The sequence below is a fragment of the Centruroides vittatus genome, unplaced genomic scaffold (genome assembly GCF_030686945.1).
Source record: "Centruroides vittatus isolate TY-2023 unplaced genomic scaffold, ASM3068694v2 contig_1248, whole genome shotgun sequence".
Lineage (NCBI taxonomy): Eukaryota > Metazoa > Arthropoda > Arachnida > Scorpiones > Buthidae > Centruroides > Centruroides vittatus.
This window is the reverse complement of record NW_027120798.1, coordinates 41,030-113,118: the sequence shown is the minus strand read 5'-3', so window position 1 is coordinate 113,118 and position 72,089 is coordinate 41,030. Positions and strand designations below refer to the sequence as shown.

The 72,089-nt window shown below is 28.5% G+C and overlaps 1 protein-coding gene across 1 annotated transcript; it reads left to right on the top strand.

Moving 5' to 3' along the window:
- The first annotated feature begins 22,563 nt into the window (after nucleotides 1-22,563).
- LOC136988366 (polycystin-2-like protein 2) lies at nucleotides 22,564-56,116 on the top strand. The gene is made up of 13 exons (XM_067286258.1): nucleotides 22,564-22,665; nucleotides 38,882-38,959; nucleotides 39,028-39,161; nucleotides 39,326-39,573; nucleotides 51,409-51,633; nucleotides 51,763-51,925; nucleotides 52,483-52,548; nucleotides 54,180-54,410; nucleotides 54,505-54,626; nucleotides 55,157-55,277; nucleotides 55,352-55,450; nucleotides 55,522-55,805; nucleotides 55,892-56,116. Exons 1-13 carry the CDS (start codon nucleotides 22,587-22,589, stop codon nucleotides 55,896-55,898), a joined length of 1,857 nt encoding a protein of 618 aa, XP_067142359.1. The 5' UTR covers nucleotides 22,564-22,586; the 3' UTR covers nucleotides 55,899-56,116.
- Nucleotides 56,117-72,089: the final 15,973 nt, after the last annotated feature.

The window sequence follows — 72,089 nt, the reverse complement described above, 5'->3', positions numbered from 1 at the left end:
ATTTCATCATTTACTATTGATTTTTCATCTTAAAATACGCATTTGAAAAGAAATATTTGCTATATATTAAAATTCCATTTCTATAGTTTACACATTTTAAAACATAAAACATTATACGACTTACGATAATTTAGGACGTAAGGTTTAAAGTTTACTTTTGATTTTTCCTTCCTTTATTACTATTATCATACGCATATAGTTGTTTACGTCAATATATAATAATTATATATGATATAATAGCAATAAAGAATAAAAGATAAATATATATAATATACATAGTCTGACACTACACCTTGAAACTAGAAAAAATAAAATAAAATAAGTATTAAACTCTAGAAAAATAGTTTACAAAATAATTTATTTAACATTTTATACCGTTTTAAAGTTTATTTTTACATTAATTTCATTAAAAACCTAATTTAATAAAATGAATGATAACAGCAGTAATTGTAGACTTATTAAATAAAAATTAGTTTTATGTAATTAATGTTGACTCTTTTGACATTAATCCGGTCTTTTAATTACTACTTCATTGACTTTTTAAGGAAATTTGTCATTAGCGCACAGTACATTCTAAGCCACTAAGAAGTCAAGGTTAACAACCACAATTATTACGTATTAGTTTGATAAAATATGATACTTACAATTAGTTAACGATTAAAAAGCATCGCCAGTTAATATCTATTATGTTACCTTGAACTAAGCATTATTAATTCAATTTTATGTTCAGTCAAAAACACTGTTATTGGCGACAATATTTGTTACGCTTATCGGCAGATCAAAATAGAAAACAATGAGACTATTAAATTACCCAAGAAAAAAAAAGCTAAAAATACGTTTCACCGTTTTCAAAAAAATAAGAAATTTCTTTTTTTAAAGTAAGATTAGTGTTTGATGGATAAAATTATATAAATAAAGTTCATATATAAACACATATCTCCCGTTAATTCTCACGAACAAAGAGCAGCTGTTGAAATAGCTTGAAAGTTCAAGGTACACCTGATCCATTCAAACACTCAAGGTAAACCTCTCCGATTACGAATTCCCTTTAAGTAAGTTCAGAAAATAAACTTTAAAATTACTTTTTCCATATGGAAAGACAAGTTAGAAAAAGATAAAAATCTCATATCTCACATTTCCTGTTTGTAACTAGTTTTCGATATATAAATTGCGTGAGAATTATTTCGTTTTGTATGCAGATTTATTTATTTATTTATTTTTCAAATGAACACATTGTATTCAATTAATTTATTTTTGAAGCTTGTATTTTAAAAAATGAATAAGAGAATAATTATATTTGAAATCTGTGATAAGTAGAGTTACAATAAATGATAAGTTTTATATATTTATGACTTGATGCACGAATAATGCAACTGATATTGCTCAACGATGCAATTGATGAAACTTCATGATGTACTGTACTTCAAGAATATCAGATACGGAGCGTGAAGTTCAAAGACAATTGTCATTACATAAACTAGATTAAATGAATTAAATTAGAATTTTATAGCGTTGTATAAGAATAACAATGCTAGGTAATGTGTTTCTTATATTTCATGAGTCTTTGATATGATTAACTTATATGTGAATATAACAGAAAAGGCATGATAAAAATCTATCCAATTTGATAAAAGTTTTCAAAAAATTAAGAATATTCTTGTCTTTATTTCTAACTGCTATAATTAACATCCACATTTCCTTCATTAATTTAAAACATTCAAATATTTACAATAATTTTTAATGAGATTCTGCTGAAACACCAATGTTTATAAAAATTTTTAAATAATTATATCTGTTTATAATTGGATATATTTTAAACTTTTAATTAGTTCATTTGAATTTAATTGATGTCTATTATCAGCATGAACGAAGCTGTATTGATTTTTAAAACCTAACAAAAGTAGTTTATTTAATTTTAAACCTTAATTGTTTTATTTAAAGTAATTTTGAATGCATAGATTTAATTTCTGTCAAATTTTAAGTCAACAAACGTAATTATCGACTTAGAATTTGATTCAATTTATTTGCATCAGCTTCCAAATTACATTCAAAATCATTCTTTTGTAAAAAAAGACAATATTATTTTTGATTTATTTTTTGATTAACTTCATTTCTTGAATTAATCTTAAATTTTATAAAAGTATAATCCAATTTACGGTGCGCGCACGTGATCTACGAGTAATTAATTAATTAATTAATTCATTCATTAATAATGTGATCGAGTTCATTATTGATTGATAAATGAATGAAGTAAATGATAGGTGATGACTTGTAGATAGAATTAATGACTTGGGTTACGTGTTTAAAATCTATAATTAATGATGTTGAGAAATTTAATGAGTTTTTAAAAGCATTTAATTCTTTTAATAACCTGAATTTTTATTCAAATTTTCATAAGTTAGTTAAGAACTTTTTACTTATGAGATCGTTTCTGGAATGAATTAACTATGCATTTAATTCAAAAAGTATAAATGTAATAGAATATAATTCGTTATTTCTTTAAAAGAAAGTTTATGACAATTAATGCCTTTTTAATATAAGCGTCCTACTTTCTTATAATGAAATTTAATTTAACATTTGTTTTTTGATTTCTAGATTTTGACTTAATTCTATTTTCATTATTAAATCTATTATAATTTAGACGATACTAAGTAAAATTAAATGTTTTTAATGTATATAACTCTGTATCTATATTGCTTAGATAAGTTGATAAATTCCATTTTATATATTCTTTATAATACAATGAATATTTAAAATTAATTACTTTATAAGTAATTAAGTAAATGAAGTTTTTTAAAAAAAATTATGTATTTAATTAATCTTTATACATTAAAAAATCGGAAGGCGGTCAAAATTTTCCGTTTTATAAATTCTTATAATTTTATTAAAGCAGAAAAATAAGAAAATACAATTCATGTTTTGAACCACTTTTTCTGTAATGTAAGGGTTTTATGTTTCAAAGATATTGTTGAAAACTCCGAAATGTGTATATGTAATTCTCGAGGGAAAGAATCTGAGTAAAAACCCAATATCCTTGAAATGTTCTTTAATTATGATTTAGAATTTAGTCTGCATTAAATTCTAATTCCGATTTACTCAGGTTAATTCATGTAATTGGTATTCAAAATCTCTTCTCTCTTTGTTGTTAGACAGGTTTCCGGCTTATACAGTAATACTATTTTACGTGGCAAATCGTTCCGTTTCCGTTTTTCGACAGGTTTTCGTTTTATAAAGAATTCGCTTTAAACAGATTTTATTATATAATATAGTGTTTTTTTTAAAAAAAATAATATATATAAAATCTTGTTTATTGTTTTAAAAGTTATAATATAATTTTTTTAACTGAATGAAATAAATAAATGAAACGAAACGATTAAAAATAATTTTTATACCATTATTTACTTTTATAATTTATATATTAAATGTTTAAAATTAATTAATTGAAAAATATTATTATTACAGCACATTAAAGAATTAAAATTATTCTTTTGCAACGTTGTTTATAGTTTACATTTATAAATTTATATGTTTAATTAAATCAAATTTATATTTAATGTGTTGTTATCATTTTATTTTAATTAGAGAATAGAGTTTATGATTAAAATAAATTTTATTATTTATATAAAAATATATTTATTCTGAAACATTATATGGGTTAACCTACGAAAAATAATTAATTTGAAAAAGTTTTATTGAATTCGAAAATAATTGGAATAATTAATGCTATTCTAAATTATCAAGTTTGGTAAAAGTTTTCTAATTAGCACATTAATTTTTCATTAATTATATTACAAAAGGGCATTTTATATTTCAATAATACAATAAAGAAATAATTAATGATTTTATCAACAAGAACGAAATTTAATTCAGAGCTTTAGGATATTAATTAAGTTATAATTTTCAATATTAAATGCGACATATATCTACACATATTCTTTTACTTTTCCATTTAATTTATAAAATATACTTTCTATGTATAACGTCCTTTTAATCCAAAGAATTTTTCTTGGTAGACGATCTCACAGCTTTTTGGTCAGAAAATTACGGTTTTATTTTAAAAAATTTGAACTACAAATGCATTTTGGGTTGGTTTAAGTTTCCAACCTCCTCTTCAGAGCTGTTAAAAAATGTACAAACTGTAATAAAGGACACGACATTAATTAAATATCACGTAAAAAGATTTCTACAATATAAAGTTTATAAAGTGTAAAAAGTTTTATAAAATGTTTTAAACCGCAATAATTTGTATTTTTATAATATAGTGAATTGTTACGTGAATTGTTATATACACTTATGGAAGATAAAAATATAGAAATGGAATTTTTAACATGTACTGTACCCTTATATGATATGTATTTGTATTGTAGACATCTTTTTACGTGATATTTAAATAATGTCGTCTCCTTTATTACAATTTGTATATTTTTTAACAGCACTAAAGAGGAGGTTGGAAACTTAAACCAACCCGAAATGCATTTGTAGTTCAAATTTTTTAAAATAAAACCGTAATTTTCTGACCAAAAAGCTGTGAGATCGTCTACCAAGAAAAATTCTTTGGATTAAAAGGACGTTATACATAGAAATTGAATAAACAGTAACCATACTATATTAACATAAAATATACATTCGGGTAATTTTCTGAAAGAGACTTTAATATCTATTAAATTGAAATTGAAATTTAATATTTACAATATTTGACTTTCTCTCAACTTTTGAGTATTTTATATATCTCTTAAAATTTAACATTAGATTTTGATTCAAACGAGAGTAAATATCTGTATGTCTGGTTATTAAAATTATTCCTGAAAATGATGCCTCTTTATAGTTTCAGAGACATTTGTAATAGTTAGAGAAACAGACAGAAGGGGTAAAATACCAACATAAGCTATCTTTAATTACTTTAAAGCTAATATTACAATATCAGAGATGTATAGAAGTCGAGATAGGCAGGCCCCTGATAGCTAACTTTTTGACTCCCTAATACAAAAAAAAAAAAAAAAAAAAAATGTTTAAAGTTGTTTTAAACTTTTAAAAAATATATTTTCAACTAGGTCTAATAAAATTTGATGAAAAATAGTTTTTTTTAATAGTCAAGAAATGCAATGAAATAAACAGTTATTCTGCTATATTATTTAATTACTTTCCAAAGTATTTTTGAGACTTCGTAAGTATGAGAACCGACCAGTTTGCTTTATTAGTTCCCGTGATAGATGAACCTGTATAGCATGACATAAATTAATTGCGACATATCAAACTGGATCACTTTTCGAGACAAACTGTACACTTAATTTAAGCAAATTATTTCTGTGTTACATAACAAGTATATCCAATAAATAAACTTTATTTTGTATTCTAAGTTTTTCGTCACACAAGTATTTTAGGGTGTCAATCAATATCTTGAAAGCTATATAAATATAAATAATTAAAATAATCTTAATCCTGTATATACTGTTTGAAAATTCATGCATTTTATCTAATTTTATATACGTTATGCGTTTTTATTATTCGTCGTCAAATTATTGGTATTGATTTAGATGCAGAATTAGCAGTAAATAAGGATAAAATTAGAAAGTTCTACCTAGTTTTCAATTACAGTATATTCATTTGTATTAAATTAGAAGCAGAAGATATTCTCAATAATCTAATATGTAAGTAGTGTGATAACTTACAACAAGGTATTGTATATTGCAAGATTTCCCTTTTTTATCAAAAGAAAAACATGCTTTTCTCGGAAAAAATTAATAATTAAATCGAAACACTTTACAGTCTCCTTTCTGATCTGATTACTAATTTAAACTGAATGAAATGTTTCTAGATAAAAGCACAAATAAAATTCTGAGAAAACGACCTTCAGCATTAACTTCTTTATTTACAAGAAGATAACAAATGGATGAATAAATTATATTTTTCTAGTAACACAAGCATTGTAATCTTCACTCCAATTTTAAAAATTTGGTCACTTTTTATAAAGCTTTAATATACAATTGTATGATTAATCTTCTTTCTTCTTTTGTCTGTGTACTTTCGTTAAATACATTTTATCTTTTTTATTTATATATTAAGTTTTCAAAAATTATTAATCATAAAAGAATAAATAATAAATTTCATGTTTAAAATTTTAAAATATAGTAAAATTGTATAGAATATATAAATCGGTTGTTTCAAAATTGATGAAGTTTAAAAATGGTTTTGTTCTTTTGTTGAGAAAGAGGTAAATGATTCACGAAAGTAATTTGATAATACATTTCAAAAATATAAATAAACTAAATTCAAAAGAACGTATTGTTTAATACGACCTTATAATAGTTTTATTTTCATTTTTTTCTATTTTCAAAGCTTTTATGAGTTTTTATATCGTTTTTATTTTTTATTATAACGACATTTTTTAACTATGAATTTAACCTTCTATATCGGAAGAATTCATTGTTCGTGCTCGATTTTTATTGTCTTATTTTCTTCAGATAGTTAGTTTCTTATAAACTGAATAGAATCTTAGATATAAATTTATACGAAATTTTTAAATGAAAAAATTTTCATAAACACCCATTTAAAATTTTACCACCAAAATTATTTAATTATTGAACGTGTTTACTTGTGCAATTGCCGTCTTCAAGATTCAACTATCTGGTATAAAATATAGAATGAAATAAGCATAATTTATATTAACTTAAATATTGAATAAAATCGCGACGAGATTATATAACAAACCATTATAATAAAAACAACATAAACAAGATTAAAAGTCATAAAATAAAGATATAAATAAATATACATGGAATGTAGTTAGGAGCCTTAATACGAAATGAACACAGGAAACCATTAAAGTTAATATATTTTTGTAAAACTTTACCCTGATTTTCAAGTTAAAAGTTTGAAGACAAAGTCTATAGAAACAGTAAGTTATCATTAATTCATTTTCTGTTCCAGAATCTATTCAGGGACAACCTAAATTTTCTTTTTAGGCAACTTGATGGCCAGACAAACTTTAAAACTTCCCTTAAAACATGAAAAACTAATTATATAATATATATATATCCGATTAAAAAATAGAATACATTTTATAAATTTAAAACACCAATGGAGACATTCCATTCATGTTACATTGGGAATACTTTTGCTTGATCTTTTTATACCTTGAGAAGAGTAGCAAAATTGAAAATTTTACAAGAATTCATGCCGTGAGTCAATTCGAAAATATTTATATTACGAGTGCACCTCTTAATGTGTGACAAGATCAAGCACCAGTACGATCCCAATATCGTATGGATGAAAATAAGACGTCAGTTTGTCCCTACTCCGGTTTTATATTTAAAAAACAAAATAGTATTTTATTTTTTAAATCGAATATACATATATTTTTTAGATGTTTTAAAGGAATTTTTATTTAAGATAGTTTCAAAATTTTAGCGTTGGAATTTTTCTATCGTCTTCACTTTAGAGAAAATTTTAAAATATTATACATGAATTCTAAATCCCATCACTCGTTTTCAAAACTATAATTATAAATAACTAACACTAAACGTTGTAAAATTGAAATATAATTCAATTTAATATTTAAGCTTTAAAAACTTTATATAAAACGCTATTATTTAATATGTTCCGTATAGGTTTATTCTTTTGAGAATATTCATCGGCACGGTTTCTCAAAAATTAAAATGCTAAATTGATAAGATTGATATATTTGTTAATGACACGAAATTTAATTAGCAGGAAGGTGTATTAAAAGTTTATTTTATTATTGAAAAGTGTGAAAGAACTTTATAAATAATTTAAATGGAAAAAATAATTAAATATTATCAAAAAGAAATGTATTTATCTTGTTTCATAAATTCCATATTAAAAATGCATTTTTACTTATAATTCTACTTTTTTACGAAGGAGAGAGATTTGTATCATTAGTATAAAAATTGAATATAAAATGAAAATTTTATATTCAAGATTGTATAATGTTGGAAGCTTCAAATGAATTTAACAAGTTTGAAAGGTATTGCCGTGAAAAACCGTATACATTAATATTTATTTATTTACTAGTATTTAAAAGAAAAAAAAAACAGTATAATGCCATTTCCCATGTAACATATGACCAAAGAATACCAAACAAGAATGAACCTTACAGTTGTTTTAATTAACTATATATTTAGTAATTATAGAAAAAAATCATATCAGGTTAAAAGAATAAACAAATATTGGATTATCATCCTGCAGAAAGAAGAGGAAAGGGGAAACGATAAACGTCTAGAACAGGTGACAGAACCTATTGTGGACTTAAGTACCTAAGTCTGATTAACAATTTCGATAGGATAATGACAAGAATTATGTGTTAAATATAAAGTATATAATATAATAACACGATTTCTAAATTAAAGAAGTCTATAATTCTGTTATTAATTTTTGAAATTTTCCTCGTACTATTGGGTAGTAAATTTAAATTGTCGTTTAATTATCTTATAATTTCGTGTAAATAAATTGTAAATAGTTTATTTAAAATTATTTATTAGAACAATTTTTCAAATATATTATTGATACTTCTGTTTAATTCGAATGAACTAAAAATCACACACATATTTCAAACGAATAAATTTCAATAAGACTGAATTGTTACTAGAGTTCTAATACATTATTTAAGTAGAGAATTATATTCTAATTTATAAATAATTAAGGTTGACAATTCAATATTTTCTCTGGCATTTCTAATCAGGGATGAAATTGTTTGACGTTCATTTACACAAATAAAAGCGCGATGATACTAATTTCGATTATTTCGAAATATTCCTCTGCTCATTCCAATGATATTGGTGAAATTATGATATTTCTTACCAAGTTATAACTATATATATATAGTTATTTATTTAATGCTTCTACATAATACAGTAATACAATTTAATCCTTTGGAATTCATTATTTCGAGAGACCACTGTAATTTAAAAAACAATTTTTTCTATATTATTTTAGGTAATGACAAGAATTTATTTTCATAAAAATGTTTTAAAAAATTCAATATTTATCAATCAAGTTTATTCAATTTTTCATATTTTGGTTTTACACAATTACTTATTTGATAAATTTTCAAATGTTTTTATTGATATTTGTGTTGTATTGTACAATAAAAATATCCAGTAACGAGTTGTTTAACTTTCCCGGCAACATTTAAAACTGCGTTTGTGACGCCATCTATTACGATATTTTATTAAATGAAGTTTTTATATTTTTAATTATTACGTTATTTTTTATGCTTATATATAGTAATAATTGGGCAGAATATCCAAATAATGAAGCATAAATTTTTTAGAATTTCTGAATCTGCATCAACTATTACTTGTTTCTAAAAGAAATTTTCTGTAGAACATTTAATTTACGTTTCCAAATTGTCAGCCAAATGTAAGTGATATGGAAATATTCAACAAGCAACAATCTTTATTGCTTAAATTAAATAGGTTCAATTTCTTTTCTTAATTCTAAATATTATAAGTTTTCTAGTAAAATATAAAAACGAATTTTTTGAATTTGAACTTTTAAAAGTGGGCTAGTTTTTACTTCCCGGCTCTGCTATATACTGTTTAACAGAGGGAAAGTATGGCGATCCATCAAAAAATAATCTTTCCTCCAAGACTTTTATATATTTGGACTTTAAAACGTAGAAAAATGAAAAAAACCGGAATTTTTCCTGTATACATGGATGTTAATGTTGTGGGGGACAGGAGTTTGTTCATTCTCTTCAAGCATTATTCCTGCGCATTGTGTAGAAAATTTTTGAAACTTTGCAAGGCGAATTCTATATTAGGGTGATTGATACTGTTAAATTTTGGCGGTTAATGGTCGAGTGGGATGAAGAGGTAGAGGGAGACCGTGTGTGATATTTCGAGTAAGGTCAAACTTAATATTTTGCTGTTATTGGCATTTACAATTTTTTGTAAAACCCATCCCTAAACTCAAAATTAAGCTTTTTGCTATTTTATAATAATAAAAAATAAAAAATGTTTTAAATAATAAAATATAATAGGTGACGCCATACACGCAGTTTTAAATGTTGCTGGAAAACATCTTGTGTATGTCAATACAATTATTTAATATTTTTTACTTGCTATAAAAAATATATTTTTATTTTGGTTTTTAAAATGTACAGTCAATCTTCGGTTTTCGAACTTCTCACTTTTCGATGAATTCGGTTCACGAACAAATTTTCGAACTCCTCTTTGTCTCGGTTGTCGTACAATAACTCGGTTGCCGAACAAGCTACTCGGCAAGAGTTGGCCACAGATTAGAAAGGCATGGACAGTCAACCAGGTTAGCTACATAAAAATCGAGACTAGATTTGGAAAATATGGAAAGCTTAGGGGAAGGAATCCTGATTAATTGTATACGAAACGGACCGGAATTTTCTACGCGATTCTTTAAATTAAAAAGTAATTAAAACTAGCAGCTCGGAATTGTGACAATGTCACAACAATAACAGCTCGTTATTTATATAACACCAGGTGAAAAATAATCCTTTAACTATTTTGTTTACAAGTATGAGTATCAGATATGGCGATGTCTTTTGTAAACACTTGTGTCCTTAATTATACATGTCTTTTTTCCTTCTCCTTTTTACTTTGAGAAACGAACCGAAGAAAATCACTGCGAACAGATGAACGGAGTAAAGACGAATTAAATTTAGTACTAGACTAACAAGTAAAGTTGAACGGTAAAAATCATGTGTGTACTTATTTTATTTGACCCAAAGTCAAAACAAAAATATTGTGGGGTTTCAAACTTCAAATCCACAAATAATTATTATTACGTGCTTTTGCATCATCAGTATTATTTTAATATATTTTTATCATCGTTATCTTTAAATTAAAATTGATTTTAAAGATTTCAGTTCTTTCATCAAAATTATTTTTGGAAGAAAGGATATAGTCTCTTAGCTTTCCTTGACTATGCTATTATCGTCATTTCGCCCTAAACCGATAGAAAATAATTACAAATAAGAAATTTTTACGTGATAAAATGTAATTACAAATTGCTCTACTAATTAAATTTTGTAAAAAAATTCTTTATTATTATTTTTTCTTTCTTGCGAAGACAATGCAGTGACAGTAGATTTAAAACACTGGGCAAATATAAAAAGGAACTAGATGAGGTAAATATAAAAAGGAACCAGACTCAATTAAAAGATGAAATGACTGTGACTGAATTGGTGTTTTATTATCGTACCAAATAACACAATAACGTGAAAAACAAATTTTAAAACACAAAATATATATTTTTCTACTAAATTACAATCTCATCTTTACAGGTGTGGGTTAGTTGAACAGTATATGGCTGAGCTTCTCTGTCACAGTCTACTCTATTTTTGACCGATTCAGGTAAGGCTTATTATTTAAGCTTTCAGAGTATTATATACAAGAAACAAAATCATCCGCTAATCTTAACTTGATTGTCGAGACTCAGTAAACATAAACATGTGTTAGACACTCTTCAAATCAGAAACAGAAATATTCGAATTTTTTTACTTACTTTTACAGCAATTGCGCTGTAATCAACACACACAAGAAGCATTGGTTTCAACTAACACAATATAATATATCAATATATCGCATTTACCTTTTAGTTTATACAGTAATTGCACGAGTTCACCACCTAACTGTCATTTACCCTCTATATTTTTTAATTTTAATATTTTAAGTGTTTTCTAATTAAATTTATGGTTGCTAAATGTTCACCGAAGCTTAAATGTTGCTGCTGATTAAGTGAATTTTAAAAGCGTTTCGTTGAAGAGAAAGAAAGCGCATTTCTTTTCAAGAAGTAAACAAAACTTTAGCAATTAAGAAACAACTGTTTTATATAGCTAAAAAACCAACATAATTAAGTAATTCACAACAAGCTTTTAATTAGAACTATAATGACATATATGTAGATCAAAAATAATAGGTCATTTTGTAAACAAGTAAGCGTAATTTAAATGTTTCGTTTTCGAATGATGTAGACTATACTTTTTAAGTATTCTACACCTCTCTGAAAATAAAGTAAGTAATATTTAAAAGGTTTGTCGATTTTCCATTATTTCCATTTTAATAGTACCAATTACTTCATAAGTAACATAAACTATTGATTTAGTTTTATTTCATGTTATTAATTGATAATTTCTTTGATTATTTAGATTTTAAAATTTTCAAATAGTAAAATATTCGAATTACAGAAACCAGTAATAACCTCTGATGTGACAAAAGTTGATAAATACAAGTTTATCAAAAGTTTTCCTTTCATTGCTTAATCCTGTAAATTAATCTGAATGAATAAAACTAAATAATTGTATTAATTAGACTTTTTTTCTTCATATTGAAATATAATGTTCTGTTAATAAGAAGTTTTTACTAAAGTATGAAATATTTAACTATTCTATTATTATTTCTGAACCATCCTAAGATTATTTGTTTTAGTAGAAGCTTTTCCCACCGACCTGAGGGAGGATCATGTACTGTGTACAGTGTACACTAACAGTGTGATTTAAACAGAAAAGAAATTAATAATATATTTTGAAATTATTTGGAACTTGTTTCATATTAACTCAATTAAAAGATGAAAATCAAATCACAGTTCAACTGGATTGTCTAAAGCAGCTGTTTAAACTAAAAGATATGCATGGATTCCCAAGAGAAAGATAATTTTATTAAATTATTCGTTATAAATTTCATATTCTTTTGATTACTTATTTATTGTACTTATTAAGTTTATTGGCACCCATCTTTGACCCGTAAAATGTTATGTATGTTATATTGGATAAGGTATAAAAGAATGGAAAATTAGCGGAAAGAAGAGTATCTCATTTTTACAGCTGGAAAAAAAAATTCATTTGTTATATTCAGATATTATTTCTGCTAAAATTATCCACAAAACTTTGCGTAAAAGTTAGGAAATATCCGAGTGATACATATTAATGGCTCTAATATTTTAACTTTAAGCCGACGCGCTTATGTGATTTAAAATCATTGAAGAGATAACTAATTTTAATCATTAAAAATATGTGCTTGATAAATATAAAAAGAAACTAGATGAGTTTCCCAAATGCTTCTTAAATAAGAACTTTTATCTATATTACTTTTAAAGAATAAAATATAAATTCTCTGTTTAATGTTGTAACAATTACACTAAGATTGATTGTTCTCTAAGACAGAAAATTGACAGTGAAACTGCTTTGTAAGTCAGTGCAAAACTTTGCTCTGATTTGCGAAATACATTATTTAATTCGTTGTCTGTAATTCTGAAATTTTCTTACGAATATTTGTAATAATAACCAACACATCTTGAACGGTTAATGATGAAGTATTTCATGTAATAGAAAAACGCATTTCTTTATTCATGTTTCTTTGCAACATCTTTTATAATATCTTCCACGATACTTCAATGTATTAAAATTTGTCTTTTAATTTTGCAACTTCAATAAACGTTTTCTGTAAATTTCGGTGGAGCTTTCATTATTGTATGAAATGATTTTATTTTATCTTTAATATTTTCATTAAATGGTGTGAAGGAATGTATTAAAAAACATAAAATGTATTTTATATAAAAGAGAGATAAATATCAAAAAATATAAACAGAAAACTAAATATAAAATTGTGAAAATGTCTTCAATAAATGCCTTAATCAAATTTGATACGAATTTCAGCTTTTGTGAACTTACAAAAGCTACTCTAGTGAAGATTTTCATCTGAAAAAAAGAAAAAATATTCTTATTAAAATGTATGTGCATCTAGAATAAATATTTATTAATAAAAACATCTGTTACACTATAAAATATAAATATAAAAATACGGAAATTCAGAAGAATATTGAGGAAAAATAAAATAAAAATTGAAAAATTATCATTTTTTGACAGCTCATTCTTTATTAGTTTTATAATAAAATTGTTTAATAAATTATATAAATATTTATCATATTTCACATTTCGAACATTTTGTATTTTGTTTTGTTTTTTTTTTTATAATATATATATCTACACTTCAATATCGATTTTTGCACATCCTATGTCAGCAACATACAGGAAATACTTTTGTCGATTTTGCAAAAATCCAATATTGTAAGATTTAAAGTGATAAATGTTTTTGATTGCTCATCTATCTTTTATATTTTTGAGAAAATATACCTGTACTCATTTTATTTTTTACGTTGCTGGTTAGTTGTTAAATTTATTCTTCCACTTTTGTATACAATTTTTTGTATCTGTGACTGTTTTGTTTGCTATTAAACGTCTTATTCGCGTTTTTTATTGTTCTGCCTTCTCACCGATGGTGCTTGAATGCAGTGAAAACACTCACTTATAACCTGTAATTATTAGTAATAATTATTAGCAATTATTAGTATAATTGAATATTTTGTTAGGATCAATTAATTTTATATTCGAAGACTAATTTGAGACAATATGTTGAAATTCAGTTTGAATTTTCGCGCTTATTTGTTTGATTCTGCCTTAAAATATTGATAAATACTACAATTTAACTTTAACTTGCTATATTTTGCATCTCTAAAATTACTGTAAATAATTCTTATTTTTACTTTACATTATATATAAGTGTACCTCAAATGAACGAAACGCGTTTTAGTGTTTGGTTCAAAACGAATTAAATATTCGAATTTTTAAATTCAAAGACAAATACTTATATTGATATGATAATTTTAATGGGCCTTTTACACGTACAGCTATTTTTATATGTACATTTTATCTATTTTGAAACTATTATTAGAACTTAATAATTTGAAAGAATCTAGTAACTTCTGTTAACTTCATACAAAAACGTAAGTTTTATTTATCTAACTACATATAGATTCAGTTCCGTTCTGAACTCTTTGTTTGAAGTACAAATGTATTTCGGGAACAGGTTTTATCTAATCTTTATGCAGCGAAAATTGAATAAAAGCTATGTAGTCGGACAAATAATAATAATGTCTTTATGTAAAGTTATATTATAGCTATTTTTATACTGTATGGTGTTTTATATGCACTGTACAATGAATTAAAACAAGGATATGTTGTGTGCACAGTACATTATAGTCATTTACTGTATTTCGTATACTTTTATTTAGTATCAAACTTTAAAAGTAATCTGTAATTATTATAATCATACGAAACTAATAAATTTATAAAAAATAGTAACAATTTAGATGTATTACTTTTGAATAACTTTCGTCCTCCTGAAAGAATATTGCTTAATACTTTATACTAATATAAAATATAATTATTTTATTTATAATTAATTAAAATATTTAAAATAACCCATCAATTTTTGTATAAATAAATTCAAATGTAAAATGTGTACATGATACGCTGACATTATCATATTCAATCTTCAGATTTATTCGAATATTTATTTAACATAATAATAAAATGAATGTGTCCAAAGTACAGTATGGTCTGTTTGTATAAGATAAACACATAAACATAAACAGAAATCGATAGTTATTCTTGAGAGAAATTAGAAATAAAAAGACTTAAATATATTTTTTAAGTTGTCTAAAAAGTATAATTAAAACATGCCAGGACAAAATATATACATTGCAATATTAAATGCGTAGAAGTAATCACAAAAAATGTGTCTTCTTTTAAATCTTAACGTTCTTTTCACACTCGGGAACTAACTGTGTTTGCGGCGGAGTCGGCCTTTTGTAGGCCGCTCTTCCGACTCGACTCCGCCGTAAAAACAGTTAGTTCCCGAGTGTGAAAAGAACGTTAAGATTTAAAAGAAGACACATTTTTTGTGATTACTTCTACGCATTTAATATTGTAATGTCTGAAAAGTATTCATTCACCCAATTGAGAACAAATGTGCAGGTGTGAATCGACTCCCCATCAAACTACTTGTACAAGAGGAGTGAATTTATTCTTAAATTATAGTATTCTACAGATCAATATTTCTTTGTTGATCTCAACAATATTGTTGGATGAACTGACAGATAAATATAATGCTTTATAAAGGTTATGAAACTCCATGTCATCGAGAGTCACAGCAGTGACTTCGCACCAAATGAAAAATTCACTGACTGATTATATATACAGAACAAGAGTTGCCGTTTTCGGGGAACGATTTGTCTGCCACCAAAGGCTTACAGTAATTCTGAATATCTCGTTCGAAGGATACTTGTTTTTTTAGATCATGTGAGAAATTTCAGGTTTATATAAAAGAGTTGCGGAAATAGAAGTAATCGAAAAGTGCAAAATTCCGAAAAGCTGGATTTTCTTATTCTTTTCTTCATCCAGCATTGCAGACGCTCCTGGAGAAAACAACTATTGGATCAAGAAGACTGAAATTTTAAACTTAATCCTTTCTGGTTATCAGTGAGGTGCCGGCAAAACTTCTTGGTCGATAGATCAAAGATCACGAGTTCCCCATAGAGTTATTTTACTTTCTTGGCTTAATTTTACGCTGGTAAAAATAAAAATTGAAGGAAACGAAAGACTTTTATTCAGAATGTTATCCAGAATAACGAAATGCCATAGTTATGTCAATTAAAACATCTTTATGACTATTTTAGTAAACGGCGTAAGCGGTCGGTAGGCGGCTATCGCCGAGCGCCGACCGAACTGTACAGTACGTCATCGTCTTAGCTCTCGATGTAACAAGACAATCATTAATAATAAAAAAAAATTCATATCCAAACAAAACAATTGAGATGTAAAAAATTGCGCCAAGTAAACAATTATGACTATTTAGACGACAGTTAAACTTTTTTCTTAGGAGTGTTTCTTTGATAAAGATAAGCTTGGCGTTTTGAAGTAGTACCAACATGTTTTTTTAAAATCTGTATTAATGGTTTTACATTTTTCTTCCAAACGCCAAGCTTATGTTTACCGAAGAAAAACTCGTAAGAAAAACTTTCACTCTCATCCAAGTAGTCATAATTTTTTACTTTGAGCCATTTTTTTTCACATCTCACATGTTTTTGTTTGGATATAGTAATTCCACCGCGAGATACTTAACTAATCGTCTCCTATTTATATACAGTATATAGTTTTTTTTCTGGCCGTAAGGTTTTATGCAAGACATTAAAATCATAGAGTTAATAGGACATCATAGGGCACTTAGTAAGATCAAGCATTTTCACATAAAATTTTTAGGTTAATGTTACCTATGGTTCCAGAATGGCGGCTCGTCTCTGATTCCAGCAAATAGAAAAAAGGTAACAGTGAAGATGCACGTTCTAACCTAACCTAACCTATTCTAATAAATTACCATAATTATTACCAACAAAATTATTAGAATAGGTTAGGTTAGGTTAGAACGTGCGTCCCCACTGTTTCCTTTCTTCTATTTGCTGGAATCAGAGACGAGCCGCCATTTTGGAACCATAGGTAACATTAACCAACTTTTATAAATCAAGTTACTTTGCTCGATGATTATCTTAAACCTTGTCGTTTTAATGTTCTCCAAAGTGTAAACACTCCAGATGTTTTAGAATAAATGTTAAATTCTAGTGTCGAACCAACAATATCGTGTTGACTAGATGTCAATGATCTGAAAATGCAACATTCATCTTTTATGGTTAAAAATCTTTCGTATGAAGATTTCGTTAACAGTCTGTCAGGTAAAATTTTCTTCGTATGTTTTAACTGTTTACGTCTGGTTACTATCTGTTTTTGTTGTTTAATTTATTTTAATTTAAAGTTTTTAATTTATGGGATAATCACTTAGAATAAGAATATAATACTTAAAATTTTTAAATTAATTAAGTATTAACTTCTTAAAAATGTATTAAATTGTCTACATAAAAATTATTGAAAATTGTAATTTATAACATACATCGCCTTTTCTTATCTCAAATTGCAAACCTCGGTTTTATGAAAGATTTAAATTCCCTATTAAACCTTCATGAAATTCCTTATATCAATGACTGTCTGTATAAAAATATATTGTTAAAAGCACTATTTCCAAGAACGTACACTCAATTTATAAATGTTCAGCTGACTTTACAACGGCTAGCTTAACGACTATTATTAAAAAATCAATTATAATTATAACAGTAAATCTATTACATTTATTACTTATTAAAATATTTATATTTTTAACATAATATTGTACATGATAACAAAGAAAAATAAGATATAATTATTTAAGAGGAAAAATTTAACTGTCAATAATTTTTAAACTTTAATATAAATTTTATATAATTAACATCAAGAAGTGTTAATAATTCTAAAAATACAATATTTTTTAATGTACAAATTGCATAAAATTCGGTGAAAACAGATTTTTATTTTTACTTGATATTTATTTTTAAATAAAATCTGCATTATTCATAAACAAATTCCTGTAAATATATTATGAATAAATCATTAAGTGAAAAAAAACGAATGTTGACAAGTTAAAAATATATTTTTCACATTTCTTTAAAAAATATAAAACAGCGTTATGAGATTTATAGTAACTTTGTATATTTAAATACTGTATAAAGTTACAAGAAATACTAAAAATACTAAAAACAGTCCTTGAAATACTAGAAAATCACGAAATTATAATGAAAAAGTAGAAAAGGTTATATATTTTTATACATCTTTAAAAACTAAATCCGGGTCAGAGTACTGACAATCGACGATAGTAACTTGTTTAACCCGAGAGATCAAAACTGCTTGTCTGAAGTGACAAGTCCTATTTGAAGTGCTGCGAGGTAAATATAATTTTACAGTTAAGTACATTCAAGAAAATTCATTTCCTTCAATTGTGAATGACTTTTTAAAGTTAATTTACTTGAAATTAATTTTAAAAAGTCATTCACAACTTAGAAAATTAATTTTCTCGAATATTTTTTTTTTAATTATTGTTTTAATGAACATATCTTTATATTTTAATCTGTAATATATAATAATAATCGATTAATCTAAATATATAAATAAAGTTTTAAAATTAATAATTTAACATTTTCTATAATTAAGTAAAATTCAAATGAATTACAATTTTAAACCTCGCAGAAAAAAATTTAAATTAGGTAATTGAATAGTCAGATAAATAAATTAAATTATCATATTTTGTTGTTTAACAAACTTCTGACAAAAAAATAAAATAAAATACATGTATTATTTTAAACGTCAACTTGATATATTAAAATTTATATTGAAGAAATTTCAAATCTTTCTTAATTAGAACAAAAATATTCTTTATTCGAAAACAATAAGGACAGACACGTAAATACATGCATCTGTATTGTTATTGGTTTTATTAAATATATCATATTTTTTGCTGTATATACGATATAGAAAATTTAATTTATTTTATTGTGTGTATATATTTGCAATATCAATTTATTAAACTTAAAATATATTTGTTTTTACTATATCTGAAACAAATATTTTTCTATATGTATATATTTATTCTATTACATTAATATTCAAAAGTAGTACAATATATCTATACTTTGAACAAATTCGAATTATAATAATATTTATCTAAAGTTATAATTAAAATAATATTTATCTAAAGTAAATTTAAACGTACTTAATAAATAAAAAGTTTATATTTCAAATTAAATATAAAAAAATAAAATAATGTATATAATATATAAATGAATAAGCAAAAATATTTATTTCTTAAATTAACAATATGACAGCTTTATGTGAATTTAACTTGTCATTAACGAATTGTTAGCATAAAAACTGTACTCAAACAAAGCCGTCTGAGATATTAAAAAAAATTGTTCCATGTAAAAAATTATGAAAATTTACACGACGGTCAAATTTTTTTTCTTTCAGTTTTTCTTCGGTAAAGATAAGCTTGGCGTTTGTAAGTGACATGTAAAAAAAGATTAATGTAGGTAAAAATCTCGTGGGAACAGCTTCCAAGCGCCAAGCTTATTTTTACCAAAGAAAAATTCATAAGGAAAATATTTGATTATCGTTCAAATTGTCATAATTTTTTACTTGACGCAATTTTTTACATCTCAATTGTTTTTGTTTGGATATCAATTGTATTTTTGGTTAATAATTGTCTTATTACATCAAGTGCTAAGACGATGACTTCGGTCGGCGCTTCACGACACTACGGCCATCGACCGAACGCTTTCGATATGGTGTTATAACACGTTTTAATTGTCATAAATTTGGAATTTTGTTAATTCTGGATAAAATTTTAAGTAAAAATTATTCGTATCCATCCAATTTTATCATTACCAACGTAAAATTCAGTCATAAAAGTAAAATAACTCTATAAGGAACCCGTGATCTATGACCTATCAAACCGGACGTTTCGCCGGTATCTCACTGATAACCGGAAAGAATTAAGTTTAAAATTTTAGTCTTGTAGATTCAATAATTTTTTTTTCTCTAGAAGCGTCTGCAGTGTCGGATGAAGAAAAGAAGAGGAAGAAAGAATACAGCTTTTTGGCAAAGTTTGTACGTTTCAATTGCTAATATTTCGTCAACCCCTTTATAGAATAATCTGAAATTCCTTACACTATCTAAAAAAGCAAAGTATCTTTCGAAAGAGGTATTCAGAATTACAATAGGTCTTTGGGGGTGAGAAATAGACTCTTCCGAAAATCGCAACTCTAATTCCTGTATATATAGTCAGTCGGTGACATCTTTATTTGGCATGGAATTACTACCGTTACTTTCGATAAAATGGTTCAAAAGTCAATCAATCGTACTTTGTTTGTTCGGTATATATTAGTGAATCGTAAAACGAGTCTAAAATATTTCTATATAATTGGCAAAAACACGGAAAAATTCAATTGTATTGAATTAATTGTGTTTTTAGATAATTTAGTTAATTGCACTTTAGATAATACATCGGTTTATTGACTTCTGAAATACTTTTACTAATAAAAATTTACGTTTTTTTTTTATAATACAGAAATGAAATGCTCTTTATTGATTTTAAAGGTTTTATTATATTAATCTGTAGGAAAAACATATAAAAGATTTTTAAAAAAATAAAATAAAATAACTTAAATTGAGTTCGGATAAATGGTTTCATTTAATTCGCTTATATTTATATACTAAGTAATTTGAAAATAAAAATATTTTAGGAAAATTAAATGAATGAAATTATAGATGTGTTTTTAAATCAATTTATATAATTTTAGAAACTGGTTGCAGAAATGTAGAAGTAGATACAAAAACATCAGTTTTCTAAATTAAAGTAATAATTATAATAATTGCAGAAAAAAATAGAAAATTGTTTAAAAATTACTGTTTCTTGGAATAGAAATTTATTTCAAGAAATAATTTGAATAAGAAATTAATTCAATTGCTTTAAAACTTTAGATAAAATACAATTTTATTGTTTATGAAACCACAATCATTTTTCATTAATTATGTATTGTAATTCATTCCCTGTAATATACTATAATGATTACTTTATTACAATATAATTATATATATCATAAATTATGTCCAGGATAAAATTTGCCTAATTAATATAATTAGAAACTATATAATTTTTGTATAGTATACAATATATATATACAGTATATATTTGTATATATCATAATATAATAGAAGGGTTAGAAGTACGAAATAATTTAATAATCTTAATTCTTGCTGTCACTTTTTCCCGAGCCACGCCGGCAGATATATATATTATATATATATATATAAACAACTCTATTAAGGCGTTAATTTAGGTGTGTCGGATATTGTGTGGTTGGGTCAGATCGGAAGACCAAGATAAAACGGAAAGCAATCAATACAAGTATAAAAAAAACGAAATTTATTGGATTGGATCAGTTAACAGTTCTTTATATAAAAAACATTACCTCTAGTTAGTGTTGTAATCAATAACAAAAGTGCCATAACAACAACATCTCGGGAATTTTCAAGCATCAAAGCATCCAAAGAATTGTCACTTACACACGTCAAAGTACGCATTACAATTAATATAGGAAAACAGAAATAAATCAATTGTCTAATCATCAAGACAATACGTACTAAAGTATTTTGTGGGATCTTTTTTGCTGGCTGCATCACACAGCCGACGACTCCACCCGAAACACATGGTATTGTAGCCAGATATTACCATTCCGATTGGTGAAATATTTTCCGGCGCTAAACGCGCACTCATCGTCCAGTTCGTAATCCGGCAACGGAAAATCGGTCTTCAGTGGCATCTATTATGTGAGGTTCTGCGTTGGAAGAATCAGCAATGGAAGATGACTATCGTACAGCAATGGAGGTGCTGTATATGTCGCCGTTTTCAATTTTAGTCTCGGATTCGTCGCTTTTTGTCGTTCTTCTTCAGTCTTTGGTAGTCTTTGGTAGAACATGATGGTTTAGGTTGTCCTACCTTCTTATGTCCCATATTATTAATTAAATTACGTGAAAATTTTTGCTACATTTCTAACAATAGTACAAATTATAAGATATTTTAAGCAAATTTTGGATGTTTAATGTTAATCTATATTCAATTTTTAAGAAGTTCACAATATATAAAAGTATTTTTTCGTTTAAAGCATAATTTATTAACAAAAATTGTGATGTTTAATTTTTTCTATAAAAATCATTTTTCTATATTTTTAAAAATTAATTATTATTATTTTTTTCAATAAAAATTTGAAAATATATTTAATTACCAGAAGTTATTCTATTTTAAAAATATTCGAAAAGGATTTAAAATTAATTAAACATGTCGAAAAATAAAACAGTTGAAATTCAGTTGAATTCTAATAACGAATTCGTTCAACAAACTGAAAATTTATCGTCAGGTAATTAATTTAAATAATTTTTACTTATTAAAATAGATAATTATCTGTGGGTGTTATGTTACTAAATGTGTTTATTTAATTAAATTAATAGCAATTAAATAACTTTTGTTAAAATTCGATATTTACGTGATAAAACTTTAATTACTTTAATGAGTTAATGCTTTTAATTGAAACCACTTTAAATATTAAAAACTTCTTTTCTACTCCTATTAATTTCTATGCATCAATTAATAAGAATATATCACTACAGATAAAGGAGAAACACTAGAGAATAAAGGAGAAACGTAATTTCTGTATTAATGATGAATTGCTACTTTAATCGTGTTTTAAGCGAAGAAGTGTTGATATTTAAAATTTAGTAGTGGTTTCTTCATTCGTGAAAAGGTTATATACAGGGCTATCGAGGGGGAAGTTGGAATTTATTCTCAGAGCCGGAGAAAACTTAGGTGCCCGTAGTAGTTCCTATAGTATAAATTAATGTTTTTACTAATAAAAAATAAAATCTTTAAAACTATTTTTCATCAATAAAGAAACTTTCTATGAATTTCATTTATTAAAAACAACAATGGCAAATGGAACTCGTTCTACTTCAGGACTCTGTTTAAACGTCTCTACGACCCTGTTTGTAACTTATATTTAATAAGTCATCAAAATTTAAGGAAGCATCGTGAAGTGAATCTAAATACCGGAATATCAACGAAGTTTGGGGAATATATTTTTCAAAATATGCTGAGAAATTTTGAGAAAAACTCAATACTAATTTTTGTTACCAGATGGAAACTCATTTGCATAAACAATTAACGTATATACTATAATTGTACATGGTCCTATCATGGCCTAATTAAGCTTTGGCATTTTTTTTTCCTAACAAAGTATACTTATAAAAAAGAAAAATCTTTGCACAATGTAGACTTCATTATAAAAATTAAACTGGAAATACAATAAAATCCAAAATAAAAGACACCTCACTTCCATAAAAAATATTTAATAGAATCAACGATATTCGTTTGGGATTCATCCTGAAATTGGACCAGGAAGAGTTAAATCCAAGAGCATCTCTTGGATTTAACCATTTTCCTGAGATTTGGGACATTCACATGAATAGCCTATGCACAGAAAGCAAGAATATTATTAGTTATTTATTCCGGAAAATTCGGACGAAATTTTTAAACTGATGGCATTCTAGGGTCTTGTCAGGAGGGCCTTTTCCCATTGTACAAATGTCTTGGAGACAGAAAAAGAGAATATCTTAACGAATTCGTTGAACAGCACGGGTAAGACAGATAAAGCGTACACACTTGATAGACAACAGAAATCGCATAAGAAAGGGAACCTGACGAAGACATCAAGATAGTCCATTATAACATAAATCTTAACAATATCTATAGGGAAATCGCAATGAACACAAGGGTTAAAATCGACTATCGTAAAAACCCGAAAACATACAGTATAGATTGATATACAACGAGAAGGAAGAAAGCTACATTCGAACTCTGAAACGTACAGTTATGAGGTACCACTATATTTGTGAATAAATGCTTTTTGTTTAGAAAACTTTGCCTGACTTTATGGCATTCTTTATATGGTAATGAAATGCACCACACTTTAAATTCTTATATTTTGGATAGTTCTGCAAATTAATCTGCTATATATATAAATGACATTCTTTGGCATCTGACAAGTATACATCATAATGATTTCAACATTGTCTAACGGAAATGTAGGCGACATAAATAAAAAAGTGCTTGATTTTTAACATCTTGCATAACTGCTGGATATTTCGGATGAATATAAATATATAGAAAAATAGGCAAATAGGAACCTATAAACACATTAAACAACCTATAAACATATTACTAAGTATATAAATATTTGATAAAACAACATTAGTTTGAATTACATTGAATTATATATAACAGTCTACTATGTTTCACGATGAGATTATCATATTATAAATAAAAATTAATTTAAAATAAAGTTCTACATTCAGACGAAAGTAAACTTAAATCAATTTCTAAAATACTTGAAAAATACAAATATTTCAAACCTTAATAAATAAATAAAATGTGTAAAATAAGAGAAAATCTTTAAAAGAAGAAACTATAAATTAATTCACTTATTTATAGGAAAAATTAAAAATGTAATGGCGAGTGACCTTAACCTTGTATCAGGTCTACTTAACCATTTTTTAAAATACCTGTAAAATCCCACGTAGAACTAAGTTTTTATTGCTCAGATGTCGTCGGTTTATTTCTGAGAACCACTACAAACAATAGACGGCAAATCTGTTTAAATCGCATAGTTGCACTTGAACCGCTTCTAATCCTCTCGTTGCTCTTGAACTTTATTAGCTTTTTCATTCGTTTGAAATGCCACATTGATAACTTAATTTTGCATAACTTAAATTGATAACTTAATATTTTTAGAAGGTGGATGAAGGATTCTAAAAGAAAGTCAAGGATGATAAGCTTTTAATATCCAATGTAAATATATGGAGTAACTTTGACCTTTTATTTAAAAATTCCCCCAATTAAAATAAATATATATATATATCTCATAATAACTAAAAGTTTATCATTTGTCATAAATAAAAGCTATAAATATTTTGTATTTATGTTTTTGAAGTAGTTTTGTAAAAATAAAAAAAAAAGTTAATTTATCGAAGCTAATTTCTAAAATTAAAGTTATATAGAAAATACCTATAATTTTTTCGATTAAATTCTAATATGTTATACTTATAAATATATTTTATTTGCGATAAAAAAAAGACAAGAAAATTGGCTACTTTGTGTGAATAAAAAGATTAAATTATGAAATATTTTATTTAATATATATGTATTAAATCAAATATTTTATATACAGGGTGATTCAAAAGTCACAGAAATTTTTAAACATTAATAACTCATAAACTATTAACTACTACAATAAGATAATGCAGTTTATACGGAAATGCTTAGAAGGAAACGGGATTTTTTTAGGAGTAATAAAAATTTTATTACCAAAATAGTTACATTTCTTGACATAGATGGCGCTGTAGCATTTGTAAATTTGTTAAAATAAGAATAAAAAATAAAAATGTTCTTAGTGTAAGCTCTAGTAAGAACTACGCAAATTATGTAATATTTTCAAACGCCATCTATGGCAAGAAATGTAACTATTTTGGTAATAAAATTTTTATTAAACATAAAAAAATCCCACTTCTTCCTAAGCATTTCTGTGAAAACCGCATCGTCTTACTGTAAATGGATTGTGAGTTGTTACTTTTTAAAAATTTATGTAACTTTTGAATCACCATGTATATTATGTATATATAACTAGAGGCAGGTAAGCCAGGCGTTGCCTCGTCAAAAATAAAAACATACATTAAGATTATTTCGTACTACTAGCCCTTCAATTATATTATACTAATAGCCCGGGACGCCCCCTAGTGGGCGTTCTAGCAGCATTACAAATTCCTATGAGGCACGTTTGATACACTTAATATATGTGAGTTTTATGCGCTTAATACGTTCCTCCCCAATGGCGTATTTCTTTGGTGGTTATGAAAGGTTTCTTTCGTTTTATTGATCGTCTTGTAGAAGAGAACCGGAGAAACGACGATCTTTTTTATTCTTTTTGCCAATAATAAATTCCTATTACAGATGTACTGAATTATTTATATTGTTATTGGCCAAATGAATAATAATAATAATAATTTATATTCTTAATTAAAATGTTTGAAATATGACACACGATAGGGGCGCCTCTAGTGCCAGTTTTTGGCATACAGTTACGCGGACTAACGAACGGACGGACGGACACGCGTTCAATGGATTATATAGATTTATAGTATTCGATTTGTATTTACAAAGGTTATCTTACGTAAGTGTTTATCACATCAAGTGGCCAATCTAACACATTTTAAAAATTCTTGAAATTGTGTACAATAGAGGAATGACGAATTTTTAAAACGTGTTAGATTGGTCACTTGGTTTGATAAACCCTTACGTAAGATAATCTTTGTAGTTATGTAAATCAAATACTATAATATAACAAACATTAAAACGAAAACCGTATATAGAGTTTGGTTATTTCAGCATACCGTTGTCACTCGGATACTCGCAATACTCAGATGGCACAATTTTATTGGGCAAGTAGACAGAAATTGAAAATACGATATATTAAAATATTAAGATATCGTATTTTTTTCTAATATTAGCACTAACAAACTGTATCATACACAGCCTAATATGAAATGGTAATCTACTAAGAAATCAAATTTCACGAAAAATAGAGCAAATATTTAAACTCTGCACCTTGAAAAACTACAAAACTATTTTGTGCTTGCCGGTATTCTCGTATTATGCAATTTTCCTATTCGAATGCCACCATATCGCTGAATCCTATAGGAAGAAGGAGCTGTTGCAAATGGAAGTTGGAGTTAAATCGATTGAAAAAATAGTCGTTGACCTCCACCCGGAAGGTCGACGACTACTCATTAATACTGGTCTATTATTAATATATGAAAAGTGATCTGTGTTGAATGGATTGTGATGGCCCGCACGTGACGAAAGTTGCTAACCTTAACGTCCGAAAGACTTGTTTAAATAAAAGGATCCTGTAAAAGTGCAAGAATAATTGCATTTATGTGATCTCATAAAAAAATAAAAATAACTGGTTCCACCAGTTCTTTTATTTTTAAGAGATCACATAATATTCACACAATAGTTTGAAAAAGAACTGGTGAAACCAGTTTAAAAAAGTAAATCTCAGCAAAAACATTTAAGTAAAGGAAAGTTAAAATTAAATTCGAAGACAGAAACTATTCACTTATTCACTAACCTATTCACTTTTAGTGTTCCGGAATACAATCTTTTGACGACCTTTCTTTGTAGACTACTTGGCCGTCAAAATAAAAACATCCTTTAAAAACAAAGAAAAATATTCAATTAACAATACAAATTTAAAAACTGGAACTGGCGATATTACAGACATATTTTCTTTCATTCTTACCACTTGGGGATATTAGAGCTTTATATCTACTAGAAAATAGGCGTTGGTAAATGTAGATTTTTAGCTGCTCGTGGTGGCAAATCGTTGCAAGAATTTCAATTTTTAAATTTGTATTTTTAATTGAATATTTATTCTGTGTTATTAAAGGATGTTTTAATTTTGACGGCCAAGTAGCCTACAAAGAAAGTTGGTCGTCAAAAAGTTTGTATTCTGGAATATTAAAAGTGAATAAATGGTGGTTCATTTTTTGGACAGAATGTCTTCAAATTTTATTTTTACATAACTGTCATCCATCGGAATTCTGCAACTAAACGAAAGTTTGAAATTGTGGCATAAGGATATTGGAAGCAGATTTGACAATAAGACTCAATATATGAATAAAGGGCAATTACACAGACTTCAATTACTGGAAATTTTGAATGAAGCAATGTCGCCATGATAATAAATAGGAAAAATTAACATTGGAACAGAAAAAGATTTGGAGCTCTATTTTGTGCCTTAAATTCGTTGCACGTATAGTACCTACATTCATTTGGCTGAAGTTAGAACATTTTAAGCAGTACCAGTGAAGGAAGTTTTGGGCAATGGATTTATGAGTTAATAAGGGGAGAAGAAATCAGGGGAGGGATAGAGTGTCCACTTTTTCGTGATAGTTAACTATGTCCACGTGAATATCACGTTTATAGAAAAATGATTACAATTGATTTGGTTTATTTGGTTATGATAACATGGCACGGAAGAGATCTGCCAAGGAAGATGCATCTCGGGAAAAATTATGTGAAACTATCCCCTATTTAGGTGTTATTAACGTGAAGAAAACCTAGAAAACTCCATGTGGCCAGTCTGTTGACCGACTATCAATGTTCGGTGGTTTTATCCACTCGGTTACTGGAGCCTACTTATTGAACTGCATTTTGAAAAACTTGTAGACCTATAAATTCACTGTCGTCCGTCTGCTCTCTACCTCTAGTCTCGAGATCGGAGTTAGTTAGGTAAATGCCGATACCAGATATGGAAAACTTAAGTGCAGGAGGCCCCAACTAACTATATCCGAAGTTCCGATGGAAACCGAAAGTTACGTTATTTTATTTAAAAAATTTTCTCCTGAACGGAATTAGATACATAGCCGGCAAAACACTGTTGCTAACAGGAAAAGTATGATGTACAGCGGGCAACATTCCAGGCAAGCAAGTACTATGTACTACCTGTCGCAGTACGGGTGTAATGGCAAGTCTCTTTCCCGCTATATCTTAGTGGCAGTAATTAAGTGAATATAATATATTTTTAAAATTATATCCATTTTGTAGGAATTATATTCAGTTTATTAGTTTCTTAAATTTTTTGACAACAGGCGCTACATGTAAAGATAGAAAATCGAATGTCTGTAGAAATTAATTAACATATAGAAATCATTCAATATTTTGGTGTCAGATGTAGAACATGATCTGAGGTAGAAATATTTCGATGAAACTTTTGAGTTTCGTAGCAATAAATGAACGGTCTAGGCGTGCATAGTGAACAAACAAATAAACATCCTCTTTAATATATACATGGTTACATGGGTCTACATATATAGATATCAATAGTTTAAATAATAAAGTATTTAAAAAATTTAAAGGTTTTTATACGAGTGTGTTTTTTATGAATATATCTCTGTACATTTTCAGAATTTTTGACATTTCTCTTTTCAGAATGTTATTTGCAGAAAAAAGAAGTATTCATTGATGAAACCATGTTTGTTAAAATTGTTAATTTAAATATTTATTTATTCACATATACTGAGAGAAAATTGAGAGAATCTAATCTTATTGAAGCCCTGTTGTTTTGTCTTTGCTCTGCTTAGAAGTAATGGAATTTAATTAAAATGAATTGTTTTGCATGTTTATCCGTTACATTCTAGTAAATACTCGAACGATTACATAAACTGGATGATGATAGCGTATTATTCAACTATAAGTATTTACGTTGGAATAATATTTGCTTAGGAACATAGAGAGAAATTTCTAAATTCTATTACAACGGTTAAGGGTGCTTTGATGCTCTTATCTGCCAACATGGAAAACATCCGTATGAATATAGTGGAAAAATCAAAAAGTGGAATAGAGAGGAGATTGTGGGTAACTTCTAATAAGAAATAGATAATAATAGAATGAAATATTTCTGCAGGAAATTGAAAGGACGATCCAATCAATGTCATGGAACGATGTCGATAATTGAAATAGAAAGATTTGAGAAACACAGAATAAAATTGTGGGAAAAATTAAATTAGGAAGAAAAAAGTAAAGGATTAATTTTGTCTAAGCCTATCATTTTTTCTACGAGTAACCAAGACATTTACAATTTTGTCAAAGCCTTTTTTCTGTGAAGAACCAAGATATAATTTAATAATCGAATCGACGACGACGCGCTCGGGTTCTATCGAATTTTCTGTATAGAAATCAGATAAATAGTATTCTACGCACCAGAAGATAAAAATATACTGCTTTGTTTATAAAAAGAATTACTTTTTAAGATCTAAGTGAAGATTTAAAAAATTTTTATGAATTGTTACTAATAAATTTTCTTAAACGCATGTAAATGTTAATTATAAGTAATACTGGATAATGTCCTTAAAGAATGTGGAATGAAAATCTAAATTTTATCAATTACTGATCCGACGAGAAAGCTGTCTTACGATATTTCTGGAAAGTAAAGAATGAAAGATATTTTTACAAAAGCGTAAAGAATGGTGTAAATGTTGCAAAAATTATAATAGAAAAAAATCTAGCAACGAGTTGCGTAACCTTTTTGGCTGTTATGAGATTTTATTTTAATAATAACATTTACAGTGGTAGCTCGTACTTCGAACGCTTCAGAGTTCGAATTCTGAATTAAACAAAAATTTGCCTCAGATTTTGGACAAAGCTTTAGAGTTCGAAATGGCATGCACTAAAAAAATGCGCTAGAACTATAAATGCAAGTCACCTCTTGCTTTCCCGTTACGCTCGTATGTTATCAGTGCTTTTTTTTTGGCTTCGTTTTTGGTCTGTTTGTATATTGTGTATTATTCGTCGATTTTACACAATTTCTTCTTGCAATTTTTCTTTGTCTATCCAGTACCTTGTTTAACCTTTAGTTCAAAACGTCCTAAATGAAACTTTTTAAACCACATTTGCATATTGGAAGCTTAGAAACATTTTTCACATACATATTACCAACCTTTTTTTTCTGTTTGTACGGTGTTATATCCTTTCCGAAATTCATAAAGAGTAGCATTCCGGATATGCTTTTTATCTAAAGCAGCGGTTCCCAACCAGTGGTCCGCAAGAGCTAAAATATGGTCCGCGAAACATTTAAAACTTTTATTCATTTTAATTTATTATTCCCACATTGATACAAACTGAATTTAATTTTTGCTAAAAATGTTGTTTTCTATTATAATAGTACTGTTAAAGCATGTTACTCTTGAGTTTAACGATTACTTATGTTAAAAGTTTTGATTAAAGTTTTTTTTTAGATTGACATAGTTTATTTTTCTTAAACCTTGTGGTCCCTGCTAACAACAATGAAATCAAAGTGGTCTCTGGTCAAAAAAAGGTTGGGAACCGCTGATCTAAAGACGCTTTGACTCGATTTTATTCAAACAAATTATGAAGTACAAGTTTCTAAACAAAGAATAGATCTCCCATTAGCAATAACGTCTGTAATTTCACGACTGTTAAAATTAAACCATATAACGGTTAAGCAACTATAGCTGCTAAAAATAGGCAAAAACATTCTATTCCACTCAATATAACTTTTACTTATTAACTATGAAATCAGAAAAAATTGTGTAGCAATAAAGTCTAAAAAGGATTTTAGTATCGACAGTTGAAATTACACGTGTAACGGATATAGCTGCTATGTTTAAGATGCCGAAGTCGACCAGTAAATGCAATTTTCATTTTATTATACATTATTTACGTATTTAATTTATTCTTTTCAAGTTTTAATTTATCATTACAGCATTATTTTTAAATTAAATAATGTTTATTTGCCGTTTTAAGTTTATCTAAATCGGTATTGTTTCGGGTCGGTGAATGACATACAGTAGAGCATCGATTATCTGACTCAATTGGGGACTGGGTTTGGTCGGATAACTGAAAAATCGGATAACCGAAAAGTATGAAAAAATACATTATTAGTATAGTGTATTAGTATATTAGTATATACCATGTAATAAGCATATTAGTATATCGCTGTTAACCTACTTCGCGTTGAATTTTCATCGATGTTAAGTCTAACAAATTTTTTTAAAAATAATAACCACCGTTAATTATTTTTTTATTTTGCATAAAATAAATACAGAAATAAATAAAAAATAGAAAATTAAGCCTGGTTTAAATACTGGCCTCCCTTTCATGGTCGAGCTAGTGTTTCCAGCTAAAACACGCAAAAATTTAACAAAAATAATATTAAAGTAGCCAAGACAGTCAAATATTGTAGCGCCACATCACTACATTTGAATTTGCCGACTAGAACGCGGTCGGCAAATTCAAATGTAGTGATGCCAGCGACAGCGACATTTGAATTTGCCGACTAGAACACGGTCGGTTAACCGATGTGACGGTTGATCGGGGGTTGGATAATTGATGCTCTACTGTAATTCATTTTCCGTTATTTCTTATGAGAAAAATTGTTTTGGATTTAGAACTATTCTAAGATCGAATGATCTATTGAAATGAATTAAGTTCGAAGTATGAGGCACCACTGTATATTATTAATTGCAATGAATAAAATTGTGTGTGGCGCCATCTGTTATGAGATTTTGTTATAAAATTTCTATATTATTAATAATTAATAATATAAAATTTTTTATAACAAAATAACCACTTTATAATAATGATTTTTATAAAATAGCGAAAAACGTAATTCTGAGGAAGAAATGAGTTTTATAAATAAAAAAAAAATTGTAAGTGTAGTAACGAGTAAAATCTTCATTAAGTCCACTCTGTAGATACGACATGTTACCCTCTATCCTGTAGACCTATAACCTCCAAAATTTAATAGCATCAATGCCCTTTATTCATAACCTACCTTGCTAAATTTCGTTTCTTAATCTTTATCCTATTCTGAAATATAAAATGAAAATGATGCCAACACATCTACACATTGGATATGTGTGGGATTTGTTTCTTTCTGTTTTTACTATTTTGGGTTCATGGAATCTCAAAACGCGGAGGTTTGTAAAAGTTTGGGGGATCAAATTTGACACGATTCCGATACTTTCCCTTGTTATGTATACATAACAGCGCGAAGGTAAAAGTGAAATAAAATTGAATAAATATTTTTAAATTTTCAGATAACGCGAAGCTTTAAAATATAATGTAAATTTTACAATCTTCATTCATTTTTTTCAATGAGAATTCTAAAATTTTTTAAATTCATTTTCTAAAAGCTTTTCTAATAATTCGTAATTTGTTTGTATTTTAAAATATTGACGACTTTATTATTTTTGTGTTTTAGATCATTCATCATCTGTATTTATTTTAAATATTTAATTTTCATACAGAATTTTAAAGTTCATGCATTTAGAAATATGGAAAATACAGGAAAATCAAAACTCATGTTTTTTTCTAGATTGTTTTGTTTAATTTACAAAATAATAAATTTAAATAATCAAACTTCATAAATATTAAAAAACTGTAGAAAATTTTGGACGAAGTAGAATAAATTATGTAGAAACGAAGAAAGCATTAAGAAAAGGTGACTAGAAAACAGTGATTATCTGTAAATAAAGGAAACGTCTGTAAAATGCATTAAAGTAAACAAGAATTCGAAAACAGTTAATTAGGCTAGGAAATGAAATAGTGAGCTTGAAAGACTTAACTAACAGGAAAACTCAGATTTGAGCGGTGTGGTCAACATTCTTATGGCTATAATATTAAATAACTCTTCTAGTCCACAACTTTAATCTATATCGAATTAGTTAGTCTAATAGTCCTCCAATTTATTACAGCCCTATTTATTAGGCTAACTAATTCAATCTTAATTCTTATGGCTATTTGGAAAGCTGTTCATGCTTCCAATCATGCTTTCAAACAGCAACGAGAATGTAAATATCGAAAAAGATTCTTCAATACAATGAAAACAGTATGGCAGCTTTAGTTTTTTTATACAAATTAATTCACCACAAAGACAAAAAATCGAGTTTCTAAAGACGTTGATTCTAGAAGAGGGCAACAACTCATAAAAGTAAAAATTTAATCAAAATTAAGATGAAAACACGGAAATACCAAAATATATATTTTTATCTAATTTAATAAGAAATTTTATAGTGCCAAATATAAATTATGGTTAAAAATGTAATCAAAAAGTAATAGTGCATCTCTTATAAGAAAATTGATTTATTATCTTATAAATAAACGATGATGTGAGATCATACGGTGATGAAGTTACAATTAAAACCAATTTGGAATGAATGATTTACTCCAGAGTTACTAACGTTATATGTTAACTACTTATAAAATAATAGTGTAAAATTGAAGTAGACAATATGTATTAATTTAAAATCAATTAAATATAATTCAAAATTATTAAAGCTTTGATAATTTGCAATATGCATACTATACGACGTTCCTTTGTGAGACTGAAGATTGTTAAAACATTGGGGATACACTTACAGTATAATTATATCCCATATATAAGTGGTTCTAGAGTAATGTAATGTAAACCACGCCAGCGAGACCGTAACAATCAACAAACCGAAAACGAAAATAAACTTTCCGAGAACATACGTACAACATAGGAGTTAAAACAAAGCCAACATCAACATATTTCCAAGTAGAGTAACAACAATCTCAACTGACAGAGTAAAGAAATCCTATTTTGTCATGAAATTCACAGGAGGTCTTCATATGTCACGTATGTCCCGAAGTTCAGTTCTCATTATAATTCGGCATCAACAAACTCGCTTCTAACCTTGTGGAGAGTGTGTAATGTACCAACGACTGCGAAAGTTATTCTGGAACACCTCTGTATACTGTATATATAATTTTCCCAAATAAAAAAAATATCGTTTAGAAGCTTTTACAAATGTTTAGTTGTACTTTTGCGTGTAGAAAGAAAAAATTAAAGAAATTAAATGGCAAAAAAATGAATAAAAGATGAAGGCTGCAATGGAAAAGTTTGAAAAATTAATAGAATATTTAAGAATATATATATATATATATATATATTCTTAAATATATATATATATATATTTTTTTTTTTTTTTTTGCACAGAAAATAAAATCTTTTTGATATGATTGATGTGTTGAATTGTAGATTTTGAAGAGGATATTTTACTTCAGAATTTTGTATTTCAGTGGGAGTCAAAAACTATTTTTACTCAGATAACTCTATTCTGCTGAACAGAATTGTTTGCCAATACTAATGTCGGCAATTGCTGACAAAAGCATAGAAAAAAACTAATTGTAACTTATTCGACAAGATAAAAAATTGCTGATGGCGAGAAGCATGGAATGAGATAGACTGATATATGCTATTTATTCCTTTTTTTTTAATGATAACATGAAAAGAATTGTTAATTGCTGTTGCTGGTGTATTGTTACATGAAATACAGAGTCATCAAAAACACAAGTCGAATTGCTAGAAATAACAAACTGAATAAGATATTTCTTTGTTGTAATATTTTCCAAATAACTATTTTAGATTAAATATTAAAATGTTTTAAATTTAGAAATAATAAAACCTGTAAAACGAATAATTATATTAAATAATATCTTGAAGGAAATGTATAAATACTGTTAATTCTTAATTCAATTTATTTTGGAAAGTTAAACGATTTTCTGATTAAATTCGAAACGGTCAGTTTTCCTATGGTGAATATATTTCATTTACTTATTTCAATTTGTGCGTTTTGAATAAAATTGCATTTGAGAAAACATGTTTACAGTTTATTCCATAAATCCAGGAAGATGTTACCTCTATCATATTAGTCTACCAAGTTCCATATAATGAGTAGTGAAATTAATTACTTCACTTATTTCTTATTATTATGTTTTAATATTTATTTTCTGATTATTATTTATTCAATTTTTCTATATTATACTGTATAAAATATCGCGCATGTTTAACATTAATAAATCTATTTTTTTTTTCTATTACTCTTTCCGCTCTGTGGGCACCGAGAAAGTCTTTTTCCTCCTATAATTGGTTTAGTAAGGTCCACAATGGGGACAGTCAAGTAGTGAGAGATGATACTCCACATATCCGGGATGATATCGTCCACGAAGAATTCCTGGGGATGGTCGTCTAGGTTCAATTTCGGGCTCCCAGAGTAGTAACCTCTAGGAACCCGATGATATCACTAACCAAAGCAGATGATATCAGTAATTACTTCCGACTTAGCCTTTAGTAAGGAATTTTTCTTGGACAATCTGTGTCCGAGGTGTTAGCCTTAACCTCTTCTGCTTTCAGTAAATCTATGTTATCACTGTAAAATTAAATAAACAATTATATTTAATATAAATGAAGTATTTTATCTCCTATTGTTTGGGGTTTTGTTATAAATTATAAATATTTTCTCGTTTCCATTAGCATATTATTTAGAACAAATGCTAAGGATGTAAATTACAGATACATATATGTAATTTATGTTATATTCCTTAAAATCTTCACATTTTTGTTAAGATATATATTTTTTATTATTAACTATGAATACGACAGTACAGCAACTTTTAAATCAGATAGAGTTAGATAACCTAAATAAATAGAATTTAACAATTTGGAGGGCTTATCACACCAAGGCCGACAGAAAGAAGGACCAGATCTATTACAAAAAAGTCAATCTTTAATAATCACATTCAAATTTAGGTAAAGATGCATTTCGGGTACAAGGAACCCTCATCAGCTTACAAACACATGGCACCAACATAATAATTATAACACCAATAGTTAGCCAATACAAAGGGATATCTAATATATACAATGCACTGTATTTACAATTTTTAATGTAACCCATATACTACAGAACTAAAACTATCGAGCATAAAATTTTCAATACAATGACAATGTGATATATCATATTATTTGGGACCAGTAAATGTCTTATTTTCTCCCACATTTTCCAAATTCTGGTAGACGGTTCCATATTATTAAAATAATTGGTTTCCAGACTTTAAACAAATACAAATACACCTGATCCATAAGACTGTGTGAAGTCAACTCACAGTCTTGGATTGAGTTGAGTTGACATTCCTAAAATGATGAACGAAAACAGCGGTATCTTAGTCTCGAACACAAATTCTGGAAAAAAATCTCTCGGTACTCGACTGAACAAATGCGATCCTCTAGAACAAATCGATAAATAACATACAGTGTGATCGGTTAACGAACATAATCCGTTCCAAGACTTTGTTCGCTATCCGAATTGTTCGTTAACCGATTATCAATTTACCATAGATTTTCATGGGAATTTGATTAATTTGTTCTGGTGACCACCAAAAATAAAAAATATATACTTTCTTATTACGTTTATTTATATGTAATAATAAAAATATATATATATACACAGTCTTGCATTTTTATTAGTCATGTTTTTTTTCCGTTTGTGAGGGTTAATTTAAAGATCGCTTTAAATTCGATCGATTGCTTTTCTCTCTTCTTCAGGATTTTTCAGAAGTAATTACCGGTAATAATAGCATTGATATTGTAGAGATCCCAAGCCTATTAACCTCAACCTGGTTTGGAGATTCTAAGACCTTTGTTCTGACATCCTCCCACGTCTTCAAAAGATCTTTAATAGCAGATATCGGCATTAATCCTCTTTTTCAGAAGAAAACATATCTCGCCGAGTTTCTTAGTGTTCTTCATTCAAGAGTTCCTGGCGTTCTTCTGTCGTCAGATCAGTTTCGGGTTCTATTATGAGCTCTTCAATGTTCTTTATTTCTCAGATGTGATTTTTGTTACTCCTTAAGCTGCTTGAATCATCTTGATTATACTGTATCTTTCTTACATAAGATTGAACTGCGGCCTATTGTAAACCTGTTCGAGCCATACTGCCCAGCAACATCAGACATCTTCTGCCCACTCTCTACCTTTTCTATTATACTCTCACCTTTCGAAAATAAAAACTGACGCAAAACTTAAGGAGTGTCAGCCCGACAGTCTCGCGAATACTATAAAAGAATCGTTTCTGTCAGAAAAATAAAAGGCTGGAATTACAAGGGAGAGTTTCAAAGTACTGTACGTAGGAATACTATCCGATCAGTATATACTGGGTTGGGCGTCGATGTCGACGTCTCCCGCGCTCCGAAAAGTTTCGAATTGTTGCCTAAAGACAAGGGAAGACCAATCGGTATTCATTATTTTACGTCGCTTCTTCTTGTGTTTGTTCTGTGAGATGTTCGTTGTCCGAACATAAAAATCTTTCGCAAAAGTGTTCGTTATCCGATTTGTTCGTTAACCGATCACCCACTGTATTTTTATTTCGTCATCCATAAAATTTTTAATGATAAAAATAAAAAATATGAAAACGTTGCTGATCCTTCTAAGAACAACCAAAAAGCTGAAATGAAGAAATAAAAAGAAAACGCCTCGTTTAACTAAAATTAATATTAATACGTAATACAGTACTTTTAGTTGTGATTATTAATTAATTTATTAGAAATAAAATTAATTAACACAATAATTATAAATTATGGACTGCTTTAATAAACATATTTCTCTTAGTAACGGAAAAAATAGTAAACTTTTGCTAACTTCTGGAACGTAACTCCATGTTTTGCGTTATCCTTCGTTTTGTATAGCACAGATTCGCATAATACGGCACTTTTTCGGAACGTAACGTCCATGTTATACGAGGGCTACCTGTAAATCATTAAATATGTTTTGAAAACTGGTTGAAATTCTGATAGCATCATACAACTGATAATAATATCCATAATTAGAAATAAATTGTTCTGTAAATGTATTGATAGATCACTTTCAAAATTTAAAAATAAACGACGGTTGTAAATAATAATTTAACTAATTCTCCAATTATTCTTAGTGCTCATTAATGTATGTAATTATAGTTACGAACAAATGAAACTGACCAATATTACATTTGTTCTAGATTTTGCAAAATACTATTAAATTCCCATCATTTTACAGTTTTATTCTATTCCTAATAACAAATCTAGTCAATGTTTTCTCTTTTCTGATTATTAATTTTCTTTATGAAATTTGATATTTGATTAATTATAAATACTTTTTGTTTCAGAACCAAAGAATCTCATGCATAGTAATTACGGAAAAGATTTTTTCTTATATTTGACATTTCTAGTAACAATCTGCATCAGTAAGCTGTAATTTATATTATTACATTTCTTAATGTTTAAGACAAATAAATTATACTTATTATTTTAGTCTCGTATTCGATGATTAATCCAACTAATTATTATCTGAATTTTGCTTTGGAAAATATATTTATAAGATCGCAACTGGATGATGAAGACGATAGAGATTTTACTGAAACAAAAACAATCAGCGATTTTTGGAAGGTATATGAAAAAAGTATTTTATTAATGATATTAATGTAGAGTAAAACTTGTCTAAAACGGAACGCAAATGTATCGCCCAAAATTTTCTGTCTGCCAGATTTTGGTTTTGTAGTGAACCCGTTTTAGGAAAGTTTTACAGTATTTTATAATAATATTCTTTACAGTTTTTAGAACATGTTCTAATTACTAATCTTTACTGGGAATCTTGGTATAATGGTGAACCTCTTGAAAATAACGAAGGAATTTATTACACAACACAGTTACTGGGCACTCCCAGACTAAGACAGCTTCGTGTTAAGAACGATTCATGCAAAATCCACGAAGAATTTAAAATAAGAGTCAAGGAATGTTTTTCTTCTTACAGTTTATCTGCCGAAGATACCAAACCATTTGGTCTAATGAATGGAACTGCGTAAGTTTTCATAAAATTTCAATATTTTACATGAAAAGTTATGTTCGTTGTACTAATATTGTGTTCTGTTGTTCTATTACTTAAATTACGGCAAATAGTAACGACGTAATTTATTGTACTGGGACGGAATATTTACATAATTATAGAATTTCGTTAAATTAATAACTATAAAATCAATTTATTTTCATTATTGTTATTAATCATTAATCATCAAGAAAACACCAAGTTCTTTTCATTTCGTGATATTTCAAGGTACCGTCAGTCCAAATATGTAAAAATCTTGGAGGGGGTCAGTTTTTGACCGATTACCACATTTTCCCTGAGTTACTGCTGGGAAAGAAAAACTAATTCTTTGTTCTTTTTTTAGAGATGGCGAATTTTTTTTTGTTTATTTGAAATAAGTTTAAATGACTTTTTTCTTTCTTAACTTTCTCACTTTTAATACAGAAAAAGTCATTAGGAACTAGAACAGAAAAGAGAGAGATTGTAGAAGAATAATTCTTTCAACTTTAAAAGAAAAATATACTATATTTAAGCATTTCATTTGATTTTTTGTTACTTTCTATCATTTAGAGAATTATATAATTATATAAATTGTAAACATAAAAAAGTTTGTAGTTAAAGGAAAAAGAAAGTTTTAAAACAATTTAGAAATTCCTCATGTAAATTTTCATATAGATTTTCTATTATATGTATTGTATAAACGACGAAATATAAAAATATATAAATTACGTTATTTAAGATTATAATTTTGAATGTATAGTCTACGTTAAAATTTTAGATATATTAATATAAAAATCTTTCACAATAATAAAATTCGTTATATTATAGTATATATGTTATTATTATATTTTGTTTCTCTCTACCAAGAGAAGCAAAACATAATAAGACGTGGAGAGAAGCAAATGATAGGCAAACATGGGCACAAATGGAGGACGATTATGTAAGGAAAGCTACACCATAATTTGAAATGGTAGAATAAGCTGAAGCTGATGATGATGATGATGATGCTGTTATGTATAGACTATAGTTAATTAATATTAAATTACACCAACTGTAAGAAAAATCAAATTTAAATATATTTGATGCTGAGAATGATTCCCTAAAATATTGAAAAGTTTTGGTTATTGATGATTGGGCTGCAATTTAAAAAAATTGTAGACCTATAAATTTACACTGTCGTCGGTCTTTTTGTCTGTCCGTTTGTACTCTGGAGATAGTAGTTTGATAGATAAAAATTGAGACCAGATGTGGAAATACTAGGAACAGTAGGCCCCAATTAATTATACATGAATGTCCGGTGTGCAATATAAGATACGTCATTTCAATTCAGTCATTTTACCCTAGAATGAGTTAGATGACCGGCACGACTGTATTGCTAACGAGAAAAGTATGATGTGCAGGATCAAGACTACTAATTTGTGGTGGAGGGCATATATTTTAAATTTAATAAATTAAGAAAATATGATTAAAAATTGTAGTTCGCCATTGTGACGATGTCACAATAAAATAACTCGTTCGTTTAGTTTACATTTTGAAACCGCAAAAAAACTCCCCAATCTCAAAACGCTGGGCGGCATTAAACGAAAACTGCCGTCGGTTCTCGATATCACTTCCTACTTTCCTGTTCGAACTTGCCAAGTGATCTCATGAAATCGTGTGTAGTGCAGAGTACTCACATTACACAGGAGCGTGATATTCTGCTGTTTTTCCTGAAGCGTGCTTTGTGATTCAATTTCATGCTGAACGTCGACATAAGCGAAGTAGAGTTTTTATCGCCACATTAATAAAAATATAGCCAAATGGCGATTTTGGTGCTATACAGCTCGACAGCTGAGTCAGGTCATAAAGTGAAAAAGCTGTATTGAAGTAGTTTGGTCATTTCAAAGGATATCAAAGAATATGCATTAATTTAATTTAAAAATTTGATTATGTAATGATTAATTTAATACTTGATAATCCACAGCGCTAATTTAATAATTTCAATTATTTTTCTTCGCTCATCAATGAAATTCAAACAACTTCAGCTTATTTTGTATGAGAAAACATAAAGCTAATTTACCTACTGCTTTATTAAAATCCAGATGTACACTGTCACGTTAATAATTTTGCTGTGCATCCCATTAGATTTAAAATATCACCATATTTCATACACTTAATAAAATATTTTATAAGTAATCGAGATAAGTAAAACATGTGATAGATTCATTTGCATATCTCAGTAGCACATGAAGACAAAGAACAGGAAGATTCTCAGAAGATAAAGAGCAGAATGATATGACAGGAAATGTCATACAATAAAGGAAGTAATGAGAAATGACATCTTTTGATAACGTTAATTAATAAAAATGAACCAAATATTAAAGACGCTATCCAACTGCTAATTTAACTATAATACAGTTTGATACAGTAGCATTCTAGAAAAAGAGTTTCAATTCATCATTATTGAAATACATATGATAGTGAACAGTATTGAAAGGAAGATTAAGGAAATTCGGCATATAACGTTGAAAACTAATTTCTATCTATGCTAATTCTAACGTTGTCAATTTCATCTATAAAGAGCAAGTGAGGTTGCTACTAGAATTTATACATAAAATCGGAATTACACTGAACTGCATCCAAATATCCATAAATATAGCAAAAGCTTTTTACGGAAGTTAGAAAATAATTTTAATTCTCTATATATATCTATCAATGTTATTGTTTCAGCAGAATAAAATGACTTTGCTATCTTTTATGTATAGCTTCTGCTATTTGAATATTTATTAAAAATGATATACTATTCATAATGTAGTTATTCAAAGTAAATATCTTTCAGTGTGTTATGTAGACGCGTTTTAATGTCGCTGCTTTAAATTTAGGTCGCCAACACATACTGCTTTGAATTTAATTTTAAATTCAAAATAGCTTTATTGTTAGATAAATGCAGAATTTGCGAATAATTAGTGAATTATATTCAATTTTATGCTTAAATCATATAAAAAAGTTAGTTATTATCATAAATAATTTTAGTTAAGTTGATTATTAAATGCTCCATTATAGTCAGAAAACGTTGACACGAATATTTAATGCTTACATCGATATCTAGTATTTAATGTGTTTCGATGTTCTTTGAAATGTTGCTAATTATAAATTATTGTGGACCATTTTCGTTTGAATGATACCTAACTAGAGTTGGCAAATGTCTCGTTTTCCCTGAATTGTTTCGTATTTTTTCCGATTGCTATCTAGCGACAGGAAAACTTATTTTAAAAACTGTTCCTACAATGAAAATCTTTTTATTTTTCCACATTTTAAATGTATTTCGATTACTGGGAGAGTAAAAATAATAATCCTGCGTGTCCTGGAATTGAAATGTCTCAGTATCTTTCGGAAAGATCTTATTTTCTCCTTGATTTTATCCCAAGTACCTGGCAACCCTATATCTATCTAAAAATGCTTATATAAAGTTGAATTAAAAGTAAACTAATTTCAAAAACTTAACTGATAAAATAATATTTTAAAACTTAATTTAGCTGATAAAACTTAAGAGCGACGGTGACATTTTGTGTGGTTGAAATATGGCTTTGATTATATATACAGTATTACTTAGTAATACTGTTTATATAATCAGTATAGAATAGAATATATATACAGTATAGAAAGTAATACTGTATATATAATCAAAGTCATTTTTTGACTCTCGGTCAAAAAATAACCCCATAAGATTTTTACATTTTTAGACTCAGGGCATCTGGAAACGTCAAGAAATACAAGAAAATTTTGGATTTTTTTATGTATGGATGTTTGTGTGTGTGTAAATGGGGCACGATTTTGTTAATTCTCGGTGAAGCTTAATAACTCCTATGCTAATTAAATTTAGCTGGTTAAACATCGCCGGGATGGAGAGATAAAGGAGGTCGTGGGTCATAACTTCGAACTGAAAAACTGAGACTGAAAATAAAAAGGTTAAAGTTTCGTTTGTTAAATTTTAGGGAATTGTTATTTTATTTTATTTTATTTTTTTTACTTTTTGTCTCACTTTATTGACTTTATTGGTTTATTACTATGGAAGTAAATAAAACAAATTAAATAGTAAATGCTAAATGAAATTATTAACTTAATGAGTGTTAGGTATATACGGTAACTAAGTAAGTTTAACTAAACAATCGAGGTATTTGAGATTTGGTCAATATTCGATCTCAGAAAACTATTATTCGCCCATCTCTAATAATTAATTAATATATATTAATTATATTATATTATATTAATGATTGATTAATTAATATAATTAATATATATACAGTATATATTTATTTATTAATGTTCTCAAACTATTGTTATAATCACAATTTTACAATTTTAAACAAATTTTAGAGAGGTGTTACCAATATACGAGCACTTATTACTGAACAGTGGATTTTCAGTTAGTAATAAGCATTATAATTCATTCTAGTTAAAATGTTCTTTCAAATCATGGTTGGTTCATCTGATTCTTCTCAGCTATTTCAATTATTTCCTATTAGCTACAATCTCTTGCTTAATTCCCATCTCCATAAAGCCGCTGTCAATAACATCTCTCCATACATTACCTGATATCGATATTCCTAGTGAATTCGTACCTTCTGGACATCTCCCATAGATTATTTTGATGGTGTCTATGTCTCTTAATAAAACATGCTATTGCCATTCTATTTACTTCATATTTTACAGTTGCTCTTATTAGCCTATATACTTTACTGTTCTATTTCATCTTCCATTATCTGTTTTTAGTATAGATACAAAAATGTTATTTAATTTTCCGTTTTCAAGTGACAGAGGTTTATTTTTAAATTATTATTCATTATTTCCATACAGAAATTAATACTAGAGTATTAAATGTTTTGCATAATCTCATTTTATTTTTTGTTGAAATTGTTGGAAATTTTATTATTTCCAATTATCAATGTGCATTTAGACATTGTGTGACAGGCTTTACAAGTTTAATCATTTCGTTTTCTTTTAGTTTTTGCTGCTGTTAATTTTTAAATATTTACGTATAAAAATTTTGTATTCTTTCAAATTCTAAATTGTAACATTCTCAATGTAAGTCTCATTAGGTTCTCTTTCAGAAATATAAACGTAAATTTTGTTTGTGTTTTGATTTTTTATAGCATTTTCTTTAAAGTTTTATATATGAAAATATAGTAAAGTTTTGGTATTAATGGAATTTTGTTTGGCTCACTCCTACTGTTTTCAGAATTTCTGTTATATATAGGCCTACATTTTAAAAGAAAAGTAATAACTTCACTCTTAAAATATGCTTAGAACGAAATACTGAAAACAATTGGGAAGTCGAATGTCAGAGGTCATACTTTAATACGATGCATTTAACAGAAATATATATATATATATATATATTTTTTTTTTTGTAGTGTTTACCGTAATATTTTATCTTCTGTTTGAAAAAATTGCGTATACGCAATATTTTCATTTCATTGCCTTATGATTACGTCTATATTTCTTTGTTTTATTTATTATTATTATTTATTTATTTATTTATTTTTTGCATTAGCAGTACTGTCGAGAGAGGAATAGATATCACTACGTTCCCGAAGGAAACTTACAGCCCTTATTGATTTCTATCTCTATAAAATTAACGTTATATTTACTAGCAGAAAATAAAATTTTTAAGACTGAATTTTATTAGTAAAGAAACATTCTACATATTTCATTTGTTTACAAATCAAAAGGCTAAAGGGTCCGCTAAGTAGCAAAAGGAACACGCTCTACCCCGGGTTTCATACAAGTTTTAAAAGATTGTACTTGATCTATCATGTAATTTCAACGATCTTGTTTACAAGTATTAGTGAACCAGATATACTTCTTTATTTTGCGGTTCTTCCTTGACTTCTATTGAGATGTATTCTAGTAAACTTTCCTGATATCAGTCTGTTCATTTTTATATATTTTCTGCTCTTTCTTTACTTTCTTCTACTTCTTTTTTTATCTTTTTAAGAAGTGCATATTATTTTTATTGTATTGTTTTTTGTTTTTATATTTCTTATCTTGTCATGAATGTTTACTAAAATTCATTAAAAGATTGTTATCTTATATTATCTTGATTGTTATCTTATGTTATCTTGTGTTATCTCGTGTTAGTAAATACAAGATAACAATGAACACAACACAAGATAACACGAGAGGAATAGATATCGTTACGTTCTTTCGGAACGTAGTGATATCTATTCCTCTCTCGACAGTACTGCTAATGCAAAAAAACAAGAAGAATAAAACAAAGAAATATAGACGTAATAATAAGGCAATGATATGAACTTGTAACGTGTAATATTTTGAAACTGCATTAATAAATTATTAAGCAAGTTTTGCACCTGCTTTAAGGAGAATGCACACATGCGGCGCGGCAAATAAAAGAGGCAGAATGACGTCACTTTTTCTCGCCGCAGAGGTCTATTTCGTGCCGCGAAAGTTGGTGGAATTCTATCTTTCGCGGCGGCCGCCGCCAAGACGCGTTTCTATCAGCCAATAACAATTCGCCTGGCAGTCACGTGAGAAAATACAATGGCGGAAAGTTTGACGTGGTTAACCGAGATAACTAACATCAGAATAAAGAGGAAAGAATAATAAATTTAACACAAATTCTACACAAATACAGTAATCATATATTATTTAATTCAAAGAACAAAACAACCGAATCTTACTCAAAATAGTATTCTTTATCGAGAGATCTTAATCGAAGAATAAGCCTATTTTGTACATCAGTTCTTTATCGATCCAACAAAATATCTCGGCAAGGTTCTTGCCAGTATGATATCTCTAATCCAAAATCTTCATTCGAATCTTTGACGAAATCTAGATAAATGAAACGAGCCGTACACAACAAAATTTGTAAACACGTGGATAGCAACAGTACCGCGATCGTTCGCCATCTTGAATACTGAACGCATGCGCCGAAATGTAAACGGAATGCCGCTTGTGTGGTTGTGCTGCCGCGCGGCGAAGACGCGTTGCGACACCGCTTTTCCTTGCCGCGCCGCATGTGTGCATCCTCCTTTAGTTATAATTCTTACTTATTTGTTCTTTATACTCTTTATACCTACATTTGAATGTAAATGAAATTATTGCTTATTTGATTACTTATATTTTGATTTAATGTTGTCCATGTTATTTTGTATATATTTTTTATGTAGAAAGATACCCCCAAATTATTATTACGGCGAATGTTGCCACTCTTACTCAGTTTTCACACAGATTACCTTCTCTTATACAAATTTTACATAGTCCCTGATTACTTTTGCATTTATAAATCTCTAAAAGCAATTTCTATACAAGACAACCAAAAAGTAACTGTGCAATTATATAAACATATATAGAAAATATATAGGAGAATGGAGTACAGTATATATAAAAAAGGAATAGAAAGAAGATGCACAGTCAGGGCCGGATTAACCAATAGACAAATTAGAAAAATGTCTAGGGCCCGTAATTCGGAGGGGCCCGGCTTCAGTGCAGAATCTTTCTCTGTTTTAAAACGAGTTAAAAATTATTTAAGAAATTCGATAGGACAGGAAAGGCTGTCTTTAACAATGCTTACTAAAGACACACTCTCAAACGGCTAGATTGATCAATTTTCTCAAATGAAAATCCAAAAACGAAAAATTTAAATATTTTAAAGGCTGATTAATGGATAAAATTACTGTACAGTTGTCCATTGATAGTCCGACGTTTTGTAATCCGACATGCTCAGTAGTCCGACGCACCTCACGTCAAGGTCACCGTCCCCGTTACGTGTCTGCTTGCACATGAAGCATGTTGCGACATGAATCTCCCCACCCAATTCTTACACGATGACACACATTTCTTGCGTTTTCCATGAGCTGTACGTACTGTATTATTTATGCCTATACATACTGTATGTGCATTTATTGGCTTTCATATTTCTTTTAATAAACATGTTTTAGGGTTAATGTTACCTTAGGTAGCCAAGATGGCGGGTCGTCTCTGATTCCTTCTTCTGGCTCGTTCTTCGTCTCTGGCAATAATTTGGTTGCTAATAATTACGGTAATTTATTAGAATAGGTTAGGTTAGGTTAGAACGTGCGTCCTACTGTTTCCTTGCTGGAATCAGAGACGAGCCGCCATCTTGGCACCTAAGGTAACATTAACCTGTTTTAGTTAACCGAAATGGGTGTTTCATTTCCATATTCACCTAGGCAGCATTTTACTCATAAAATGTAGGAATATTGTAGGCTACTGCTAGCAAAACAATGCCAAATATGTAATCACTTTCGGTAATCCGGACACTTTTGGTAATCCGACATCCCTTTGGTCTCATACCTGTCGGATTATCAAGGGATAACTGTATATATATTTTTCGTTGTATCAGAAACTTTTTTGCTGTACAATTATTATTGTATTAGTGTTTGTATTCTCTATTATTAATAAAAATTTTAAGTGACATTAAGATTTGTTTAGAAGCAATTTATTTAAATGGGGCCCCAATTTAAATTTTGGCTAGGGCCCGCTAGAGGCTTAATCCGGCGCTGTGCACAGTGATTTTTTCATATAAGATAGCTTAAATTTTTTCCTTCACCGTTTCGTTTTTTATAATAAATTTAAACATTTTATAATCATTTTTACAATTAAAATTAAAATATTACAAAAAGCATATCGAAGAATGCTAAAAAAAAGTATTTAAAATGATATGTTATAAAATAAATATTACACGTTAAATTTATTTTGAACATAAAAATATTCAAAATAAATTTTTATAATCCTTTTTTCATGTAAAATATTATTTTCCGTTTTAAATCATTAATTTTTTATCTTTTTATTTTTATTTAAAACTTTTAAATAGAAGTTTCTAAACTTCATGTGATGACGAATGGAAGTTCTTTTGAATAAAATATGTCGGAAGACAGTCAAGTATCATTAATAAGTAACGGAAAGATTTACAGATCCTGAAAAATTAATCAAAACAGTTTTTATTATTGTACATAAGAAAAAGTATTAACCTTTTCTTTTTTAAGTTAAAAAATTAAGATAGTTTGTATCTAAATAAATCTGGAAAAAAATTTGATCTATCATTTAAATAATTGAATTAAATAATTTGAATAATTCTTTCTTCTCGATAAATACAACAAAAACTTGAATTGTTTAGTGTAGTGATAAACAATCAATATTTAATTTTTTTTAAATTCATTTAGTTTATATATTTGAAAAGCAGCTTAAATTTTTGAATTAGTGAAAAAAATTTCAGATAAAAGAAATGTAATATTAGAACCCACATCTCGTGTTTTTCTTGATTACATTTTAATATGTTTCTCTGCTTTAACGATAGTTTAATAGAAGAATTTACACATGTTATTTATTTTTAAAATTTTTGATATAAATACTACGCTGAAATGAGTTACGAATGTAATTAACTACAAATTAGAGAATATCTGGCTTCAGAATATAATCTGATGCTATAAAATATATCTATCTATAAAATATTATGGCTGTTGAAAAATATTTTATAGAAAAACAATTGATAATATTTATAATTCACAAAATACCACGTTATGAATAATTTTTATATAACATTTAAAATATATATTTCAATTGCCAACTCGCTTGGCATGTAAAATTGATCTCATTTAAGCGAAGTAGATAAATGTAAAACATGAAAGAAAGTTTTAGAAATATAATTTGAAAGTTTTGATTAATCTTTTCAATATTTTGAAAGGAGATATGAAACGTTTTTATAACTTTTACTTATTTAATATGGAAAAAAATTGATCTAAAAATTGAAAAAAAAGTTATTTAAAAAGCTCAAGTAAATTCTTAATGTAATAAATGATTTTTTAAATTAACTCAAGGAAAAAATTCTTTAATTCTTTACTAATTTTATAAATTTTTAATTTTCCTACATTTAAGTATATAAATAAACATAAATATGAACTAAATAAGAATAATTTTCAAGTAATTTTCTTGTTGTCGTCATGACGACAACAAGAAGAAAAGATCAAAGGAGAGTCATAATAATATGAAAACTTCGCCTATCTTCTTCCCACCTGGCTGCTTACATATGTCCTTTTTTTGTTTGTTATTTTCTATAGAAGAGAAAGGTAAAACACGTGTTAAGCAAATGTAGTCTAAGGAAGCCACATGAAGGCTTCACTATAGCCATTGAGATCAAACTTTATCAGGGTGATTTCTGGTTATCAAACAGTTTAATTTATAATATTTAATTTTCCAAACCTAAATCATAGTCGTGTAATTGAAAGCTTAATTGTATTTAAAAATTAAAAAAGTATGTTTAATATATGAAATTTTATATCAAGAAAAGACAAAATATTTAAAATAAAGAAATTACTACGAAATAAAGAATGAAAACCAATTAGAAATTTATATAATTTAATAGTCAAAAAGTAAATTTATTCTGATCATTCAGTTCAGAAATAATTTTTTGTTTAATAATTTTGAAGAAAATAGAGATATTTTAGAATATTTATATATTATTTTACAAAAAATTATACTCAATTTGTATTTAAAAGATTACAATTACAAGTCAATTTAACTTTAAACAGGTAACATCCTTTTTACTCTCTTATATACTGTAGAATATAACGTAGAGAAAGTATGGTAATCGGTCAAATTTTGACCTTTCATTTTTTTTTTTTTTTTTTTGTTTTTGTGTTACTCGACGTTTTGACACTCAACATGAAAACTGTGTGAAAAAATTCTGTATGTATATGTTGTATTTTTATTATATGTCAGGTCTGGATGAACTAAACATTTTAAAACTTGGCAGGATTATTTCTATATAGCCTACAGGTATTGATGCTTTTAAATTTTGGTTGTTAAAGGTCAAAAGATATAGACGGGGCCACCCGAGTGTGGTTGGATTTAATACAAAAAATTCACTCGTTATTGACACATTCAATTAAAAATAATCATATCTATCCTGGAAATTAAGCCTTTTATTTTTTATAATAATTAATAATAATCTATAAAATTAATTATTTTTTAAAAAATGTCAGGAGATGGTGCCACACACAGTGCTAACATGTCTTATAAGTTAGAGTTTTTATACTTAAATATTTTTACAATAGAAAAATTTATCATAATTGAACAAAATCACTTCTCTTAAACTTTTCTTATTATTGAAATTGTATATCGTTGAAAATTATCGGACTTCCTAATTGTCCCCTCAACTAGAGTTGTCAGGTACTTAAGGATATAATCCAGGAGAAAATTAATTCTTCCCGAAAGATACTGGGATGCTTCAATTCCAAGATATGCAATAGATGTGTAACTTTACTATGCCAGTGACAAAAATACATCTAAAGTATAGAAAAAGAACAAGATTCTTCATCTTAGGAACAGTTTTTAGAATAATGTTCTCCTGTCGCTAGATGGTAATCTCGGACAATTCCGGAAAACCGAGACATCTAGCAGCTTTACTCTTAACCTGCTATTTGACTGCCGAGGAAGTCGAGCAAGAGCCTTGCCAGATTTTTAATTATTATGTTAATAAATTTTGTGTTTCGTGAGTAATTTTTACAAGAATTTTATAATTTAAAATTAATATTATTACAAAAGACAAAAAAAAATTAAATCATAATGTTAAATATTTTTTGTGTCAAGTTTCCCAAATAGAATTTTTTCTTATTATATCTTTGAAACTTCATATTGTGAACTTTGACTTTTATGTTCAACTTGAAATTATTTTAAATTTACGAGGAAACGTTACCAAAAATAAACTATACAATTTTTATAAAGTAACATTAAGAAAACTTTTTTGTAAAAACACGAAATTCGTTTTATTCATTTAATTACTTTTGACGTCTACAAAAATATTTATTTTAGCTGGACATTTTATCGAGATTCGAACATGCTAAATTATCATTATAACGGCGAAGTTGGTGAATATTACAGCGGTGGATTCTACATTGATTTAGGAATAACGAAGAAAGAGGCATATCAAGCAGTTTTATTTTTAAAGCAGAATAAATGGATTGATAGATCAACACGAGTGATTTTCTTAGATTTCTCACTTTATAATGCAAACGTTAATTTATTTTGTTTGATAAAGTAAGTTAATTTGTTTATTGTTTGTAAAAATTATTTTAGATTATTTATATACCGTATACATAAAATTATAACTTGATGTAAAGTACATTACAATATATTGATGGATAATTTTTGTTTCCTTTTCTTCAGGTTGATATGGGAGTTGCCTAATACAGGAGGGATTTTAACATCTTGGAAGATACGTTCTATGAAGTTTCTTCGATATCTTTCACCGTGGGACCACGTTATTTTAGCTGTTGAATATATTTTTTGCTTTTTTACGCTAGTCAACTTTTTAATTATGTTGCAACAAGTAATTATCTTTTAGGAAATTAGTTTTCATTTTTATAAAAAAATTTATTAACACAGAAAATTTTTATATAATGGTTCTTAATCTGGAATATACGCACCCACGATGTGAAAGATGACTTTTCTATAGAAGCGAACTTCTCCGCGATTCCTTTTCTTAAATTGTTTATTTTATAATGTTTTCCTTTAAGAATTGGGTATTTTAAGTTAAAATCTGAATAAGAATATACTAATGTCATATTTAAATATATAATTGATTCTACATATTTTTTTTCTTCTTAATGTCTAAGTTAGACTTAAATGTTATTAGATTAATGGATAGGCACAAATAAACATTTTTTTCTTAAGCTGTGTTTACAGTTAAGCTAAACATATTTGACAATTTGACAACAGAGAAGGACTGTACCCTCTTAAATATAAAATTAAATGTATTTTTTAAAAGATTGCCAGTGGATATTTTAAACATTGAAAGGACGTGGATAATGGAAAATGTTAAGAACCACTGGTCTATATAAATGTATAACTAACTACTGATTATTTAACTATAGATCTTTATTTCAGATTTTAAGAAAAAGGAAACATTATTTTGCAGAAATTTGGAATTATTTTGAAATTGTTATATTAATTGTAAGTATTTAACGAGTTTCTTTTATAATTCAGTTATTTATCAATTTAATTAGCTTGATATCAAATTTCTCTCCTAAAATTCCAGAAAAAATCTTTTAATTTCTTAATAAACTTTGCTTCTCCAATAATTCTATTTTTTTATTCTGTTTACTAAACAGTCAAAATAGAAAATAAATATTGTAAACTTTATACAGATTAAATTCTAAAATATAAAATTCCATTTTAAAATTTAAATAAATTAAAATTGAAACTGTTTATCTTCTTGGGTTAGTGACCCGAAGATATTCTTAGTAATAAAGATTTCTGTTCATTTAAAGAATAATAAACTAAAACTAAGATAATAAAAATGTATAAAAATTATAGATATGATTTTAGGAAATATTAAAATTTCTTAACTTTTTATCTTGGAAAGCAATCTTATTATTTTTTTAGGTATAAATACAAAAGTTTAAAAAAAAAAATTCTATTTTAACTGCTGAATGTAGTTATGTGAGACATTTGCTTAAACTTATGAACCGTTAATGAAATTCTTTATTTATTTATTTATTTATTTAATTTTCTATTCTTTAGAAAAACCTAATTAGGTTAGAACAAAATGCATTTGAGTAATTTCTTATTTGTTTATTATGATTTATTTCTTCCACTAATAAGAGACCAATATGACTAATAATTGAAAATTTTCTAAATATACATTTTCTTAAAAATTTAGAAGTTCTCAGTTTTGAAATAAAGTTGCCCTCATTGTTTCGTAGTGCAGTGTTATTCCAGTCTATCAGTGTATCCATTAGTGTTTTCGTCAATAAGTACATTAACGAAACAGTAATGAATACACTGATGAATATATTTAATGCAGAGACACCATAAAAATTGGCTGGGACTCATGACAAATTTTAAACTCATAGTGAAGATTCAATGTGAAAGCGTACAATCTTGCCATAACATTCATTTATTCTTAAATTGATCTTATAACTAAATATTATCTATTGATTTATTTTGGTTGATCGTAATTAAAGTTCTTCTATTCAGGGGACTCTGTAGCTACAACCGATAAATCGATTGTCACCAAAATTTGTGTACTCACTGTTTAGAGAATACAGATATGTATTTCGGAGATGCTGCAAGCAAACAAATGTGATACGCGTAGCCACATGAAATGAAACCAAGACTTGGTATAAGGATGCTGACAACTAGTGAATGCTATTCTTATCAGCTACAGTTATGATGCTCATCCATTTTCTAGAGAGTGCATTAATTCTGAAGCTCTTCTACGAAAATCAGGGTAATGCTGTGGCTTCTGTTCGTTAAAACTTACACCGCGGACTAATGGCTTCGCAGGCTGTCAAGAAAATGATAACGTGATTTGAGACAACCGGAACCTTAGGAGTTCGACCTGGCAAGGTGGGAGACCTATAACTACAGAAACCGTTGAAGACGTTACCATGACTGTTGTTGAACAGACAATAGCGCTATGTGCAGTGACACTTACCTGTTGATTGGAGCTATAGAGTCCTCTCTGAATAAAACAACTTTAATTATGATCATCCGGTATTTTAGTTACAAATTACAGTATAAATGTAAATAATAAACATATTTTCATGTTCCGTTTGCTAACATAATATATATCTTTCCAGCTATCAATTTTGGGCATTACATTTAGTATATATAGGAATATAACTATTCATAAGAATTTTTCAAAACTACTATCTAATCCTAAGGAATATCCAGATTTAGAAGATTTAGCATATTGGGAAGCACACTTTAATAACTTTGTAGCAATTACTGTTTTCTTTACTTGGATTAAGTTTTTTAAATTTATTAGTTTTAATAAAACTATGAGACAATTATCGCATACCATTTCGAGGGTAAGTAAAATATTATATATGTGTATATGTAGTGATCAAAGAACGAGAAATAATTATTTTACTATAAAATTAATTGTATAATTTTAATATCTAGTGTTGGAAAGATGTATGCAGCTTCGGTTTTATGTTCTTCATTGTGTTTTTTGCATATTCTCAATTGGGTTATATGTTGTTTGGATATTCGCTTAAAGACTATTGCAATATTGAAAATTCATTGTAAGTTATTTCTATAAAAAATATAGATAAAACGGGAGGATAATAAACTATATTCTTTATAATACGTTATGTTTTTATTTTTATAATAAATATTTTATATATCTTTAAGTCCATAATTACATATGGACTTAATTAATAGTATTTAAAATATACAGAACATGTAACTTGCATCTCAAAATATTTACATAGAGGTTATAATTAGACAAGAAGTGTTTACAGCTCCGTGTAGAAAGAACGTTTTGGAAAATCTCTACCAAAATTGATATTGTACGATAGAAAATACAAATTTCGTACAAAATACTGTTCTAAATATGCGGTTTCGATTTCTAGAAAAAAAATGTACTTGAAAATTCAGCCGCTGTGACGAAATTTGGCGCTGCTGTTCGCTTAATATACATTTATTACACTATATAACTTTAATTTATTGTTAAAGATCTCATCACAATTTTTATGATTTTTTTAAAAAATATATTTTGTTTGTATTGTTACTATTAATATTTAAAATTTAATTTTTTAAAAAATATATATAGTTTTACATTGTTAAGAATAATTTTGGGTGAATACGACTTTTATCAATTACAAGATGTGGATAATCTTCTGGGTCCTCTTTACTTTATAACATACGTTTTCTTTGTGTTTTTTGTATTACTGGTAAGTACAGTACATTTTAATAAAGTACAATTTTGTATAGTTTATTTTTTTATTATAAAATTTTACACTTTTAGAACATGTTTCTGGCAATTATCAATGATACTTATGCAAACGTAAAAGAAGAAATGAAATCCGAAAATACAGAGTCTGGCATACTTTCATATTTAAAATCGGTAAATTAATTTTCAAATTCTTTTTATATTAAATAAAATCTTTATAAATAAAAATAGATTTTTAAAAATAGATTATTAAATCTAAATTCGAATTAATAAGAAAAAAGTTGAAATCTGATGATGATAAAAAGTTAGAAAATCAACTTGACTTCGATCAAACTTATGTAGCTTTAAAGGCTCACGGATTAACGGATTTAGAAATATTATATTTATTTGAAAAATATATTATTGGCAAAAGAAAATATATCGAAATTGAATTTTTAAAAAAAATAATAGATGAGGCTTTTGAACATAAAAATATTATTTCAACTAATATCGAGGATACTCCATTACATACTGATGAATATTCAGATAAGTATGTAATTATCATATCAAATTTATATTATTTCTTATTTATAATAATAAGAATATATTTTTGATAAATTATTCTTATTTTTTCAGCATTTGAGAACTTCTTAAGTTAGGACTGAATTGAAAATTATTTGAAATGTCGAGTGATACTTTAATCGGCAGATTTATATTGAAGTTTAAGAATTCTATTTATCTTGTCGTTCGGACTATCAATTTATAAAATTTTTAAAAAGTGAATTCTACGAGATATAACGTTGCTAAGAGTTTTATGTTTCACATGTATCTTTGCCACTTCTCATATATATATCTCTCCAAACTGTCATCAGAAAGATTTGAGAATTTTTATTTTTAAAACTGTTTACATTTTTCAAAATAAATTTCAAGTTCAATTTAAACTTGATGCTGAATAAAAATAGCTTTTCGGAATTTATATTTTAAAATCCTACATCCACTAAATATTATATTTACCCCATGAATAAATAGTTATGCTTGTTTTAGACCTTAAAAGAAATTGCACAAATTATTATATATTATAAACGATATTTCTTTACATAGAACATTAATAAATATGAATTATATAAATTAAAATATAACAGTAAATATTAATTATATGATGTTATATATATATATGTTACAGTCAAAACCCGTTTTGTCTAGTTAAAACTAGAATTTACTGCTAGTCAAAAATGAATTTGAGTTAAAACTAGTTTTAACTAGACAAAACGGGTTTTAACAAAGACATCCAGTATAAACTAGTTTCAACTAGTTAAAACGCCTTCTAACTAAAAACGGGTTTTGACTGTAACATATATATTTGATTCCAGTTTACAATAATTTTCATTATAAATTTATTATAAGCTAAACTCAATTAACTGGGATATATTTTAACATTCCTTTCCACTAACGAACCGATTGATTTAGAAAATGGGCATGTTTGAACTGATCTTAATAGTTGAATTTACGAATCTTAACTGTTTAATATTGTTTAATCTTAAGATATATTTCGGTTGACTCATTTTTCAATCACTTTCTATTCATTCTTTCTTAAAATGTTGAGCTATCATTTGAATTTAGTACCGAGAAAAAATACGGTGAGATATCACATATATGTCGTATCTACCAGCTAAATGGGTTAACGTCCAAAAATATAAAAATATATAGTTCGATCGTTACAACTTTAAATACTTTTAAAGTTAGTTTTAGCTGTTAAATTAGCGAATTTATCGCTTTCATAAATAGTCTACTTCGTATTAACTTATCACATAATCTTTAAGATACAAGAGATGCAAAATCTTGTACTCACAAAATACATTGAAAGTTACAGTAGTGTTACAAGTCTTTTAAGTACAGTACTACGATAGCAAACATTTTTTGTATCTTAGTACATTGAAAAACGATAATGTTGAATATTTGGCTTTATCGGTAGATAAGAAAATCGAATGTTATTTACGATTGCTTCTATTTAAATATTCAGATAATTCTAATTTTAAGATTTTATCGTATGGCAAAAAATTGATAGACTTCCTCTTATCAGTAGTGATAATGTACAGCACTTCGTACGAAAATAGTATTTGTATATCTATCGATAATGTATGCAAGGCATTTACTTAATAAAATATTAAATTGCTGTAATACATTTTATAGAAATTAATATAAAAGTAATTAGACACACAATATTTTAATAAAAGTATATATTTACAGCTACCACTAAACACTTAGAAGTAAATAATTGTATATAACAATGAAATTCTATTTATTTTAAAATTAAATATTAACTGATGAAAAGTATCAAGTGATAATCAATTGCAAAGTATTAAATGAATGTTTTGAAATTAATGAGTTTAGAAATACTGTTGAAAGGTCCCATCATAGGGATACTACTAAGGCCCTTTGACCTGAATTTTTCTTGTGATAGAGCCCGAGTTTCTCAGCCTTTTACATTTGCAAAATATATATTAAATGCCATTTTTTCCATTTTATTTTTTGTGTATCAAAAATACAATTTTTAATTTTAGTTAAATTACATTATTTAAAAACAACAATTTTTAATGCTGATGTTTAACTATATTGGAGCTTCAAAAAGATAAAGCCTGGACTTCTGTCGACTTCTGAATAACTTTGGTTATTGGTACAACTTGCAGTTATGGAAATAAAATAAAAAATTGCAATTTCTTCAAATGAATGAATGTTTAGACACGTATTTAAGTCTCCCTTGATTATTATATACCATTTGACAATTAATGGAATAGGATTACCTCTTTTTACTCTTAAATTCTCTGATTTTTTCAGCTTTTTCCCAAACTTTTTCTCTATATGATCCAATAAACTTTAATGGCATTAATGCGATAAACCGACATGTAACAGAATTTTATATTAGGTAGGAAGCAGATCATATTAAATAAATATAGTCATAAAAATATATCTTGGAAATGTTATTCTGAATTATGATCCAAAAGTAAATTTTTATAAAGAAAGTAAACATATTTTTACACCTATCACATATTCCATACACATACAAGATTGATTTAATTTCTGTTCTAATTAAATGTATTATTAGATTTTCCTGCATTCATCATTAAATTATTTATTTACAAAAGAGTAGAGTCAAAAATATGCGTAAGTTTAGATGTTGCCTAGTAACGGAAAGTATATTTGTATTGGAACGTCTCAGACATGTCAATATTTCTTCAACACACGACAAGAGCTACATTCGAATGAGAATACAAGATGTCAAAGTTCTAGATTAGGTCTACATGGGTGTGTGCTTTCAGATTTCTGAATTGATACATCGCAAGTAGCAAATCAATAGAAATTTTGCATAAAACTTGGTAAAAACTTTTCTGAAACACTTAATCTGTATAAAAAAGAAGATAATAACACCCTGTGACGTACAGTGCAGTACATAAGTATTCGAATAGTATAAGTATTTTAAAGACGGCCTGAATAATCAGAAGATGAAGAATAGCTATGTATATCGGGTTCACAAAGAAATAATTTTCTGAGAATGCGAACAGGATCGAAAAAGACAGCAGACAGTCAACAGACAATCTGATAAAGATTTTGGAAAGTACGCTTAGTTCTGAACAATACATGTCATCCTTTACAATGACTTGAAAATGCTTTATTCCGTCTTTATATTCTTTTGAATGAGTTAACACGAGCAACATGAACGATATACACTTATCAGGTAGAACCGAAGAAGACAGTTACTGCTAAAGATACAGATATCCTAAACAGCGTAATCACTGGCGATGAAACTGGTGGTTGTTGTAGGATCTTTAAACAACGTACTGTACCTGATCAGCAAGTAATGCAGCCTTCATCAAGACCAAAATCTTTCGTCACAACAGATCCAAAAGGAAGGCAAAGTATGTGGCACTTTTTGATTAAAAAGCCTGCTGCATTAAGAGTTTGTTCTCGACAATAAACATGTTAACAAGGAGTCTTAAATTACATTCTCGATCGCTTCAACGGCGCAGCAAGATAAAACGTCCTCGTTTCTAGTAAGCAAAAAGCCATCTCCATAGCAACAATGCCCCTTGGCAACGTGCTCTGCAATTAATAAATAGCTAGCAAAACACCAGTTACCTCTAATTCTACAACATGCTTATTCAATTGACTTCGTTCTGAAAGATTTTCATGTCTTCATCTAAATGAAAGCTCTGTTAAATTAATTTTTTAAACTGAAATATATTTACCTCAATGCTCATTTACCAGATCAAAGAGATGGAGTCATCAAGATTTAGGTATTAGTGTATGACGCATTTTATTTAGTTTATAAATAACAAGAAAGAAAAGGGACGTAATTTATTCCATGTTTATCGAAAGATAAATGTTATATGAGATTAATTAAAATGTAAACTTTATGTTATATAAACATTTTTTAAAATCCAAAATATAAAGGAAATAAAAAGTCTTATATTACAATGAAAAGAAATTAGAAAAACGTATTTTAAGAGAAGATTTAACTCCTGAAAACAACAAATTTTAAATAATTAAGACAAAGAAAATGAAATTTCTATCCACCAAAGATCATTCGGATACATATGTTAAGTATATTGTTCAAAAAGAAAGCGAAAAATTGATTCATAATGCCTACTTCGAAGACGAAAATACGAATTTGTAAATCCAAAACAAATGGAAATTTCCTGTAAAAATTCACTATTTTGGAAGATAATTAAAAATAAAAATAATAATCACTAGGAATAATGGTGGTAGCTATCACCACCATCTCACATCATTTTTCTCTGGTGTTTTTCCATTCACACAAAGTTTATCTTATATAACTATATATACACTATTAAACGTGGCTAAACCACCTAAAGAGGACCTTTACCCCTTTTTTTGCATTAGTTTGCTGATTTTAGTTAATTTAGGACTTTTCATATAAGTTTATTCCTTTTTCAGTTTCTTTATGTTACACAGCGTATTCATCTTAACAACACATTTTTTCCTGTCGTTTTTTAGTACCAACCATTCATATAGCACTGTTGTTTTTCCTTGCATCTCAGTGGTATTTGGCCGTCGCAGCTCGATCCATTAGCTTTCTTCATTAGTATCATGCTGGCTAGACTCGATTATGATCTATTCAATTCCCATATTACATTTCTAGATGCATTTCAAAAATAAACTTGACTTAGTTTCACGCATTCATTTTCTCTCATATCAAAGTTTGTGGGAAACATACTACGACTATTTATATCACGGAATTAATTATTTTAGTTACTTTAAATATATAATCGGATATGAACGATAACGTTTAACATGTTATATGTTCTTCTGACGAGCTTTATCTTCACTCCTACCGTTTTATCTCAATCTCTCAGTCTCACTTGACTCTTCGTTTTAAGAGCTTCTTGGATTTAGGGAGTGATCAATACTGAACTACATTAGTAACAGGTCCATTTAAGGTGCATCTTTGATCATTCTAAACAATTGCAAATTACATTATTTTCTGCTTATTTACTGGCTGCTCTAGGAAAACCGGAGCAGCCAGTTTGTGAACATTAAGGTTATTAAAAATAAACGAAAACGTTAGAAGAATAGTAAAAAACGGCTGTGGTTAAAAGGTTTTTAAGAGTCTTTATTTATGTGTTTACATAACGCAGTCATAGAAGAATTTAAAGTTCGTGTTGTGACATCTAATTCACACGAGGCAAATCTCAGCATCACTACTGAATTGGTAGTCTTGTCATTGATTGGTTGGACTGTCTACTTTCTTTAACATAGGAAGTATAGGAAGTTGACCATTGGTGGCCAGCTATGCTGAGTAGCTTGTTCAGAAACCGAGTTATCATACAGCAACCAGAGCAAAAATGGCATTCAAAATTTTGTTCATAAACAGGGGCATTTGTAACCTGAGGTTTGACTGTATTATTATTTATGTATAATGTGAATCTTTGTACATAAATAATAACTGTTATTAAAATGAAGAGAAGACAGTAATAACTTACTAATTTTTTGAAATTGTATTTTAAAAAAATAGAATTAGTAGAAAAATACAAAATCTACAGTAGGCTTTCTAATCATATCCATTAGTAAACTTAATGCAAAAAATTCATACATTTCAGGGGTAATTGTTTCTTTCCATGATTTTATATGAGCTTGATTGGAAATATTTCATATGAAAGTAAAAGAATAGCATTACCTATTGGTTTCATTTACTATTTTCTTCACAAATTCTGACAAAAGAATGAATAAAGCACATCAAAAGGTGTTAAATTTTCACTCAAGTTTTGCACCTGAACTCCATGACCACTGAGAAATGCTTCAATATTAGGTATTTAAAAAAAATTATCAAAGTTCCAGTTAATATTATTTCCATCAGATGATCCCCTATTACATTTCACAATTCTGCCATTTGGTTGTTGTTGGTGACATTTCGTTCTTTGTCTAGTCCGATGAAGGCATATCAGAAACATATCACTGTCTTCACTAATATCTTTAGTAAATGAACAGTCACTCACATCTGAACCACGTACATTTAAAAACTACAGTTAAAGAACAATAATAATAATACAAACTTTAAACTAGTTGATACTAAGTATTTAAACTGGTCTCATTCTTCCTACTTTTGTCGACCATTTTTATACCTCAATCTTCCTTTTCTATTTCATTTCAATTCTCTTTTTTTTCCACTTCTCTAAAGTCATATTTTATATATTCTGTGGTCTTTTGTCACGAATTTTGTTTTTGTTGATTGTAAGGTTCAAGTACTCGTTTCCATTCCTCTAAATCTCATTGATACATTATTATAGATTTTATTATCAAAATACATCCACGTACTGTATTCACCATGATTTACCTTCGCTACTGTGAAATTTGGAAGTAAAAAACCTAGAAATGTCTGAATTTTTTCACTCCAGTTATAAACGACTTAAGCAACAACATTCCATACCCGGCAAATTGTTGACCCTCGAAGGCAACGATCGCCCCCTAACTATCAACAACCCGTTATTCCCTCGGATGCAGGTAGATCATCTTGCACGATGGTTTATAGTTAGCGTCCGAGCTAGTCGTTTATTTAAAGTCCGGGAACACCTATGGCCCTAAATACGATCCGTTGTCAATCACGTGACGGGTTTTCACATCAAAAACTTATAAAAGACGCTTCCTTCCCCCCTAAAGGGCTCTCCGATCGTCTCTCCACTACGAAGTGCACTACGCCGTCGACCGAACCCGAAGTTTCTAAGTTTCTTCAGTTTTTAAGTGCCATTGTCCAGTCTACGAATTCTAAGATTCTACGTGCCATCGTCCCATTAACTGATTCTCTGTCATCCCGAACATCATCGTCACTTCTGAGAGAATATTCGTCCATTACGAACTCCGTCTACTACGGACTTGTTAAGAGGTATGAAAAATAATTGTAAACTCTCTCTCTCCGAACCCCTTTTTGTATATGAGGGTAGAATTGTAGTTTTGTTCGTTTAGCTTTTAATAAATCTTGTTTTGTTATAAAATGGTGTCTTTCTTGACTGTCGGCTTCGCCTTATCGTCGACCCCATCCTTCCTCCTAATCCACTCGCGTAACGCATAACGCGCCGTCAACGTAACTGCCATCCTTGACAAGTGAGTCGCCGGTAAAAGAGGTACGACTCCCTCTTACCTCCCCCCCGGGATCTCACACTACATTTGTCAATTCATTGAGATAGTTACGATTGTATTAAAGCAGATTTTTGATGTAGACTTATTCGTATTGGAAACCTCGGAGTCCCTCCATATACACTTCAGATAATAATAGCAGTTCAAGATTACTATCCTTATAGTAATCTTGTATCGTTGCTGTGTATTCTTCCAGGACTATCAAAAGTATACCTAAAGAATCTGTCTCTGAATGTCTGTCATTCTTCTTCTTGAAAGAGGAAAATATATCAATAACAATTCAAACTATCGCTTCCAATGGCTCTTTTTATCCTAGCGTTCTTTATTAGGTCCTGCCGTCTTCCATCTTTGATATATCGTATATGGTCACTAAACCTTTTTTTTTTTTTTTTACCTTTGAAATTCTTCATATCTTATTCGGCATTCTTTTATTCAGTTTATTATAATTTTCATATTTTGCTTAGATAACTGTTTTTTCTGAACTATTTTTGTAGTCTCCATGCATCTCTCGTCACTGTTTGCCCGATTTTAATAGTAATTTTGCTTTTATTTAAATTGTTAATCGAAGGCTTCAGTGCAACAACCGGTAAAGTGACAAATTTTTTTTTAATTTTGTATTTTGCAATTTTTGCCATCATGACAAACGAGGGCACTTACACCAACTCCATTGAGAACACGATGAACGAGTTGTTTAATTATCACATCCCTCTTGACAATCCGGATCTTGACACAAACATCCAACACGAGATCCGTAATAACTGCAGGAACCCTTCAAATCATCAAGATGACAGTTCGTTCACTACAATGAGGTAACGCATGCGATTAAACTAATCAACACCAAGAAGGCACCGGAAATTGACCAGATCATCGGGAGAATGATAAAAAAGGCCTATGATGCAATTCCGACCACTTTTGTTACGATATTCAATCGCTGCTTATCTCTGGGTTACTTTCCCAGGGATTGGAAAATTGCATCAGATAAATTTATTAGTAAACGGCCTAGTGATAAATCCCAGTACCTCAAGGACTATAGGCCAATCAGCCTCCTCCCGGTTATGGGAAAGATTTTAGACAGGCTAGTAAATAACAGGATATTGAGTTATCTGAGGAAGAGGAATGCCCTAAGCCTTCATCAGCATGGATTTACACCAGGGAGATCAACAACAATCGTGTTGAATAGCATAATAGAGTACATCAACAAAGCTAAGAAGGAAGGCAGGCATACGCTCCTCGTGTCAATAGACTTCAGGGGAGCTTTTGACAACTGCGGTAGCCAGTGATTCTTCAGCAACTCCGTGACCATAACTGCCCTCGTAATCTGTTTAACCTGACTAGCAGTTTCTTTAACGACAGGCAAGCAGGTCTGTATACCAATGACTTCAGTTACACACACCGGTAACAAAAGGTTGTCCACAGTGCTCAATTGCTGGCCTTGGGCTATGGACTATAGTCCATAATGACCTATTGGCCAATCTCAATGGACCAACGAATCGGCTAATTCAAGGGTATGCAGATGACACAGTCATTCTTGTGTCTGATAAGAACAATGACAATCTACCCATTTTATGTAATGAACTCCTGGAAAATATTTCCAATTGGAGCAGGGACATCAACCTTCCTATAAATCATAATAAGTGCTCCTACATAATTTTTTCTAAAAACACTCCACTGCAGAAGAGCCCTAAAATTCAGATTGATGGCATTTGTATCCCCAGGGTTACTGAGTTCACTTACCTGGGCGTCGTGCTTGAGCAACAGCTCCAATGGACTAAACATATTATGTGCTAACATATGGTAAGTGCTAAGGCAGCTCGAGTATCCAACGCACTGATAGTAATTGCAAGAAATACTTGGGGTATTGGCTACAAGGCAGCACGTTTCATATACCTGGGGGCCATTGAGTTAGTCCTGCTGTATGCAGCCCCAATCTGGGCAGCGGCAACCGAAACGATTTATATCGAGCGTAAACTGCTAAAAGCTCAAAGGGTTGCGGCTCTGAGGATATGCAGAGCCTACCTGACAGCTCCAACTTCGGCCTTGCTGGTTATAGCAGGCTTGACTTCAGTGTACATCACAGCAAGAATGGCTATGTGGATCTGGAACTGTTCCATCTGCAACAATTCCGATAAAAACATTTTCAACAGCAATGAAAAATGCAACAACAACCTCCCAGAGTTCTCCGAAGACATTAAAAAATGATATCACCAACTTCAAAATTGTGCACAAAATGACTAATCTCAGCAACCGACAAGATTACCCTACTCTTAGTGATAATAATACCAACCAAGTCAGCAACAATGACATTTCGATATATACGGATGGTTCTAAGCAACAAGAAAGTGTTGGTGTGGCGTTTGTACTGTATAACCAATCACTGGGACCACCCATAAATCGGCCTTCAGGATTGGACTGCACTGCACTGCTCACAGGCGAAGATCCTGGCAATCACTAAAGCAATAGAACATGTCTACGAAGATTGGTTTCCTCGTGCCAAGACTATAAGCATCTACACAGATAGTACAAAACTCTGCACCAGTGGCGTAGCGTGGGTGTCAGCCGCCCGGGGCGGAGGAAAACTTCACTGTTCCCTTATTTAGGTATTCTCATTTATTGTAAAATTTTGCCGCTCCCTTAAAGTGCCGCCCGGGGCGGGTCGCCCCTGCCTCCCCCACTACGCTACGCCACTGCTCTGCACTCTATCTACAGTCCTCATAACAGGGATGCGAACATCCTTCGCATTCACCGTTACTTAACTACCTACACCCACAGCCACGTGATCTCTTTCAAGTGGGTCCGTGGGCACTCTGGTGTTTCGGGTAATGAGACAGCTGACCAGCTGGCCAAGCAGGCCGCTGCCTCCAATCTAAACCCGTGCTACAGCAAGATTTACATCTCGAAAATAAAGCAGTGGACTCGAGAGTTATCTCTCAAACAATGGCAGGAAGAATGGGATAACGGCACAACGGGAAGAACTCAATTAATTACTGGTCATGGTAATTTTAACTTGTACCTGAAGAGGTTCCTTCTGAGAAGCTCAGACGTGTGCCCCTGCGATAAAGTTTCAACGCAGGACAACCAACACTACTTGTGGGACTGAAAACTTTTCACAGAGGAGAGAACAAGTCTAATGGGTCATGTTCTACTCACAGAAAACAACTGGCCTTGCCCCAATAGCAGACTTCTAGAAGATGAAAACATCTATCGACAGCTGAGCAAGTTTCTAACAACGACTGCAGTGCTCAACTCATCGCGCAACCGGCCAGCCACCAATGATAATCGTCAATCTGTACTTACTGTTTAAATCCACTACTACAATCACAAGAATTTCTCTTTCTGTGTTTTCTGTGCTTTTTAATTTTTGATTTCCTATCCATTTTCAAGTTAACAGTTAAAGCTATCATTTTTTTCTTTTCTTTTATATTTTCTTCCTTTTGATTTCTAAACCGTCAATATAGTTTCCTAAATGGAAACTGGCTCATTTATGGATTTTTGGTGTTACAGAGTAAGCCAGTGGGATGATGAACTTTTTCTAATCTTTTAATGCAGTACCAAATAGGTGCTTTTTGTTGTAACTCTGTTTCACTGTCGCGCACGCATATAACTGTGCAGTATATCTAATTGCTTGTCTTGTAATTTTAATTCTTAATTGTATTGTTCTCAATTGCATTATAGTCCTCTCAATGTAGATGTCCTGCGTCTCACATCGGTACACAAATTGTTACCCTGCATTTCTCGTAAAAGCAATTGTTTATCAACTATGTTCCTGCCTTCTGTAACAATTGCATAATCAGTATGCAATTGGCTTGTTTAGCTGTCATACCAGGCGCACCCTACTGCCATACAGTAATTTCTATTTTGTATCATGTACCTTGTATTTTGTGTCTTGTATCTGTAAACTTATTTGTTGTCAATTAATGCGATGCAGGCGCCATGAGCTCTCAACTTTAACCCCCCCACTCTGACCCACTTTCATCTCCTATTCTTCACCTTACTTCTTATTTCATTATCTTTCTCCCTTTCAACCTTCAGGTCGTACCTTTGAGTGATACCTGGATCCCCCTCTTTCTAAAAATAGCTGTAAAATACCTGTAAAATATTCTCCCACACAAACTAATATTCATACCTACAGAAAAATTTTTACCCCAAGTTTTGTTTGTTTTTTTTTTTTTGCATTTCTCGACGTTTTCAGGTTTCGAGTTCAAAAATGTAAAAATTTTGGAGGTTATTTTTTGACCGAAGCATACTTTCCCTCTGTTATATACCGACAGAGTTGGGAAAGTAATAAATATTTAGTTAAACATTATGCAGTACTTTTGTTTGTTAAACAACTTGATCCATTAGTGATGTTTAAAATCAGCTACAATTTCTATATACTTCTTTGCGCTGATATTTGTAAAATTTGATTCCAATAAAGAACTTTTAATGTAAAGACACTGTTTTACCTTCTCACCAATGATATCTTATTCACCCCTATCCCACGTATAGTAGTACCCATACAGTCCAATAGCAGGACTGTAGATCTGCATCTTCTTTTGTGTATGTAAGACATCATACAAATGTAAACTGAATTACTAACTAACGCACTGCCTTCTGAACCAGATAGCCGGTATTTAATTCTCTGGAATAAGCAACAAAATATTAATTGCTGCCTTGGGACCCATTCAGCCTTCATTATAATGAGTACATTACCTTTTCAGCAGTAATGACAACTGGAAGGCGAAGCAACAGACTAAACTTTATATATTATTATCCAATTACAGAAGCATCCATCTCCAGTTTACTCTACAAAAGTATCTGATTAATTTTAAAATTATATGATAAGATTGTAAATATTTATTATTTATTAATTTATTTTATTTTTTTAATATGAATACTGGATACACTCCTTGATGCGGGGAGCAATACCATCTCCCAAAAAACAAAACGCTTAGATACAATGAACATAAGACCACAAACAAAAGTATACAATAATCAATTATATAAATAAAAATGTAAATTTAAGTTAAGGTTTTAAATTAAAATGTAATAATTAATTAAAGTTTAAAGTTAAAATTTGGGAGCATCTGTCAATTAAATACAAAATACCAATAAATAAAAATAAAACAAACAAAAATAAGAAAATTGCTTACCTATAAAAAAAGAAATAAATTAGTAACGAAGACACAGCACTGACAGATGCTCTCCGATAAGATTGTAAGTAATAATTTCATATATACAGTAGAGACTCGTAAATCGGAACCCCGGTAATCGGAATCGCCGGTAATCGGCACGATTTTCAGTAGGACTGTGTCGTGCTGAATCGAACGTTTTTGATACTAAATTTACTTCTAAAGTATAATTTTCATGTTTTTATATTCTTCAATATATTTATTTTGTTTGTACAAAATGCAGAAATAATTTTTAACGATACGATAGCCTCGATTATTATTATAAAAATTTTCGTTAGGCTTAAAATCGACGAAAATTCAACACGAAGCGACACGCAACAGAGAAAAATTTGAACATCGGACAGGTTAATATATTTATTTGTACATAATCCGTAATCGGAACAAATCCCTAATCTGAACAACCCCAGTCTCCAATTGATTCCGATTTTCGGTTCACTACTGTATTTTAAAATATGTAAATAATCGTTATTACATGTTTAATAAAACAGTTAAAAAGTGCGTATTTTGTGTAGATGTTTTAAATAATTTTATTATTATTACTATTATTTACAATTTAATACAATATTTTGACTGTACAGTATGCGTGTAGGTAGGTATGTAAGTGTATGTATTTTCCTTTATTCAACATTTCTGACTGATGAATATAATTTCGTTTCTTTAAATCAAGTGCTACTTGTCAGATTTTTGTTTTCAACTTCTAACTTTTTTTCGTAAATTCTTTAAATTTTTCAAGGGTTTTATTTAATTTAAAACGTAGAAAATTTACGAATTACTAAAAAGTTTCCACATTTATTTAAATTGAAGCTTCTCTAATAGGTTAGGATTTCTTTGTATAAATTGATATGTACAGTTCGCACATATATACAGCATATGAGCTCTTTCATTAACTAAACAACAAAGCTAAAATAAAATGTAAAAAGTAAAATAATAGAAATACAAGCAAAAGGGCTTGGTCTAGCTTAATCCATTCTGTCAAGTTCTGAAGTTTAAACATCACATTGCAGTATTTAATTTTGCGAAGATGAGATGAAGAAAGATCAAACTGGATCAAAAAGTAATTACATCGGAAAATCAATAATCGTGTTGGACTAAAGGACATGATATAAATTGCAATAAAGTTTATAAGCAGTTTCTCTTAATTTACTTGAGTCAATGAACTAGCAAATTAAAAATTACTAATATTTTCCAAATACTTTATTTTTTTTAAGAAATTTGGAGTTTCAGATTCCCAAATTACGAGATGCATTTTGATACTTCATCAACACTTGATGAGTTTTGCTACGATATAGTCTACATTGAATTTTTTTATTCAAAATGTATAGGAAATATAAAAATAAATATTAAACTCTAAACAAAAGAACTAGGGTATGATTCTTAATTTAAACAACGTGTTTCATTATTTTATAGCCGATGTTCTTCGTATCGTGAACTTAAAAAGAAAACTAATTGAAGAAAAATTTATCTGTTGTTCAAAAATTATAAATAAAAAACACATTTTATGTTCTGAATATTGATAAATAATTAAGGAGAAAATGCCACATGAAGGGGATACAAATAATAAAACTTACTTTTTTTCTATGCTGTTTTAGAAATGCGTTAAAACGAATTGATGTCGAACAGTTCAAGTAAGAAAATCGTGGTATCCAAGATAATGCGTAAAAAAACCCCTTATTACTGTTTTTATTTTATTCAAATATAATTTAGCTTTAAAGCTACTATTTTATTTAATAAACTTTTAAATTCGATTTTACAGGCAATATAGTCTATATAGCCTACTTACATATTTTAACAAAACTGCTGTTAAAATATTTAAAAACCTGTCTTAAAACTATTATCTTTCTATAAATATTAAATAAAGAGCGACATCAATCTCAGAATATGTTAATACAGTATTTGTAAATTAAAATAATTTATATAGTTGTCTATTTATAAATTTGTGCAATGACAACAATAAATTAATTAGCATGCATTTCTCTAATTTATATTTGGAGAATATCCTTACAAAGACAGCTTATAAATTTATATTTTCACTAATAATCTTATTAAATTTTATTATCTAGTCTAGAAGTATCAACGAATTATTTAAAATTAATTATATATAAAATAACATTTTTGAATAATAGTTTCACAAAAAAATTTTTCGTTTTTGAATTATTTTCAAACATAAATTCCAGATACATTTCAATTTATATAATGCTGAATATAATCTGATAAATATTTACAGAAAATATGCCAATGTTTAATTTACAGTAAGCTGGAGCTAAAAATGTTTTCAAAATTTACTGTTCCTATATTCTTTATCATTGACCCTATATATAAGTCCAAAAAATCAAGAAGCTATAATTTCTTCTTCAGGTGACCTACTAGGATTTGATGTGGAGAACACGTTACTCTAATCCGCGCGCTTCCGTTAAATACATCATGATACATGCCAGAAATGCACAAAACAAAACAAGTGCGAAGGTTTAGAAAGTGTCTGTTAATTTCTGAATCAGGCCTTGAATATATCGGATACCTTCCTCTAGAAAAACGGTTTCAATACAAAAGGTATCCGATATATTCCGAGTGTGTGTGTATATATATATATATATATATACACACACGACACTTATAATTATATATATATATATATATATATATATAAAGTAAATTGATATATAGGCTATATTAAATTTGATATTGATCAATCTACTATAATCAATATCATAGTTTTGATATATATCAATCTACGTTTTGTGGCAGTTAGTTAGTTGGTTACGGTACTACTGTTAATAGTGGTGTTAAAATGGAGTAATTGCATCGTTAGATAAATATTGCAATCAACACTTCAGTGATTTAAATGCTTACTTCATACAAATCAATTGCCAGTCGTCATCAGTTCGCGGTCATATAGTACAACAACTGGGTCAAATAACCTTTCTGATGCTATTGGAAAGATACTAAAAATACGTCTGTAAAGAGGCATATGCATTTTAAACGATTTGCCCGAAATCACTAAGCACAGACCAAAAATATTTCTGACATCTGTTTAGCAATTTCACAAAAAATGTCACGACTGATTTTACGAAGAAAAATCGAGGAAATGTTAACGCATTCCCGATGGGTTATTTGTGATAATAGGATCTTGCAACTTAATATGAGAACCAAAGAACCCTCAGTAAACTTGAAAGTTTACTAGAATGGTTACTAAATAATATTATTACAGCGCTATTGATACTATTGTTCTCACTCTTTGTTTTCTTTCTACGGACAACTGCTCCCGATAGGGTGGCGTTTCGATCGCCCGGTAGGCGAAATTGCCGAGAGTTGTGTTAACGCGTGTGCATTTTTAAAAGTGTTTTGTACTATTTTTAGTTATTTCAGTTTTTTTTTGAGTTTTTTGTAATATACGATTGTTTATTCGTTTTAGATCTCCTGTTTTTAAAGAATCGAGGCGAAAATCATCGAATTTTACGAAGCGGAGCGTGAATAGTGTCTCCACCTTTACAAAATCGCTGACCCGGACGGCAGGTCAGGTTTGTTCGAACAGAAGTTCTTGACGCATGCGCAATGTCATTTTACAATGCGAAGAATAACATGAATGCCGGTTCTAAATCAGTTACAGTTAGGGACTAGGGACTTGCGTAGGAGTAACGTATGTAACCTAAATTAAGAAAGAAAGAACAGATAATTTAGCTCTACAGAAGACGTGTACGGACGTACAAGCAAGAAAAAATAAATAAATAATTAAAAGAAAAAAAAGGTCGAGAGGCAGGTTGCGAGTCACACGTCCGCGTAGAGTAACATGGCGAAATGGAAGATGAGTTTCAGTGAGTGTGAGGTCTTTCGTGTTCAAATGGTGTAAATTTATAAAAAATGTTTGCAAGAACTGTGTTTCATCGTAATTTCATAATTTCTACGAAATTCCTGGACAAAATTAATAGTTCACCCGGACAGTGAGTCAATTCCCGGACTGTCCGGGTGGTAACACTAAGCGTGAATTTAGAATCGGGATTTCTAGCAAGTGGGATGTGAAAATG

Excerpts from the sequence above, each read along its gene's own strand:
- LOC136988366 (XM_067286258.1), top strand. The coding sequence starts at position 22,587 with ATGTCGAAAAATAAAACAGTTGAAATTCAGTTGAATTCTAATAACGAA. Across the intron at positions 54,627-55,156 it reads TGCAATATTGAAAATTCATT|TTTTACATTGTTAAGAATAA; the intron begins GTAAGTTATTTC and ends AAATATATATAG. Across the intron at positions 55,451-55,521 it reads TACTTTCATATTTAAAATCG|ATTATTAAATCTAAATTCGA; the intron begins GTAAATTAATTT and ends TTTTAAAAATAG.